The sequence below is a fragment of the Mus caroli genome, chromosome 7 (genome assembly GCF_900094665.2).
Source record: "Mus caroli chromosome 7, CAROLI_EIJ_v1.1, whole genome shotgun sequence".
NCBI lineage: Eukaryota > Metazoa > Chordata > Mammalia > Rodentia > Muridae > Mus > Mus caroli.
This window is the reverse complement of record NC_034576.1, coordinates 44,662,304-44,727,485: the sequence shown is the minus strand read 5'-3', so window position 1 is coordinate 44,727,485 and position 65,182 is coordinate 44,662,304. Positions and strand designations below refer to the sequence as shown.

At 49.7% G+C, this 65,182-nt stretch overlaps 8 protein-coding genes across 11 annotated transcripts in view; 1 reads left to right on the top strand and 7 right to left on the bottom strand.

The window, feature by feature from the left end:
• Iglon5 (IgLON family member 5) overlaps window positions 1–6,594 on the top strand; it is a 17,008-nt gene extending 10,414 nt beyond the window's left edge. The window contains exons 3-8 of the mRNA XM_021168690.1: window positions 290–522; window positions 1,293–1,412; window positions 2,532–2,666; window positions 2,839–2,959; window positions 3,451–3,605; window positions 4,983–6,594. Coding sequence (XP_021024349.1) covers window positions 290–522; window positions 1,293–1,412; window positions 2,532–2,666; window positions 2,839–2,959; window positions 3,451–3,605; window positions 4,983–5,071 — 853 coding nt within the window. The 3' untranslated portion in view covers window positions 5,072–6,594. The remainder of the gene's footprint in view (window positions 1–289; window positions 523–1,292; window positions 1,413–2,531; window positions 2,667–2,838; window positions 2,960–3,450; window positions 3,606–4,982) is intronic.
• Window positions 6,595–7,552: 958 nt separating this feature from the next.
• Vsig10l (V-set and immunoglobulin domain containing 10 like) lies at window positions 7,553–16,006 on the bottom strand. Of its 2 annotated transcripts, none has more exons than XM_029479860.1 (10): window positions 15,885–16,006; window positions 14,986–15,798; window positions 14,055–14,348; window positions 13,650–13,934; window positions 12,558–12,812; window positions 11,686–11,964; window positions 11,141–11,437; window positions 10,622–10,735; window positions 10,276–10,430; window positions 7,553–8,767 (listed from the first exon to the last, which is right to left on the bottom strand). In XM_029479860.1, exons 1-10 carry the CDS (start codon window positions 15,922–15,924, stop codon window positions 8,708–8,710), a joined length of 2,592 nt encoding a protein of 863 aa, XP_029335720.1. In that variant the 5' UTR covers window positions 15,925–16,006; the 3' UTR covers window positions 7,553–8,707. The 2 variants fall into 2 exon arrangements, with proteins under 2 accessions (XP_029335720.1, XP_021024567.1); XM_021168908.2 differs by having other exon boundaries at window positions 14,986–15,510.
• Window positions 16,007–21,346: 5,340 nt separating this feature from the next.
• Window positions 21,347–34,806, bottom strand: Etfb (electron transfer flavoprotein subunit beta). The gene is made up of 6 exons (XM_021168609.1): window positions 34,679–34,806; window positions 26,513–26,671; window positions 26,049–26,207; window positions 24,427–24,489; window positions 22,442–22,600; window positions 21,347–21,562 (listed from the first exon to the last, which is right to left on the bottom strand). Exons 1-6 carry the CDS (start codon window positions 34,733–34,735, stop codon window positions 21,392–21,394), a joined length of 768 nt encoding a protein of 255 aa, XP_021024268.1. The 5' UTR covers window positions 34,736–34,806; the 3' UTR covers window positions 21,347–21,391.
• A 628-nt stretch (window positions 34,807–35,434) lies between these two features.
• On the bottom strand, window positions 35,435–39,400 carry Cldnd2 (claudin domain containing 2). 2 transcript variants are annotated; one of them, XM_021168729.2, is made up of 5 exons: window positions 39,349–39,400; window positions 37,099–37,280; window positions 36,610–36,750; window positions 35,929–36,048; window positions 35,435–35,675 (listed from the first exon to the last, which is right to left on the bottom strand). In XM_021168729.2, exons 2-5 carry the CDS (start codon window positions 37,265–37,267, stop codon window positions 35,602–35,604), a joined length of 504 nt encoding a protein of 167 aa, XP_021024388.1. In that variant the 5' UTR covers window positions 37,268–37,280; window positions 39,349–39,400; the 3' UTR covers window positions 35,435–35,601. The 2 variants fall into 2 exon arrangements, with proteins under 2 accessions (XP_021024388.1, XP_021024389.1); XM_021168730.2 differs by lacking the exon at window positions 39,349–39,400 and adding an exon at window positions 38,018–38,115.
• A 1,271-nt stretch (window positions 39,401–40,671) lies between these two features.
• Window positions 40,672–41,832, bottom strand: Nkg7 (natural killer cell granule protein 7). Of its 2 annotated transcripts, XM_021169113.1 has the most exons (4): window positions 41,445–41,832; window positions 41,222–41,368; window positions 40,996–41,130; window positions 40,672–40,871 (listed from the first exon to the last, which is right to left on the bottom strand). In XM_021169113.1, exons 1-4 carry the CDS (start codon window positions 41,599–41,601, stop codon window positions 40,813–40,815), a joined length of 498 nt encoding a protein of 165 aa, XP_021024772.1. In that variant the 5' UTR covers window positions 41,602–41,832; the 3' UTR covers window positions 40,672–40,812. The 2 variants fall into 2 exon arrangements, with proteins under 2 accessions (XP_021024772.1, XP_029335931.1); XM_029480071.1 differs by having other exon boundaries at window positions 40,675–40,871; window positions 40,996–41,368; window positions 41,445–41,747.
• Window positions 41,833–42,908: 1,076 nt separating this feature from the next.
• Window positions 42,909–48,721, bottom strand: Lim2 (lens intrinsic membrane protein 2). The gene is made up of 5 exons (XM_021168757.2): window positions 48,659–48,721; window positions 48,017–48,197; window positions 45,210–45,359; window positions 43,465–43,599; window positions 42,909–43,257 (listed from the first exon to the last, which is right to left on the bottom strand). The coding sequence occupies exons 2-5, from the start codon at window positions 48,189–48,191 to the stop codon at window positions 43,196–43,198; spliced, it is 522 nt and encodes a 173-aa protein (XP_021024416.1). The 5' UTR covers window positions 48,192–48,197; window positions 48,659–48,721; the 3' UTR covers window positions 42,909–43,195.
• Window positions 48,722–48,978: 257 nt separating this feature from the next.
• Window positions 48,979–50,947, bottom strand: C7H19orf84 (chromosome 7 C19orf84 homolog). The gene is made up of 2 exons (XM_021166272.2): window positions 50,903–50,947; window positions 48,979–50,443 (listed from the first exon to the last, which is right to left on the bottom strand). The coding sequence occupies exons 1-2, from the start codon at window positions 50,935–50,937 to the stop codon at window positions 49,933–49,935; spliced, it is 546 nt and encodes a 181-aa protein (XP_021021931.1). The 5' UTR covers window positions 50,938–50,947; the 3' UTR covers window positions 48,979–49,932.
• A 9,871-nt stretch (window positions 50,948–60,818) lies between these two features.
• The window catches only part of LOC110298833 (sialic acid-binding Ig-like lectin 10), a 9,775-nt gene continuing 5,411 nt past the window's right edge, over window positions 60,819–65,182 (bottom strand). Inside the window, exon 12 of the mRNA XM_021168317.1 lies at window positions 60,819–61,358. Coding sequence (XP_021023976.1) covers window positions 61,092–61,358 — 267 coding nt within the window. The 3' untranslated portion in view covers window positions 60,819–61,091. The remainder of the gene's footprint in view (window positions 61,359–65,182) is intronic.

Genomic DNA, 65,182 nt, shown 5'->3' with positions numbered 1-65,182 from the left:
TCTCTCTCTCTCTCTTCTCTCTTGGGATCTCTGCTGCCCAACTCTTTTTCCACTTCTGAGTGAGTTCTGCCCCCATCTCTCCCTCTCTCCTTCCCTTTCTCCCTCCTTCCTTCCCTCCCTTCCTCCCTCTCTCTCTCCCACACAGCATCCCCTCAGAAATCTAGCTTCCAGGCTTCTTCCCTCCTGCACAGTGGGCACTGCAAGGCCTGCCTCCCAGGGTTCTGTAGGTGTACTGGAGGTGGGTGGGGAAACCCTTGCTTTCTCTCCTCATCCTCCTCTTCCTCCCCAGCTGCTTCATCGATGAGCATGTGACCCGGGTAGCCTGGCTGAACCGTTCCAACATCCTGTATGCGGGCAATGACCGTTGGACCAGCGACCCCCGGGTACGGCTGCTCATCAACACACCCGAGGAATTCTCCATCCTCATCACCCAGGTGGGGCTTGGTGATGAGGGCCTCTACACCTGTTCCTTCCAGACCCGCCACCAGCCCTACACCACTCAGGTCTACCTCATCGTCCATGGTGAGCCTTGTGTGACAATGAGGTCAAGTGGGGAGGGGACAGGAAGACCGGCCTGCAGGCTAGGAGGCATCACAGCCTGCAGTGTGTGTGTGCATTTGGTCACTGCTGGTCACTGCCCTGGGAGCATGGGCTACCTGGGTCCCACTGCACCATCTGTCCAAGGGAACAGAATACCTTATGGTATTCAGCAGGGCACGAGGGGGAGCTGCATCACAGTGGTTCTCCAGCATGGCAGTGGAAGAGGTGCCAGCCACAGCTCCGTGGATTTGCTGGACTATGTGACTGAAACTACCCATGGGTGGGGACGCTTCTAGGCACTGAGCACACACACCACCTTGGCTTTCTCTTCCTATTTGCACACATTTCCCAAGGAGAGGCTTGAGGGGGCGTGACCTAGAGATGAGGAAGGAGGGTGAGGGTGTGTGCACACTGGGTATGAAGGAGGAGGGCTCCTGTATCTGATGAGATAAGATTGTGGTCTGGACTTCTGGGACTGAGGATATAGGATTTGTATCTGGAGTCCTGGGTGTGAGGGAGGAAGACTGGAGCCTGGGAGTCCTAAGTCTGAGGGTAGAAGGCTGTAGTGTGGAGTCTATACCCCTGGGGTCTGAATAGGGCCTGAGCCTGTACCCCGGGGTCTAGTGGAGGGGAACTGGGGTCTATAATGCTGGGTCTGAGGTGAGGAGAGCCAGGCTATGATCTTGAGTCTGAAACCTGTGCAGCTTAGGTCAGGAATATACCCTCACCCCAACTCTCCCTTCTGTCTCCAGTCCCTGCCCGTATTGTGAACATCTCCTCACCCGTGGCGGTGAATGAAGGGGGCAATGTGAACCTTCTCTGCCTGGCTGTGGGAAGGCCAGAGCCCACTGTCACCTGGAGGCAGCTCCGAGGTGAGGATCCTCCCCAACTGTGATCTGGGCCCTTCAAGTCTCCCATTACCCTAGCTGAAGTCCCAGTTCCCTTTTAGCCCTCCTCCCCACCCTGATCCCCATTTCTTACCAGACTCTAATCCTCCCACCTGGTGTGCCCCTGTGCTCCCCTGACACTCCCCACCTGAGCTTCCCTCCACCTGACAGTCTCCTGAGTCAGGCTGCAAATGAGGCTGCATCCAGTGCCCCACTCCCCATTCTATCACCCCTTCATTCCCATCCTCACCTCCACAGGGATGTGGCAGCCTAGGGGTTTGAATGGTCCCCAGACCTCAGCCTTAGCAACTCCTGGAAATTTTCCAGAAATGCACATTCTTGGGCCTCTGGCCTAGATCCAGAGGCAATCAGGGGCTCCCCTCTCTCTACCCACAGCCTGCTTAATGAGCTCTGAGATCCAGTTTCCCAAAAGGTACCACCAAGCTGCCTGACATATATTAGGCCAGGACATTATCTCCATCCCCAGATACCCCAGTCTCTGGACCTTCCTGCTTCTTTGCAGACCCATAATGACCATCACTGGGTCCCATTCCTTAGACAAACTGAGAGTGGGAAGCCTAGTCTAGCTTAATGTCCCTTCATCTCCCCCTTGGTGTCTTCTGAACCCTAAATCCTACTTGCCATAAGTTCTAGATGGTCTTTTGTGACCTCAGGTCTGTTAAAAAAGACCCCAGGTGTCTGTATTAGCAATCTCAATCATCAAGTCCGATTTCTCTGAACCCCCAAAGAACTCTGGACCCTCCCTGAATGTGTCTGTCTTTCCTGGATCCTTGAAAGCCAAAAACCAAGATCCTGGTTTCACTCCCTACTCCTAAGTGGGTCCCCTGAGCATGACATGGGAGAATCCAGATCCCTAGGTCTCCTGCACTCCAAATCCTAGGCCCCTTTCCACTGGGTTCTGAGCTCTCCAATCCTTAGCTTAGCCCCACCCTGCCCCCCGCAGGACCCTCCCGGCTCCTACTGACAGGGGCACTCCAGGCCCTGCTGTGCCCGCCCCGCTGATGTGTGTCCGTGTTGTGCCCGTGTTGTCCCGTGTTAAGTGTTTGTGTCCGGCCCCGCCCCCCATCCCCACCTCCCCCACAGACGGCTTCACCTCAGAGGGTGAGATCCTGGAAATCTCAGATATCCAGCGGGGCCAGGCCGGGGAATATGAATGCGTTACTCACAACGGGGTGAACTCGGCGCCGGACAGCCGCCGCGTGCTGGTCACAGTGAATTGTGAGCATCAAGGGGGCCACAGGGGAGGACCCTGGGTGACTGGGGAGGAGGGGTCTGCAGCATGATGGTGGAAGCTAGGTGGGAACTAGGATCTGAGGCGGGAGGGTGCTGAAATGGGACTCCGGAAGTCCTCATGCAGCAAGAATGTGCTCTGGCCTCTGTTTCTTTTCAGATCCCCCGACCATCACGGATGTGACCAGCGCGCGCACCGCCCTGGGCCGGGCTGCCCTCCTGCGCTGTGAAGCTATGGCTGTGCCGCCGGCAGATTTCCAGTGGTACAAGGATGACAGACTGTGAGGACTGCCCCGGGCAGGGCGGAGGGAAAAGGGAGAGGAGGGAGGTCCTAGGTCTGGGATCACAAAGCCAAGACAACCTAGCAGTTCAAAGTCGGGGAGTCCTGGGTCCTGAGAGACTAGGGTCCAACTTCTAGGTTATGGGGGATGGGGAGAGTTGGGCTCCTGGAAGACTATTTCGGGTACCGATATGATGAATGCTGGGATTGCTCATCCCCACCAAAGATCTGGGGTCGAAGGTCGATGCTAAGTGTCTGAAAGATAAATTTATAGAGACTGTCTGGGCTGAGTTTAAGAGACACTGGGGATTAGGGACGCACACTGGGAATGTTCTTGAGTGGCCCTGGTGTGTGGATACAGAAGCCAGGAGTCCCTAGGGTACGTAGCAGAGCTCGAGGTCTCTTGAGGAAGAGAGCCTGAGTGTATGTGGAGGAACTGGGCACTGCACCCCACGAGAGGCCAAGACCAACCCTGATCCTGATTTCTTACAGGCTAAGCAGCGGTTCTGCAGAGGGCCTCAAGGTGCAGACCGAGCGCACCCGCTCTATGCTTCTCTTCGCCAACGTGAGCGCCAGGCACTATGGCAACTACACCTGCCGTGCGGCCAACCGGCTCGGAGCGTCCAGCGCCTCCATGCGGCTCCTGCGTGCGTCTGCGCCGGGTGGCGGGGTGGGACAAGGCTGAGGGGGCGGAGCACGGGTGGGGCCGGGAGGCGAAGATATAGGAACAGTCCCTGACCAGAATATAGGCGACTCCAACAGTACCACAAAGTAAAGAAAACGATTCTCAGGTGGTAGGGTGATTGCCTGGTATGCACAAAGCTTTAGATAGACCCCAATTACTATTTAAAGCCAGCATGGCGGTGCACACTTGTAATCTCAGCACCCAGAAGGAGAAGGCAGGAAGTTACATAGTGAGTTCAAGGTCTGGCGACTCCCATGACCTAGTAGAAAACAATAAGCAAGTGGGCTGATAGACAATATCAAAGAAACAGGTATACATGAAAAAATATAGACGGAATTGAGTGTCATCGAAAATACTCAGGAGAAAAATATAGACCGAATCGAGACAGGGTCATCAGAGAAAGGGGAGCCCTGTGAAAGTCAGCAGAAGAGGGAACGGGTTGGGGGGGGGGTGCAAAGACACAGGAAGGAGGGCAGGCCTCTATTAGAGATGCAGCTCAGAGCCTCTCAGCAATGATCAGAGCTTCTGGACTTACTGTAGTGGAGGCCAAGGCCACTGGAGCCTGTTACACAGTAAGCAGCCTGTGGCTGACAAGCACTTTACTGCTGTTTGAAGGACAGCCGAGCACAGAGTGATGAGGAGGCTGCTTCAGGAATCCGTCTCAGCATCCCAAGCTCTTTGGGAGCAGAGCCCAGGGGGCTTTTCTTGGCTGGGTACAGATGGTGTGAGCAAAGAGAGAAGCTGGGTTGAAGGTGACTCTGAGCCAGGGACTTGTAGAGTGTCATCGAAAATACCCAGGACGCTAAAGAAAGAGGATCAAAAGTTCAAGTCCAGCCTAACCAATTTAGTGAGACCTTGTTGTGAAATAGAAAGTAAAGAGAGGTCTGGGATGTAGCTTAGTACTTGCCTAGACTCCCCCAGTGAGGGCATGAGAGTGTGAGTCAGAGGGAGAACATCTTCCTAGCATATGCAAATCAGTACATTCCCTCCCCAGCACAGCAAACAAGGTGGTATCAAAACAAAACAAAAAACCAAAAATGCACAAACTGTCAAGCAAACACAGCTGTCCTGAAGTTCCTGGTCCGCTGAGAAAGTGACTCCTAGAAATTCAGACAGGAACAGGGTAAAAGGAATCTCAAGGAGCCAGAAAGGAAATGGGGATGATCTGGGAGATATGGAGACCAAAACAGATGAGGGCAGCTCAGGGAACCCAAGCCCCAGAGAGTTCTGATCACACTGACCCTCAAGAAGCTGAAGGGGGAGGAAGCACCTAGGAGAGAGACATGCAGGGCCTCCCCATCATCCCAGCATCCCCCTGTGATCATTTTTCTTTCCCTAGGCCCAGGATCCCTGGAGAACTCAGCTCCAAGGCCTCCAGGGCCCCTGACTCTCCTCTCTGCCCTGAGCTGGCTGTGGTGGAGAATGTAGACACCATTCAGTACAGCGCACCCCCCCCTGCAGGGGGCCTCAGGCCAGGAGCGAGAGAAAGGGGGTGAGCAAGCGCCAGCCACGGGTCTCCAGGGGGACAGAAGAGCTCTTAGCCACAGAGGAAGAAAGAAGAAGAGGAGGAAGGTCTTTTAGAGAACCCATCACTGTGAGGGATTACGAAAAATTATGCATCTTTCTACAGCCATTCTCGCCACCCCGTTCACGTTTCCAATTGTGACCCACCCCCAGCCACCCCACACCCCTCTCTTAGCTCAGGCTGTCAACTGGCTCGTGTGTGTGTGTGTGTGTGTGTGTGTGTGTGTGTGTGTGTGAAGGTGTGCTGGGGGAGGGAACCAGGAGGCACCCCTCTCTGGCACAGACTCCCCCATGGCCCCTGGCCATCCCTGCTGCCTGCCTCTCTTCCTTTGGCTGGAGGTAGGTATGGGGGGTTCATGGTGGAAGCTTTGACAAGAAGATTGCCAGCTTTCCACCTTCCCATATATGCATGAACACCTACCCCTTTCCTCCCTATTGAAGGGGCAGGTAGGGTGGGTGTCAGGTGTCACTCAGCCTTTGTGAATAGGTGGGGATCTCCATGAAGGCTGTTTCTCCCTGCTCCATCACCAGTTGCCTGCAGCCAGAAGCTCCATCACTGGCTCAGTGGCCTGAAACCTCCCTTGCCCTGTCCCTCCCCTCCCCTCCCCTGAACTTTCTGGCCCTCTTCCCGGGCCAATCGGTGCTTCCATTCAATTGATAGGCTAGTGGCACTTGTCACCTGTCTGTCTCAGTGCTTTGCCCCACCCATACCCCCAAGACTCCCCTTGGCCACAGTGGTACCCTCCAGCTGCCCTTGGGCCCCAGCAGCTGGCCCATAAGTATGGGCTCTCTGACAACCTGCTCCCTGGCCTCTCAACCCATAATACCTCCAAAGGCTGCTGTGACCACACACACACACACACACACACACACACACACACACAGCATGCATATATGCACGCTCATGCACACACATACACATGCACACATGCACGCACACATGCACACCAGCGACTGACCAGCAATAGCTCCTGGCTTCACCTGCCCCAGAGTCTGTAACTAGCAGCAGTTTCCCCGGAGTGGGCCACTGTCATCCACACAGGAAGCTGACAGGTTCTGTGTATGGGAACACCTCACCTTGCTACACGTCAGGCCTCACAGAGTTGGGAGAGAGGAGACACACAGACATTCTGAGCCCAGGCAGAGGCACCATGCCACCAGCCCAAAATCCAATAACCACACACCCAAAATCACACCACTCCGAGCCTGGTGAAGACGAGGGCAGAGAGGGGCAGGGGGGCAAGGGGCAGTGACTGTACCTCAGACGGGGGCGTGGGCCCCATCCCACATTGTCTTCCATTCCCAGGGTCCGGGATGGGGTGGGGAGGGGGAGGGCGGCAAGGGGAGGTGGGAGGGGGGCCCTGGGGGCCGTGTGTTCCAATTCATGGGGAGTGTTGAGACCACCACACCAATAAACGCCTTTTTCCAAAGTCCCCGCCTGTGGAAGTCAATGTCATTGAGAATTTGGGCAAGTGGACCGCAAAGGAGGTATGGTCATTTGATAGAGAATCCCCAGTGCCTTTCCTAATTCTGCCTGTTTGGGAAGTGAACTTCAATTGGCTGGTCAAGGAGGCTCAGTGTCACACCCTGAGGATGCAGGGTAACTCTACCTATTCTGTGCAGTGGAGAGGGCTCAGCAGGTAGCAATGAGGAAGAGGCCAGCCTATGAGTGAAGTAATGACAGCAATTCAGAAAAAGACAAGGGGCAAGGCTGGAGAATCAGTCCAGTCCAGAATGCACCTTTAGAGCAGCTGGATCAAAATCTACCTGACGCCCTCTCTCCCACACACAAGCAATAAAACCTGTGTTTATATAAACTAACTTGTGTCAGGCTTTCTGTTGGCAGTGATTTATAAAAAAAAAAAAAAAAGACACAAAATCTTGATTTTTTTTCTCCCTTTTTGTATATACAGTACTAGGGATTGAATTCAGTCCTCACTATGAGATTCTAGGCAGGGGCTCTACCACTGAGCCACGCCCCCAGCCCCTCACTGGAGGATTCTAGGCAGCTACTCTACCACTGAGCCATGCACCCAGCCCCTCACTAGGGGATTCTAGGCAGGAGCTCTACCACTGAGCCACACCCTAGCCTCTCACTGGGAGATTCTAGGCAGCTGCTCTACTATGGAAACATATCCTTAATGTTTTGAGAGAGGTCTCCCTGGGAGACACTGGCCTTAAGTATGCGATCTTCCTACCTCAAGCTCCCAAGTGCTTGTGCTACCCTGCACTACATGATGCCCGATGTCTGTTGCTTGCAGCCATAAGAATCCTCACTCTTTTAACTCTAAATTTCCCATGAGAACTCTTGTTGGAAAAGGAAGATATATTTTGCCAAGGATAGGAGCAACACCAGTAGCCCTTCGCAGGCACTAGCACATTTCATCAGTCCACGAGTATTTATTGAGTGCCTGCTCTATGCCAGGCTATGTTTCTGCTGGGATACGTGAGGTGTGCGCCTCCCTGAGCTCTCAGTTCAGAGAGGGAAAGTTATCGATATTCATCGTTATACACTCATGGGATGAGAGGAAGCTGGGGACTGGGGAGAGGGGGGAGTCCGTCTAATGTGGTAATGGCTACTTCAAGCCTTGATAAATCAATGACGTGGGAAAGAGAAGTGTCCAGGCAGAGCAAACTCTAGGGACAAATAGCTGGAGGGTATGTGTGTGTGGTTGGCAGAAGGCTTATGGAAGAGAAGTCACAGGGGTTGACAGAGGCCAAACCACAGGCCCAAAGGTTAAAATGCACAGACTGAAGGATGTTGAAACACTATGTACAGCCCACAGAAAAATTTAGAGGGGACAGTGAGTAGTCATGGTGTACATGGCTGTCATCTCAGCTCCCAGGAAGCTGAGGCAGGAGACTTAAAATTGTCTGTAACAATTAACACAGCAAGGTCTGTGTTATGGGATCCTTTCCCCAAAACAAACAAACAAACAAACAAACAAACAAACAAACGGGAGGAAAGAAAGAAACAGAAAGGAGTGGGTGAGGTGGCTCTTGCCTGAATTCCAGCACTTGTGGGACTGGGGGAGGAGAGACACGGGTTCAGGGCCAGTCTGGGCTATCTAGGGAGTCTAAAGCTAGCCTGGGCTACATGTGATTCTGAGTCAAATAAAAAAGCAAAAAGGAAATCAAGAGATGGGGAGGGAGCCCGGTATGGGATACGGATGCGGATGCATTAGATGATGGATGCGAGTCTCTGGAGGCTGAGGGGACGTGGCCTGGAGGCAGGAGAAGGTAGCAGCCTTTGCAGACACTGTGGCCAGGCTCCCCTTCCAGCTTGGAGCTGGAAGCCCTACATAAGGCTTCTGAGTTTGTGCCAACCACATTCATCTGTCTGCAGGTGGCTCTCCTAGTCCCAGAGTCACATTGGTGCCCTCAGATGCAAAAGGACAATTTGTGTCTTCTGAGACAAGTGGGAGACAGGAAGCCTCACTCTTAGGGTCCAGTCCTCAGGCATACGAGGCTCCATGCTGCTGGACCAAAGCAGGATGTTGTACTCCGAACACTTCATGGAGAGTGGGCCACTGGCTTTTGTCACACCTGGGTGGCTGCCCGAACAGTCCATGGGCTGCCACCTGGACTGGGGCTGATGACCTGGAAGAGAGGCAGGGTAGGAGGTGACTTCAGGGAGTATCCTGGGTATAAAATGACATGCCCACTTACCCTATATATAGCCTGAGCCTTTCAGAAACTAACCGAGGGACTAGAGAGATGGCTTAGCGGTTAAGAGCACATATTGCTCTTACTGAGGACTGGGGTTCAATTCCCAGTATCTACCTGGCAGCTCATGACTCTGTAATTCCAGTTTGGGGGAATCTGCTGCCCTCTTCTGGCCTCTGGGAGAACTACATGCTTGCATTACACACGCATGCAGGCCAAACACTCTCACAGATAAAATAAAAATAAATCTTACAGGAAACTAGCTGAGTTCCTTCTCCTCCCCCTTCTCTACCCCTTACTTTCTCCCTTCTCTCTTTCTTATTTGTTTTTTGTTTGGTTGGTTTTTGTTTTGCTTTTCTGAGATAGTCCTGTTATAACACCCAGGGTGACCTTGAATGGGCAGCAATCTTCCTGCTTTAGCCTCCCTAGTGCTATGAGTACAGGTATGGACCCTCTGTGTACCAGTGAAAAACTGTTCAGTCACCCTGGGAGTTAAAGCACTCACCAGCTCAACTTTTATGGGAAACAAGGTGGGAAAACAAGGAAATTCCATCCACCTCAGAGTTTAAAATTTTAAGTCTGAACTAATTTCTACAGGAAACAGAAGTCACATCTCACTCTCCTTGGGAAGATAAATTAGAATGTATTATTGTTTTAGTCAACATAAGGGCTGGGCAAGAAGTCCAACTACTGGTATTCAAAACAAACAAACAAACAAACACCTTGAGGGGTTAGTGTTGTTACTCAGTTGGTAGAGTATCTGCCTAGAATATACAGGTCCCAGGTCCCACCCTCAGATGCACATAAGCCAGATGTGATGTCTACTGAACATAAGAGGTAGAGGTAGGAGGATTCCTAGTCATGTAGCCTATGATACATAGTAAAGCCCTGTTGTCAAACAATCAAATGATACGTAAGTGCAGTAAGGGTTATTGACCTGTGTGTGCTGGCTGGTTTTATGCCACCTTGACACAGACTTGAGTCGTCTGAGAGATGGGAACCTCAATTGAGAAAATCTTTTCACAAGCTAGGGCTGCAGGCGTACCTGTAGGGCAGCTTCTTAATTAGTACTTGGTATGGGAGGACCCGGTCCACTGTGGTAGAGACTACCTCTAGGCTGGTGGTCCTGGGTCCTATAAGAAAGCAGGCTGAGCAAGCCAGTAAGCAGCACTCTCCATGGCTTCACCTCCTGCCCTGTTTGAGTTCCTGTCCTGGCTTTCTTGGTGGAGAACTGTTATGTGAAAGTGTAAGCCAGATAAAACCCTTTCCTCTCTCCAAGTTGCTCTGGGGGGCATTTAATCACAGCAATAGTAACCCTAATTAGGATACTTTGTAAGTCATGAAGAAAAACCAGGAGAAAGACATTAGAAACATTAGAACATTCCTTTCTCCCAAGAAGCTACTTGTCCCGCACAGTGGGAGGCAACGACATCCACACTCACTTGTTGGGCCTTGGCTGGGTGAGGGCTCTGCATCTTGGTTTTGATGGGAAGGGGCCGTGGGGTCTGCACTGGGGTCAAACTCTGTATCTTTTTTGCTGGTGGGGTGAGCACAGGAGCCAAGGTCAGGGAGTGCTGCTTCTTCACAGAAGTCCTTCCTGTAAGAGAAGGACAGGAAACACATGATTGTTCCTACATGCTGCTCTGGTCAGTGGGACAAGAAGGTGGTCTCAGAGGGTGATAGGGAGGTGGGACTGTTTTTTAATGCACTGGCTAGCCCGTGGCTCAGCTTCTGCCTAGGGAAACTCCCAGTTGGCCCCAGTTGCCTCTTCCCAGGCCCCTCTCTTACCTGGGTAATGCCTCAGGCAGCAGATACATAGGATGAGAAGGCCAGCCAGCAGCGCCAAGCCCAATAGGGAGCCAAGGATGATGCCAGCGATGGCCCCCGGACTCAGGTCAGAGCCTGGAAGACACACACCAAAGGGAGGCAGGGAACAGGACCCAGGGATGCTCGCTCTTACAGTTGTCTAAGCCCCCAGCTCACCCTTCCTGGGAAGATTCATTAACTCTGAGTTCAATCCCTGGGACTCTCATGACAAAAGGGGAGAACTGTCTCCCTTGAGTTTTTCTCGGAACGCCATATACACACATCATAACACATGTATATCCACACGTAAATAAATTGATAATCAAATAAAATTTGAAAAGACATGAGAGTATAGATACTTGTTGATTCAAGACAACTAGGTGCTGGGATGCTGTCACAGAAGCCCCCACAAGACTAACAGAAGAAAAGGGTCTGATGCAAAAGACTAACAATGGCTGGTCAGATGAGAGATGCAGGACAAGGTACCACAACTCAACTTACCTGCCTGGTAGACTCGGCTTTGGGATGGGGTCCCTGGCAGAGACCCCAAGATGGGCAAGATGCGAAAAGTCCAGGTCCCAGGGTTCCGAGGAGGGAGTGGCACTATGGCTGATCGTTCCTGAGGGCCCAGAATGAGCAGGGAGACCCAGTCTCTACTCATGGTGACTCTGTCCACTTCAGAGCTATCTGTCCATGCCTGGATGTGAAAGCCAGTGAGGAGAGTGCCTCGTTCTACATCCCAGGTGAGCACTGCAGCTTCCTGGGCTCTCTGCAGCCTCCAGGAAGAAATGGAGGGCCCTGGGAAGGAACGAAGGTAGATGCTGAGGATCTGATGAGAGACAGGGAGGAGGGATGGCCTGGAAGAGGAAGGTTGTGATCTGAACCCCTGGTTCTGGGAAAGGATGCTTGGATACCTGGGTCTAAGGGAAGGGGCCTGGGTCTGAACCCCTGGACCTGAGAGAGGGTGATTAGAGCCTGGACACCTGGGTCTGAGGGGAGAGGGCTGGTTTCTGAACATCCGTGTTCTTGGTTTGGGTGGAGCTTACCTGTAAGGGTGATCTGGTTGCCTCCAGCACCCAGTGCACTGCTGCACAGCACAGAATAATTCCCCAGGTCCCAATCCAGGCTGAAGTTGTTGATGAGGAGCTTTCGGCCATCCTGGCTAAGCTGCAGTCGGCCCCCACCACCTGGAGCCAGGGGCCGTCCTTGCCGAGCCCAGGATGCTCTTGAGGGTGGGGGACAGCCAGTGACCTCCAGTGCCACCACCACATCCCCTGGCTGTGTCTCCTCTACTATCGGCTGGAGCAGCACTTCCTGGGGGGCTTCTGTTGGTGCGACAAGTCCAGTTAAGAGAGACAAGACCTTATTGGATATGAATAGCCAAGTCCTGAGTCCTTTGTTAAGGCAAAAAGGTAGCAAATGACCCCCTCCTCTGTGACCAGATGAAGATCTGTTCATTCATTCATTCATTCATTTTCTTGACAGCTTTTTAAAACATTTAATTATTGTGTGTGCATCTGCCACTGAAAGTATGCAGTGATCAGAGGACACAGGAGTTGGTTCTAGCCTTTCACTACCAGGGTTCTGGGGATCAAACCTAGGTCATCGGGCTTGGTGGCAAGTACCTTTCCCCTCTGAGCATCTCGCTTTTGATCACATGTCATAGGACTCTATGCTGTTTGAGGTTTCAGGAGGTAGCTCAGCAGATAAAGGCAATTGCCACCAATCCTGACGACCTGAGTTCAAGCCCTGAGACTTACATGATGGAAGAAGAGAACCAATGCCCAAAGAAAGTTAAGTTTGGCTTTCCTAAAATGAGTAAAGTTCTTCTCTCTGGCCTTTTCCTTAAACCGCAAAGGAGCAAAGGAAAAGTCATCCACTTCCCTTACAGACAGTAAGGAGGCCCAGCCCCTCTCACCCGGGATGATCGTGCATGTACGTGTGGCCACCAGGTGGCGGGCCAGGCAGGTGACAGCGACGCCGCTGAGCTCGGGGCGGGCGGGGACAGTCACCAGGAGCATAGATGGCACCGGTCCCGCTCGGACGCCTTCAGGAAGACCCTGGAACTGCAGGGAGGCTGCAGGGACCCCGCCAGGCCAGGAGCAGCGAAAGTGGAGGCTGCGGTCCACAGGACCTCCTTCCACTGAGCATTGTGGGGCTCCGGGGGGCAGATCTGCAACCGACGAAAGACTTTCCAGCCTTAGCTCTTCCATCTTCCCCCATCCCGCCTCTACACAGGATGCTCCACTCCTCCTCCAGGTTTCGCTCCGCCTCTTTTCCTAGATAGCTCCATCCTCCTGCGTGGTCTGGCCTCTTTGTGACTCCCTCCCTTCCACGCTCATGGACCCTACTTACTAGCCTAGGAGGCTGACTAGACCTTTCTCTTTCAAAACTCGCTCTGCCATTTAACTCTGCTGCTCACTGGATTGAGAATCCTTCTCCAGGGCCACCCACCCTTGGCTCCTGCTGGTTCTTCCCCATCTTCTTGACACCTTCACTTCTTCCACCGGTAATCTGCAAACCCATCGGCCCCGCCCTATGCACAGGACTTTGCTTGCTCCGTCCATTAGCAATTGGGGAGTGTTCTACCCTCAGATATCCCTCCTCCTACAGTCCACGCCCACCTAAATTGTCCTCCCTCCTCCAGGCTAGACCCGCCCCTTGTCCCGCCCTATAATTACGCCTCTGCTCCGCCCGGATGTTGTCCCACCTCACCTATGAAGGTTCCTGTAGCTTCACTCTTTCCCTGGTGGCCTTGCTTACTTGAGGTTTTCTCAGAAACTGCTTGCTAGCTCCTCCCTTTCCTGGCAGCCACGTCCATCAGCAGCTATTTCCCTAATCTTCACAGCTAGCTTGGCATCTTCTCCAGCAGCCACGCCCACCGGTAGCTGCCCTAGCTCCTCCTTATTGGCGCCTCCCTCCCTGAAGGGCACGCCCCCTTGCTGTCTCTTCTCTTTGCTGACACCCAGGGCTCCATGTGCTTCTGCTGGACAGCCCCTACTGCTCTTACCCGCCACAGTGAGGTTGAACACTGAACGCCGGCGGTGGCCAGTGCGAGGGTTCGCGGCGATGCAGGCGTAAGCGCCGCCATGGCCTGGCCCCACAGCGGGCAGCAGGAGGCGAGGCCCCGCAGGCACTGCGGCCTCTGTGGGGTCCGCCAGACTCCACGCGATGTCCGCCGGCGGCCGCGAGGGGGCCGAGCAATGCAAGGTCACATTGCTGCCCGCAGTGACGTAGAGCGCAGGACTGGCATCCCGGTCCGAGGAGACCCTAATGACAGGAGCGTCCGGGCCGTCTTGGGTGTGGGGTTGGGGACAAAAAAAGGGGGTTGGACTGTAAAGAACTCACAGACATTGGGGTCACTTCTCCCCGGGGATTCAAAACTTGAATCCTCAGGTGACATTCTCCTACTCACAGAAAACACTGACGTCAGCTGCAGCTTCGGTGTGACCAAAGGGGCTTCGGACCTGGCAAGTGTACCGGGCGTGGTCGCTGCGTACGGGACGTGAGATGAGCAGCTGGTCCCGTTCTGTGCGGATGCGAGGTGGTTCTGCGCCTTCAGGGTCTGAGGTGTCCAGAGCTCGTCCATCTCTACTCCAGCTCAGCCTCCCGCTACCTGGGTTCCACCCCACGCAGCTTAGCCGCAGCTCGGCTGCTCCTTCTTCTGTCTCTGGCGCCCTGGGCTGTACTGACAACTGGGGCAAGGGCTCTGGAGATCCAGAACAGTCTTTGATGAGTTGGAGAGCCCATACACCAGAACTCCATCCCTGGGCCATAAGTCTCTGCCTCCTCAGTCCTTCCTCTCTCCTCTCTCCTCTCACTGCACCCAGAATCAGAGCTCTCAGTCCTCCTTCCTCTGATCCAGGGATATAGACCCCAGCCCTCCTCCCTTGGACCCAGAGGTGCATACCTCAGCCCGCAAACTTAGGTGTCCAAACCCCAATCTTATGCCATCAGTCCCTGGACTCCAGACTCCAGCCCTCCTTCAGACTCTGAGGTCAAGACCCACCCCCTCTTCCCTCAAACCCAGGGGTTCAGACTTCAATCCTCCTCCTTCAGACCTGAGTCCAAACCCCAGTCTTAATTCCCTCAGTCCCATGGATTCAGACCCTAGCCCTCCCCCCTTACACCTAAGTGAGGTCCAGGCCTCTCTCAGACCTAAGAGTCTAGCTTAGACCTTCTCCTTCAGACAAGGTGAGGTCTGGTCCCTGCCTTTGTTCTTATCCCCACCCACAGGCTCTTTCTTCTAGGAAAGAAGCGTATTCACACAGCACAGACTTGTCCAGAGGTCTGCGAGGAGAGCAGGCACTCGGCAGCCTGCACTCTGGACCTCGGACCCCACTTACCAAATACACCCACCACAAACTCGCGAATCTGCTGGGAGACTCCTCCCCTGATGACCTCAACTGTGTACACCCCTGCATCATCCAGCCGGGCAGAGGTGAGTTCCAGACCCCCTCGAATCTGGTCAAATCTCAGACGGGCTTGATGCATGGGATCCAGACTGATTAGTGGAGCCTGTGACCCCAGACCCCCAGCTGCCAATACCTTGGAACCCCGGCGCCAGACCACCAAAGGAGCAGGGGGACTGGAGCTGGGGACCGGGGTCAAGGGGAGCCTGATGGTGGTTCCTACTAGCACAGCCAGGGGTCCCCCCACTTGCTGAGGAAAGCTTGCAGCTTGGCGAATCTCTGAAGAAATTTTGGATCCAGGGTTCTGGACCGAAAGTTCAAGGTTGTGATGCTCCAGGGATAGCTTTGAACCTGAGGCCTTAGTAGGTACTTTGGTGTCTGGAGTTTGAACTGATATATGTGAAGCTGGAGTCTTGACGAGGAAGGGAAGCCCAGAGTCCTTGTCAGGATCTTGAGAATCTAAACCATCAAGAGACACTCTGGAAGGAGGGGTTTCAGAGGAGGTGACATCAGGGCTGAGATACTGTTCCCCAGCGGAGACATTGGTCCTGAATAATCCAGGCACATGGCTTGAATTCAGCCCCTGAGGAAACTGGTTGGAATCAGGGATTCCAGCAGAGGCTTCTGAACCTGGCGGCTGGGGGTGCTGGCTGGAGGAGACGTTTGAAACAAAGTCCCGAGAGGAGCCCACGGAGTGTGAGGAGGAGGCAGAGGGTGGCTGGAGGGCAAGGAGCTCAGCTCTGAAGGCTGCAGAGGAAAGGAGGGAGGGGAGAGCATTGAGAGAGACTGCCAGGGAGTGGGCTGCTGGGAGGAGAGGGGCACAGGGAACTTACCCAGGAGTAGGAAGGGCAGCAGAGCCCATGAGAGGCCCATGGTGATGGTCACACTCCAGAGAGGACACTACACAAAGATCCACAGCTTGCATTGTCCCAGGTCTGACAAGTCCAGCAGGAATGGTTGCTTAGCTTCCTGGGTGGAGAAAGGAGACAAATGTGGGAGGTGCCAGCCAGGGTCCCCTGGCATGATATGGTAGCTGAGTGGCCCGCTCCACCCTTCTTGTCTTCATCAGAGGTTGTATGGAGAAGCCCAGGCTGAACCTCCACTCCTCACCCCCAGGGCGAGGCAAACTCCCAGCTGGAACCAAGCAGCAAGCCTGTGGGGACCATGCAGGAAGACTTCCTTCAGGCGTGTCTGTGAAGTCAGAGCCCCTCCTGTGTCCCCACCTGGCCCAGGTGTCTTGCTTCCCAGCCTTCTGCTGTCTACTGTCTGACCTGCAGCCTTTTCTCTGACCCTGCCCTCTTCTCCAGATCCTTCTGTGACTCCTTATGATCCTCAGAACCAAGTCTCCAGGTGCTGTCTCTACCAAAGCCATTTACCCTGATACTTAGAAATCAGTTTCCATTGTTCAATACCTGATAAAATCAGCATCTCCCTCTGACCCATACTTTCAGGATCACCTATGCAAAGCCTGGGGAGGCTTCCCACTGCCCCCCCCCCCCAGTACTGCTACCAATCTCTGAATACTACCTAGATCTCTCCCCATTTTCTCCTCTTGTACCCACTGCTCAGACCTTATCCTTTTCATCTGCAACCCCTTCCCCCCCACACACACTTTCTGTAACCTCCTACTCTGTAAGCCCCCTCCCTGGCTAGCAGATCCCTCCCTCCATATCCCAGCCTTGCTTGGCTTCACAGCATCCTCTGCAGACATCCTTACTGGCCTCGCCCACTTCTCTGCACTATGTCTTACCCTCCTGAACATGCCGCTCTTCTGATGCCATCTCACCTCCCAGCCCTTGCCAGCATTCTTCTCTTTACCTGGAATGCGTTTTCCCTCTCCAATCTGGCCACCTCACAACTGGTCCTTCAGGTCTCACCTCATTAACAGCCATAATAATGACAACTTCAGCTCAGCCAGGAACTATGCTAAATCCTACCAGCACATTATTATCAGGCTGATTTCTTTTTCTCAGTGTCCTCTGAGAAGAATGTTTGATCCTCACTTCACAGACCAATGAGGATGCAGAAAAGCCAAATTTCCCATGAGAGGTTGCAGAGCCAGCAAGAGAGGCTGGACTTAGGTTAAGGCTGGTCAGATTGCTTCAATCCGTCAGAAAGTTTTCTTATCACCCCCTGCTAGGCTTTAGGCCTCTGCTCAGCTCTGAATCTCTGAGACCTAGTGCTTTCTGTGCTGGTGGAAGGCATGGTCAGAAGGCATTGAGCATGTTCCATATATTATCATATATAGCTCAGAAGTACTATGTCAGAAAACCTTTTGAGGAAAACAACGTTTTGCTTGGCATGGTGGCACACACCTTTAACCCCAGCACTTGGGAGGCAGAGGCAGGAGGATCTCTGAGTTCAAGGCTATCCTGGTCTATACAGGGAGTTCCAGAACAACCAGGACAGCATGGAGACTCTAAGAAAATACAATTAATAATAATAATAATATTTTAGTTTATTCTTTGAGAATTTAACATGTTTTGATCATATCTTTTCTTGTCCCCTAACTCCTTCTAGATCTTTCCCAACCCTCTACTCACCTGTCTTCATGTTCTTTCTCGAAGATAAAATAAAGTAAAATAAAATAAAGCATAGAGTCCATTTTGTATTGGTTGACCACGCTTGGCCATGGGGCCTGCCCTGAGGTATGTGGTTGATATACCCAGTGTTGCCCCATTGAAGAAAACTGATTTTCCTTTTCTGAGTAGTTATCAGTTTCAAATAGCTTCTTGACTAGGGGTGGGACTTTGTGTCCATTTCCTATTGTCCATGCTGGGCTGTCATCTGGCTTGATCAGGGACAGTTCTTGTGCCTACTAGTCACAGTCTCTTGTGAGCTTATCAGTTCTGTTGTGTCTGGCAAGTAATATTTCCTTGGAGGCATCCACCACTCTGGTCCTTCCAGTCTTTGTATCTCCTCTTCTGAATAGATCACTAAGGGGAAGGGTGTGTTATACATATCCCATTTAAATAAGTAAATACTGAAAATACATTTTCGCGGTGGAAGACAATTCAGCTGCTTGGAGAAATGAAGCTATGAAACTTGAAGGTAAAAGAATGGAGCTAGAAACAGCCATTCTGAGTGAGGTAACCCAGAAAGACAAGCATTGCCTGTTTTCTGCCATAAGTGGATGTTAGCTTTTAACCTCCAGTTATGTGCTTTCCACTTGACCTTCTAAAATCCCATGGGGATCAGGTCTGGTAGCTGCCACTCCATCCAGCACTTGAAAGGCTGAGACAAGAGGGCAGCCTGTTCAAAGTTCAAAGTTCAAAGCCTGCCTATTCTACAGTGAGTTCAAGGCCAGGATAGGCAATTTAGTGAAACACTCGAGGAGAGGGCTGGGTAAGGCTTGGTGATATAGTGCTGGCCTAGCATGCTGGAAGGGCTGTGTATATGGCTCAGTGGCAGAGCTCCTACCTAGAATCCCACAGTGAGGGGCTAGAGTGTGATTCAGAAGCAGAACCCCTGCCTAGAATCCCCTAATGAGCTTGGGGTATGGCTCAGTGGTAGAGCCCCTGCCTAGAATCTCCCATGGCTATTCCTAGCAACTCTAGTCTCTGACTTCAAGCCCCAGAACTAAACCTAAACAGACAAGCATATGGAGCTGGCCTGATAACACACACCTGCAATTCCAGCACTTAGGAGGCTGAAGACAAACCTGGACTACATAGCAAGTATCAAGTTAGCCTGGGACAACACCAAAGCCCTATCTCAGCAATAACAATAATGTAAATAAAAATAAAGAATAAAAGAAAGAGGAGAAAGCAGGGTCTCTAGTCTGTCCTTGGATTAAGTAAGTTCTGTGATAGCCATACCAGGAAGACTTAGCGGAAATACCCAGACCACCTTCTGTTTTCAGACTTGTCTCAGTGCACTTGCTATATGGCAAAACAATCCTTGAAACACAGCTGCTATGTCTGTGAGGCCCCTGGAGGGGCCTCTTGGGAGGAATCATGGCCCTTGGCTCACAGCCTTGCCTGAGGCCATAGACAACTCCTAACTTGGGTCCAGAGCCCCAGCCTACCAAGGGTTTCGCTGCATGCCTGTAACCTCAGCATTAACTGAGGTTAAGAGGCACTTGAGTCTGAGGCAAGCCTGGCTTATATAGGAAGACCCTGACTCCACAAAGGGGGTTGGCTGGGAGTGGAGAAAGGTTAAGAGCACTTGCTGACTTTTCAGAGGACCAGGGTTCAATTCCTAGCATCTACATGATGGCCCATACTATCTGTAACTTCACTTGCAGGTGATCCAATGTTCTCTTCATGCTTATATCACACACACACACACACACACACACACACACACACATACACACACACACATTCAGGTCCAACATACACATAAAATTCAAGAATAAATAAGAAAAATTTGAGACAGGATCTCTCTGTAGCCCTGGCTATACTAGAAGTCACTCTGTAGACTAGGCTGGCTTCAGAATCAGAGATCTGCCTGACTCTGTCTCCCTAGTGGTGGGATTAAAGGTGTGCACCACTACATTCAGAAATAAGTTTATTTTTAAAAAGAGAGTTTGGCATAAGTAAGTGTTGCTCTCAACTGGCCAGAGAAGCCTTTCTTCAGCAAGTAACAGTTAGTGCATAGACTCATAATTGGTCAAAAGGCTGAGATTAAGTGACTTTTGAGAGCTCAGTCCTAAATGGGACATCGGTACTATTTCCCCTCTCCCAAGAATATCACAGAAGAAGAGGCAGGAAGAACGTCACAGCTGGAGAAGGAAGGATGTGCTGTGAAATGCTGACTTCTGGATATGACAAGGTGATTGCACTCCAGAGCTCAGTTATCTGCACAGTAGCTAGCCAACAAAATCAGTCCACATTACAGAAGGCAGGACTGGTGAGAATTAGTGGGTTACAAAAATAATTTTTAAAAAAATTCGAGGATATGAAGATAGGATGGGGTGACCCTGGAGGGGACAGGGTCTCACTATGTAGCTCTGGCTGTTCTGAAACTTGATATGTAGACCAGGCTGGTCTTGAACTCACAGAGATCTGCCTGCCTCTGCCTCTGGCTCCCAAGGCTGGGATAATGCCTGCACCACCATGCCTAAAAACTTCAGCTCAGGCTGAATGGTTATGTCCTGCTCTTGCTGGCGCCTCTGCAAGAGGTCTCTTCCTAGCACAGGCATCTGACTCTAGCTCCAATGGGTGCTTTGCCTCTGGTCACCAGAGGCACCTGTAGGCACGCACACACACCCTCCTACTCCATCTACACATAGCTACAATAAAATAATATCTTTAAAAAAAATAGCTTTGATGAGGGCTCAGGCAGCTTGGTGGCTTCCACAAACAAAAGATGGTTGCAGTACATGTCCGAATTACAGATTTATGAGCAAACTAAGCCTAATGCTGTTTTAAGCCATGAAACATTGGGGTGACTGGTCATGCCACAAAAGGCAACCTGCATTTATAACTATTGTTACTCTAATCCCACCTGATGAGCTGGAACTTTGGCTCCAAGAACATCTGTCTCAGAGCCCTGGAATCAGAAGCCAGCCAGAGGTGGGATTTGAACTCTAGGACTAGAGACATGGAACCCATTGCCTTAACTATGACACCATGGTGTCCCCATGTGCTCTGGTCAGCCAGGGGAAGCTTGATGAGTATGGGGGTCTAGTCTGTATATCGTAGGGTCCTGTTTTCTTCAATGCATCTGAGAACGTTTTTGTAAGCTTTTGTTTACTTGCACTATGAGGCCCACCTTGGCCTCAAATTCATGGCACCCCTGCTATGTCAGCCTCCCAAGAATTGGGATTTTAGTCAAAACCCACCATGGTTGACTTAGTTTAATTCTGTTGCTGGGGTGGAATGCAGGGTCTCTTGCATGCTAAGCAAGTATTCTGTCACTGAACGACATCCACAGCCCACGAGTCTTGCTGGTCTACTCATCCCTGAGCAGACAAAAGTCTCTAGCCTCATGCTTTTTTTGGGGGAGTGCCAAGTCTCAGTAGGGATCAGCTTGCTCGGAGACTTTAGCAGACCCTCTGCAGCTATGAGTCCTTGTTTGTCTCCCTGATATTCCTCCAGCACTCATTTGACTCCATCTTCCTGGGAGGGTTCTCCCAAAGGTCAGTGTGCCTCTCCACCCAGCCCTCCTTAATCTGTACCACAGTTGCTTCTACCAGCATCCATTCCTTTACTGTGAAGTCAATGGCTGGGAAGTGACTCAAAGGCTTCCCAGCCTCACCCCGCACAGGGCCTGTCACGTGGGGGATTTAGGTAGACATTTGATGAGTGAATCAAACAAGGACATCCAAAGAATGAGGAAAGAGAGGCAGTGGCTTGGAAAGGCACAGTTTTATTGCAGAGTATCAGGGAGGGTCTCAGATCCGCCCCACCTCCTTCAGCTTGGCCACCAGGTCTTCTGTGGTTTCTACCTTGACTCCTGCTGAGCGCTGAGGGGGCTCTTCCACACTGATCACAGAGACCTTGGAGGTCAGGTCCACGCCCAGGTCTCCAGCCTTGATCACTTCAATCTTCTTCTTCTTGGCTTTCTGCACACAGGAATCAGTGGCTCAGGGGGCTGCGAAGCCCTTACCTGACCCAACTTCTTCCTGGTGAGTGGTGCATGTTTAAAGCCATATCTGTTGCCAGAATCCCTCAGGACCTCTCTGCTGGCCTGATGTGATTTCTCATAGCTAAAACTGATGTCGTCTATCCATTCAGGCTAGGATGCCCTAGGAGGCTCTACTACAGCAGAAGATCTCCCAAAGTGACCCATCCTAAGCTACTCACAGAGCCCATGGCAAACAGATGTCCTTTTGCCTGTGGTGGCTCCATAGACTACAGCTGAGCTGACCTCCTGAAGCCTCCACATTGGCTGACTTGACCCACTGAATCTTCCCACTGACTAAGCGGATCTACTGAATCTTCCCCATTGGCCGGTTTGACCCATTGAGCCCTCCTACTAGCCAAGGTGACCCTCTAAACACACCATCTTGGTCAAGCTGACTGAAAGAACTCATCCTGCTTGCTGTGAGGATTTGGGATCAACTTCCTGTTGACGAAGAGACCTTAGCTCCCACCAAGATGTCCTAAACAATGACTTCCAACTCACAAAAATGACCATGAGCCAAGACTGGATGAAGTCTTGCTATTTGCCCAAAATTATCTAGTAAACTCCCACTGGCCAGGAAGACAGGGAGAAACACTTCTACTGTCTGAGAGACTTCCTACCTGATGGGCCCTCCAATTGCTATACTAGCCTATTAACTTTTGCCACTGGTAGAGGTGAGCCTGGAAACTGCTAGGGGAAGATGACCCTTTCCTTTGGATCTATATCCCTTGTGCTCTTGTCTTGTGTCATCCAATCACTGAGGAGGCACCAAGTCCTCCCCACAGTAGGTCCCAGTGGCTTGCCACCAACCACTCACCATGATGTTGGGCAGGGTGGCATAGCGAGGCTCATTGAGCCTTAGGTCAGCAGTCACCACAGCAGGCAGCTTCAGGCGAAGGGTCTCCAGACCCCCGTCAATTTCCCGTTCCACTTTTACCTTGTCCCCCTCCAGTGTCACCTGAGAGGCGAATGTACCCTGGAGGGGACAGCATCAGAGGAAAGTGAATTCAAACAGGACTGAGCAGGCCATGGGTTCCACTGCTGAGCATATGCATAGAGAAGTGAACTGAGGAGACTAGAGCAAGAGACCAGAGCCCTGTGATATGTAAAATCAGGGGTGACCCACAGCACTGCAAACTCTGGTGGTGGTGGTGGGGAAGCTCATCTTCGCGTCATTCAAATGTGGCATGGAGCTAGAGAGTTGGCCTGGAGGTCACATGCACTTGGCTGCTCCTGCAGAGGTCCTGTATTTGGCTCCCAGCATCCATGTCAGGTGGCTTACACTGCCTTGTACTCCAGCTCCAGGGATCTGATATCCGTTTCTGGCCTTTGTAGACACCTGCACCCATGTGCGCATAACCCCTCCCACCCCCACCCTACACATATACATAGTTAACAATAAAATAAATCTAGGAGCTAGAGAAATGGCTCAGTGGTTAAGAGCACTTACTATTTTTCCAGAGGACCTGAGTTCAATTTCCAGCAGCCACATAATAGCTCACACCCATCTGTTAAGTCCAGCTCTAGGGAATCCAATGCTACCTTTTGGCCTCCAAGGTCACCCACACACATGCACACAAACACACACATATGTGTACATTTATAAAGGGAGAAAGGCTAGAACACACTAGACATGTGGCTTCCCTGAGTCTGCTTTGTATCTTACAGTTTCAGCCTGTGGTCACCTCTGCTACACTGATCATTTCACTTACCCGGGGTGTGTGTGTGTGTGTGAGTGTGTGTTTACACATGAGCACAGTGCCCACAATGGACCCCTTGGAACTGGAGTCACAGGCCTGATATGGATACTGGGAACCATGTTCTGGCCTCTGTTAAGGACAGCCAGTGCTCTTAATTGACAAGCCATCTTTCCAGCCCTCAACATTAGTTAAAGAACCCTGAACCAAGTCTTCAGTTCTGTTGTAGAATCAGGAACTTGAAGAGTGACAGTGTGGTTCGGTTTGTACATTGCTTGCCTAGTACGCACAAAGCTTTGGGGTCCCATCCCCAATACCACATAAACTGGGGCTATGGGCGCACACCTGTCACCACAGCACTCAAGAGGTAGAGGAGAGAGAAGGAGGAGTGAACAGCGGGATCGAACTCAGGTGGTCAGACTTCGTAGCAAGTGCCTTTACCTGCTGAGCCATCTCACCAGATCCTAATTAAGTGTAAACATCTGAGGTGCATTATCATAACTCCAGTGACGATTTCATGGGTCAACCCTGTGTCAAAATGTGTCAGACTGTGAACTTTGTGTGTCTGTGTACATGTGTGAGCATACAGGTGCACATGGAATCTGTTGGGCAACAGCTGCCATCTTATTTTTAAATTGTATGTTTGTTTGTTTATCTCTGTGTGTGTGTGTGTGTGTGTGTGTACAATTTGGGGGACCCACACCATGTGGATCCAGAGGATCAACTCAGATCATCAGGTTTGGTAGCAAGCCCCTTTACCCACTGAGCCATCTTGCCAACCTTCTACCTTACTTTTTGAGACAAGGCCTCTCATTGCCAAGCATACACTTTAAGTTTCAGAGCTTACTGTAGGTTCCTGATTTCTCAGGAAAGCTGTTACAAAAACCTTGATAGTCTAGTAACTGGCAAACTTTTAAGTGTCTTCAGAACAATGTTTCATCCAGTATGGGCAAGAAAGGTCCCTCTGAGCAGAGACCTGAAGCACAGCCTTGAGCAAGCCAAGAAGCAAGTTGGGGAAACAGCACCCCAGGAGAGCAGGTGCAAAGGTCCCAGTGTGGAGCTGAGCTTGGAGGATGAGGTCAGGTGCTCCTTACCCCAGCCTCACCTGCGGCCAGTCCAGAAGTCCAGCTGTCATCTGACCTGTCTGGTTACAGTCATCATCAATAGCCTAGCAGGGAGAGAGAGGAGGGGCTTTGTGATGGTGGCCCGGGATTGCGCCAGCCCATTTAGACTTCTTATCTGTAACAGTTCTCAGCAGGCAAAACAGGAAATACTTGAGGCTTTCCAAGCTGTTCAAGCAGGTTACATAGCACTCAAGCTATAGGTGACATGTAAATGAACACATATGGCTGTACCAATAAAACTTCATTGGCAAAGCAGATGCTGCCTGGAGCTATAGATTGCCGATTCCTGGTCTAGAATGATTTCCTCCCTGGGACCGAGACAATAAGCAGTCACGGGTGCAGGGATGTGGAGCAGCCTGGCATTCCTGTTGACCTCTGTACAGTCATTCATTTACCTACTTCTAAGGCAGCCAGGACACGTGCCAGCCCCAGCAGAAACCCAGGGGAACAAAAGCAAACCCAACATGAACATTCTATCCACGCCCCCTCCTTACTCCACGGACTGGTTCCGGGATGGGCACAGGACTCAAGCTGAAACATGAGGAGGAAGCCCTGGTATTGCTGGAGCTGTTAAATGCCAGGCTGCCAACATCTGGTACCAGGGATACCTGGACCCCAACCCTACCAGGACCTGTCTCTTTGGTTTGTTCTTGGGATCAGCACTTAGCCTCAGTTTAGGGGATTCTCCTGTGACTCTCTGGCTACTGGTAACGTGTTCTGTTATCTGATCTTATGATGCTGGCAGGATTCCCATGACCTGTACCCACACCCTATCGCAGGGCAGGCCTGGCTTCCTGGGGCCCTTCCCCATACCCCTAGGACCCCACCTCCAGCTGTCTCCTTAGCCTCCTATACTCAGCCTCTATGTTCCATTGATCTCCTGCCTTCTTAGCACCCTTCTGCTCTCTCCTCCTTTCTGCCTGTGACTCTTCTCACACTCCCTTCTTCTGCCATCCTCCCATGACACCACAAAGTTTATCTTCCTGAGAAGGGTGGAGGTAGCTCCCACAAGAAGGTGAACCCACCAGTAGCAAGACAGCCTCAGTGAGCCCCGGTGTGGCCCAGTTATCAACTTGATCCACCTTCTCCAAACTGCAGGCCATTCACCCTGGCCTCTCTCCTGCTCACAGACCTGCTGTGGCTCCCTGCTGCCCTACAACAAGCACTCTCAAGTGGTTCCAAAGCAGGGCCAGTCTCCTGAATTCCTACCTTTCCCTCATGTCTCTCTCTTCAGACACACAGGCATGTTCTTTGGTTGTCCCCAGTCACACCCCAAACACACACACACAGTTATCAAGCCAGACTCAGTATGCCAACCTTAACCTGTTACTGCCCCTACACTGTGCCTGGCTTGGGCCAGGCCTCTGTCTTACCCACATGAGCCTAAACCACAGATTGTTGGATGCCAAACTGGCCAAAAGCATGTTTCTGACACTCACAGTGGCCTGTGTAGCCGGCTCATGCTCTGTCAGTGGAGATGGCAGGGTCCTCTGCTACTTGACCTGGGTTGTATAAACTGCTAGGCCTGAGCCTGCTGCAGTGTGGTCTCACACCCATCCTAAGCAGGGTGAGGGGTTGGTAACAGAAGGCTTGGCACACCAACCTGCTTGCCCAGGAACAAAAGGTCCACTTTCTCCTTTTCAGCCAGCTTGGCCAGGACCCGGGCCACCTGCAGGGGGCCTAAGCTTTCTGCCTGTGCCCCTGATAACTCCACGTGGATGCCTCTGTCTGCACCCATGGCCAGGGCAGTTCGGATGGTCTCCTGAAGAGGGCAGAGCAGTTAACTAGACATTTATCATGTTAGTGACTCAGGCCCAAGCCACAGCCCTCCTCCCGCAGACCCAGGGTACAGGCTGCAGCCTTTCTCTCTCAAACTGAGGAAGGTTCTGGCTCAGCCTTCCTCTCTCAGACTGAGCGATGTTCAAACTCCTCCCTCAGACTTAGGGGTCCAGATAGCCTCCTCTCACAGACCCATGTGTCCACACAGCCTTCTCCCTCAGACTCAGGGTTCAGGCTTTCAATCTTCCTCCTTCAAACTCCTCCCTCACACTCAGGGCCCCTAAGCACCTGGCACTGTGAGGGGCCACAGCTGACGGCGATGATCTCCTTCACCAGCTTCTTCTCCTTCAGCCGCACAGCCTCTTCCACTGCAATCTCACAGAAGGGGTTCATGGAGTGCTTCACACCATCAGTGACCACTCCCGACTTGTCCGGCTTAACCCGAATCTGTGTGGTAGACAGGGAACACACAGGATCAGGGAGGACGATAAGGCCAGGGCCTTAGTGCTGAGCCTTGCACAGCAAGGTCAGCAGAGGTCCACAAAGGGCCAAGACCTTGTTGTATAGGGTCATGGGTTCTAGAACTCACACGTGACACCAGACCACCCTCTCATTTCTCATTCAGATTTTACTAAGCAGCAGGGACATTTGACATGGTTGTTTGGACACTGTGTCTACTCTTGGCATGTGTGTGCATGTGTGTGTGCGCGCGCGTGTTTATGGGAGAAAGTTTTGTATGCTTCAATCCCAGTGACGAACACCGACCAGAATACCTCCAAGTGTACTAGAAGTGCGCCCAGCAGCCAAGTGTGGTTGCACACACCTACCGCCTACCACTAGGGTGGCTGAGGCGGGAAGTTCAGAAGCTCCATGGCTAGCCAAGTAGTGAGATCAGCTCAAAACAAACAGTCCTGTTTAGTTTTGTGAGCCTAAGCTCAGGGGTGTGGGCAGAGTGCTCCCTTTAGAGGCCCAGAGGAGAACTGGCATATCACATTTGTGTGGTTTTTTTAGACTTGCTGCTCTTCCAGAAGATAGTTCCACAACTGCTCGTACCTCCAACTCCAGGGGCTCTGACACCCTCTTCTGGTCCCTATATGTATTGAACTCACATGTACACAGGCACACGTAATTACGAATACTTTGAATGTTATTGTTGTGTGCTTGTGTGTATGTATGCATGTGGAGATTGACGGACTCTCCACTTCCCTCACCGCTGATGCTAGGATTTCAGGTGTGTCATTTAATTGCACCTTACTCCCAGTGCTCTGAAGAAGTACATGGAGATGATACTGTCATGCACCATGAATGAAGGGGCGCCATGGAGGAGTCCTGCTCTGAGCACTGTACTTGTGGCCATGCGTTAATCTAGCCTCAGAGACCAGTTCTCATCATTTCCCATGCCACAGGAAGAAGCAGGCTTTGAGCTGCAGTGCCTGGCTGACGGTGCACAGTCCGGCAGCCCCCCTGAGGCACTACCTGATGAGTTCTAGGAGTTTCTGGAGCTCAGGGAAGGTACCAGGAGCCCGAGAATGCTGTTGGGGAAGAGCTCAATGGGCTAGCGGCCGGTAGGCTAAGATCTGAACAAGGACTGAGGATGACCACGTAAAGTGTGAGGAATGGTATTTCAAGGAGGTCCGCAGCAGGTGCTAAGACCCTGAGGTAGAAAGGAGCTGGGAGGGTAGGCAGACTCAGAGGAAGCCAGTGTGGCCAGGGTAGAGCAAGGTGGCTTCAGGGTCGAGAGGCCAGCAGTACTCAACTATTTCGACAGGTACCAATGGCCTTCCAAAGGCACGTGAGAAAGGGGCTCTACCTCTGAGCCACGCTCCTAACCTCAAACTGGGGATTCTAGCAGAAGCTTTGCTCTGAGACACTGCCCCAGCTCCTCACTGGTGGAATTTAGACAGATATTCTACCAGTTAGCTACATTGCAGTATCTCTGTTGACTTTGAGATAGGGACTTACAAATTTGCCCCTACTGGCCTTGAAGTTGAACTTGCTCTGTGGCCCAGGCTAGCCTTGACTGTCAAGAGTGTAGGGATAATAGATTCTGGGTTGAACTGTCCTGCATATCTTTAGCTGTGCGGCAGATACTTACTTGTCAACAAGCCAGTGAGAACTGCCTTACAAGGGCACACCTAAAGCCCCAGGGCGCCTGCCCTTGTCTTTAGACACAAAGCCCCAGGGCACTGGCCCAGGCCCTTAGACACAGCAGCATTGAAAATCAAAACAAAAAAACCTTTGCCTTAAAAAATAAAATAAAATTCAAGCAGGGCCAAGGAGGTTCCCTAGTTGGTAGAGCACTTTCCCGGGCATGCATGAAGCTCTGGGTTCCACCCCAGCATCAGGTAAATCAAGCATGGTGAGATGGACCTGTAATCCCAGAAGTTAAAGGTCATCTTTGACTACATAATACAGTTTAGTCCAACTTGGGCTTATCAAACCCTACAGTAAAGCAGACAAAAAAAAGCATTATATGAATTTCCTCTTTAAGGCAGGGAGGAAACTCCCTCTGCATAAAAGGCTGGGGCTGGTGAGTGGAGAGAGGCCCAGGGCTGACGTCATGGTGGCTATGCTAGGAAAAAGGGGCCAAGGAACCTGCTAGTTCACCTGCTTAGTGAGACTCTCATGTTTCCAGCTGCTTGGGGGGATTAAGTCAGAAAGCAATGGTTGGCACATCTGCAGTGGTATTTTATTTTATGGCAGAACTGAGGTTTCAGTCCAGCATGCCAGCAAGCACCGCACCATTGAGTGGCATCTCCAGGCCTCTCTTGCTTCTATTCCCCACATAGAATTCTCTATTCTGATTCTCTCTTGCTAAGTGCCAGCTTGGTGCCTCAGTTTCTCCACGTGTTAAATAGGGACCATGACTCCTCCAGCCCACAGTTATGAAGGGACTGAGAGAGAGGGAAAGAGGGTCGTGACCTCAGAAGGATCTGATTGTCAAGGGCAGGACTCCATTCAGCACCATAAGCTCTGTCCATGCAGGGAGCTCGGCCCCAAGGTCTAAGTCACTTTTTACAGCTTGCATTCTTGTGGTCTGTCCTATAAGCCAGGGGACTTGGTCACTGTTACTGCCATGTTGGAGCAATTGAGGCCCAGAGACCGGTGCCGACCGGTCAGGTGCCGACCCACCGTCACCCAGGGAGGTGGGAACAGAGGGAGGGGGGTCTAACTTAAGGCTGTCTTGGAAGCAGGAGGCTCTATGGAGGTAGCAAGTGTGTCTATTACTGCTATTTCCAAGAGGGGGTTTTGGTTTTCGAAGAAAACTCCTGAAAACAAGCCGTGTCTGAAGATTTTCATTAGAATATCAGAACTGTCCAGAGATTGTAAGGTTTTAGGGCCAGAGACTAATTATCTTGGGCTAGTTCTAGTCTAGTCTTGGCCCTCCTTTGTGTCTGAACTAACATCTGTGATTAACAGATAAGAACATTTAGAATCTATTAACTTAGCAGACCACTAGCTTCCTTCCGTCAACGCAAAGGCTAAGAATGCCTCCATATAGCATCTTGGGCCCATAGAAAAGCTTCCCTCAGCACAATGCTCCTGCCTCTCTGGTGTAGCCAGAATAAACTACCTCTTCTTCCCACGTAGAGATGCAACCCAAGCCTGTTGGTTCACTGAACTGCATCACCAGCAATGCACTCCCCTCTCTAACTATGCTCAGTATGGCGTTGGATTCACTGTAGGTGAGGATGGGCTTGACCTCTTAGTGTTCATGAGGAGGCTTCCTGGATAGATGGGATTATGGTGCTAGGGGGTTTCTATTAGCAAAGTGTAGGGGTGCACACCTCTAATCCCAGTATTTGGGAGTTAGACACAGGGGAATTAGTTCGAGGCTAGTTTAGGACACATAAAACTCCATCTCAAACAAAACAAAACAAAACAAAACCAACTAAAGACAAACATAAAATAAATCGAGGCCCAGTGGATAAAGAGGCCTGCTGCCAAGCCTGAGGCATACCTCAGGATCTATATGGTAAAAGGAGAGGACTGATTCCTTCATGTTGTCCTCTGACCTAGGCTCATGGCCTGTGGGCACACACCTGTATGCTTGCTTATACATGCACACACACACACACACACACACACACATTTTTTTTTTTTAAGAGAGGGCTTTTAAATGCAGTTTCCTGGACCCTTGACACAGTGCACAGACTTCCACTTGGGTGTGTGCCACACTCTTAACAGAGCTTGATGGGAAAGGGCACCTGTAGGACACAGAGCAAGCAGAGCAGCAAGGCCTGATGGGAGATCACACACTGGCTGCACCAGTGACAGTCTGGCTACTGTGGGGCCAGAGCACTGAGCAAATACAGAAGATCTCCTGGGGGCAACACTAGGGCCTGAGGCTGGGGGGGGGGGAAGCGAGGGTAATGAAGGAAAGATGTGGGAGCCAGTGTTTCCATAAGCACTAAGGGGGTGCGGCGGCCACTTCACAGCTGGACACAGGCTTCCTGGGCCTCAGATCATCCATCCTCCAGCCTTTCCTGGTTACCTCAGAGGGCCAACCCTCATGGAAAATGTGTTCCTGGCCAGAAATAAGCACTTCGCTGAGTGGCCAAATACCTATTAATACTTTCCTTCTCCCTGTCTGAGCAAGCACCGGTTATATTAAGGAAGTTGCTAAAGAGACTTCCATCACTCGCCATCTAAATCTTTAACAGCACTCACTACACACCAGGCACTCTTCCAAGGAGTTAGTTAACGTAAACCCAACTGTGGTGACGCGTGCCAGTAGGATATGCTGACGAAGCATAGGTAGAAGGATGAAGGGTTCCAAATCACTCTGGGTTACACGTTTGAGCCACTGAGATGGTTCAGTAGATAAGGGTGTTTGCTGCCAAGCCAGATAACCTGAATTTTATCTCTGAGACCCACATAGTGGAGGAAGAGAGCCCACTCACTCCCATGAGTCGGCTTCTGGTCTCCACAGTAGTGCTGTGGCATGTGCATGACCCACCTCAAATAAATAAATAAAAATTACTTAACCCTCAGAAAGTATGTACTACCATACGCACTACTGTCAATAGGAAGAGAATGAGGCTCAGAGGTTAAGAGCACTGGCTGCACTTGCAACACACCAGGGTTCAGTTCCCAGCATTCCCATGGTGGCTCCCAACCATCTGTAACTTCAGTTCCAGGAGATCAGGAGGCCACCTTCTGGCCTCCAAGGGCAATACATGCAAATACTGCACATAACATATTTACAGGCAAACATTCATACATATAAAACAAAAATAATCTTAAGGGCCATTTATCAGTGGGATGAACCATTCTGATGGTGTGCCCGCAGCCTGAGACTGTTTCCACGGTGAACACATCAGACACTGTTTCCCCCAGAAGATCTCTAATTCCAGAATGCCCATTTAAAAAGTGATACTGGTTACATGGCAGGAGAGTGGGTGTGGAATGGTGGGGCCTCTGAGCACCGGGATCTTCAGCAAAGGATCACAAGGCCTCAGAAAAGTGACCTGAGAACAAACATCATGAGGAACTGGGTGACACCGGGAACGCTGAGGTGAGTGAGAGAAGACCTGGTTCAGTCTGTGCCAGTCTGGGAATGGGGGTGCAGGTGGCACACTGGGGTAAACAAGAAGACTACAATATACTTTGGAAAGGGCTTACAGGATAAGATGCGGGGGAGGGGAGGCCTCAGGAGAGAGGAGATTCATTCAATGTTGATGTAATCAATTGGTCACAATTGTCAAGACAGGAAAAAGATGTTAGAGAGTACAGCAGAAAGGGCACCAAAGCAAAGGAATCAATTGACAGAGTACAGGCTGGAGGTTTGGAATCAGAAATGGGAAGAGAAGGTCCCAAGATCTAGAAGGTCCCCAGCCATAGATGGCTGCACCAAATAACCAAGGGTCCCAAAGCCAGCCTGAGGAGGTGGGACTTTGTATGGAGAGTGATGGGGAGTCAAGACAAGGTCAGCCCTGCATGTAGGAAGTCCCCAAGGCTGGGGGAGAAAGTGCTGGAGGGGAAAGCCCAAGATCTCAGGGGGAGGCTGGAGCTAGGTTGTAAGTGAGACAGGGGTTAATGGGATAGGGCCTGGGGTCAGAAAGGAAACAGTGCTGTATAAGGTTTGGGGCTGGGAACTGACAGTCGGTGGGTTCTGACATTGGGTGTTAAGAGAAAAAGATGGTACCTAAGTCTGGCCCAAGTAACCAGATGATCAAAAGATGGTATCATGAGTCAGGCTAGCAAGGTCTGACTCACTGCCTTTCTCAAAGAGGGTATCATCAGACACTGGATGTGAAGTAGGAAGCTTGCACAGTGTGAGAGGGAAGTGCCACGACCCCAAGAAAAGAGGACACCATGCCGTGTTCACCTTTAAGCTCTTGGTTCATACTGGAACACAGCCTAGATGACCATGGGCCAGGCTTTGCACTAGGAGGTGCCGGGATTAGAGCTCATTCAAGGTGGTGAGGGTACTGGGTACGGGGTTGCAGGCCCAGCATCAAAGCCAGTTGAGAGGTTGAGGATGTAAAGTCTGAGGCCAGCCTGGGCAATTAAACACCTCAGAATAAGATGTAGAGACCCAGGAGTGATAGTAGACAGCTGTAATCCCATCACTCAGGATGTAGAGGATCAGGAGTTCAAGGCTATCCTTGACCTCTTAGTGAGTTCCAGGCCAACCTGGACTAAATAAGACTGTCTCTAGGGGCTGGGGAGATAGCTCAGTAGTTAAGAACACTTGGTACTCTTTTAAAGGACCCAGGTTCAGCTCCTGACACACCCATCAGGCAGCTCACGATCACCTATAAAAGGCTTCAGGGGAGTTGATGCTCTATTCCAGCTTGCAGGGGCACCTATACTTCTTCTATGTGCATATCCACACACATAGGCCTAATTAGAGGATAAAACTGGGGACTGGAGATGGCTCGTGGGTAAGAGCACTTCCAGAGGACCTATGCTATGGACATCATAGCTCACAACTGTCTGTAAACACTAGCCCCAGGGTATTGGACACCTTCATGGATGCATGCATGCAAGCAAAACATCCATGCACATAAAATAAAAATAAAAAATAAATCATTTTAGAAATTTAAATTATAATAAAAATACCTTGTCAATAATAATAATAATTTTAAAAATAAAATGGAAGAAGACTGGAGCTATAGCTCAGTGGTACTGGTTTGGCCTAGCACTTGGAAGGAAGGTCATGGGCTTAATTCCCATCAACACACACACACACACACACACACACAAATAAATAAATAATAAACAAATTAATGGTGGTTGAGTTTCCCACAAACCCACATGTATCTCAATAAACCTGGAAGCACCATCTCTGTCACAAGCTGTTAGAAGCCACCTCAAGCCAACCTGTTTTCTCTCTAGCAAACAGGCAGAGAGTCAGACTTGCCCAGACTCCTGACTCTTGCTGTTTACCCAGCTGTGGGGCAGGGGGCAGGCATCTGGCAAGTAACAGGGCCTCCACTGGCCTGGGTTTCCTCAACCACCCTGTTCGATTGAGAGTACAGAAGCTGTACAAAGGGATCAATCTCTGTACAGGAATTATATCTGCTGGTGCTTTGTGCCCACTTCCATGTGTGCTGTCTGGGTCACGGACATTAAGTCTGAGTCTGTCTCCTGTATCCTTCCTATCTCATTCCTCGATTGTAGATGGCGGTATTAAATGATATAGCCAGTTTTTACCTATCTCAGAGGTCTCTTTTGGGTGCATCTTCCTTATGCTAGGAAATTTGAAGGACACAAAGGGGGAATCTCAGGACAATGGGGACAGACAAACATGAAGTGCCACCATCGTTTTTTCAATACAGATTAGGCTAAGCATTGAGAGACTGGCCTGGGAACCCAGTCTGATTCAGTGCTGGCTACAGCAGCTTCTCTCTGAGGAGAACCCAGGGCCTCAGGGGTGCTGCCCTCAGACTGCTCATGGACACTCCAAAGTCTTAGTTAAGCTGGTTCCTTTGAACTTGCTTCTCCAGCAAGCACAGGTCTCCTTCCCTTCCTAAATAAAAAACTGTCGACAAGCATCCCATGGCTATATGGGTGAGGCGCTTTCTGAGTCCCATGGAACCAGATGGCTCTCCATGTGGCTGTACATTTAGAGCAGACAGTGCAGCCTGCAAGGTAATGAGTGATGAAACCGCAGGCCCCACATAGAATTCTCTATTCTGATTCTCTCTTGCTAAGTGCCAGCTTGGTGCCTCAGTTTCTCCACGTGTTAAATAGGGACCATGACTCCTCCAGCCCACAGTTATGAAGGGACTGAGAGAGAGGGAAAGAGGGTCGTGACCTCAGAAGGATCTGATTGTCAAAATCTCACAGCCCTTGATTTTTGCTCCAAGTATGACTGACGTCGGGTCAAAGGGCAATAGAAATTGACTTTTGAAAGGCTCTCTTATGTGGGGTACGCTCCTGCTCTTGGACGTTCATAGCTGCGGTCTCAGAGTGCTGGGACCTAGTCGGGGTGGGGAAAGTCACCTTCACAGCGAAGTCGATGACCCTCTTGACAGCCACGAGCGCGCGCAGCTCCGCCATCTTCCTGCAGCAGTCACTGGCCGGGTCAGGTTGCTCCTAATCCAGATAGCCACACACTCCGCCCTGTATCTGTCTCTGCGCCTGCGCGCCGCACCACCGACCAATCAACCGTCGCACAACTCAGAAAAAGCCAATAGGAAGCGGAATTCAGGGAGAGAGGCGGGGTCCAGGGCGGACCGCTTGGGTGGAGTGGGCGTTGCACAGAAGTAGGGGAAAGGGCATTCCTAGGAGTGAAGCTTGCTGAGGGCTTGTTCATCCTAATGCTCTCCTTGTAACTCCTGTTGTCCCCAAATCTGCAATTCACATCTAGGTTCCTCCTTTCTCAGCACTCCAAACCCCCATGTCTGTGTTCCCACGCACACCCTGTGCCTTTTTTTCCCACGCTCCCAAGGTCTCCTTCACTTGTTTGCCGCCGCATTCTTTCTGCAGATTCCCTCCTTATCCTTGCGTCTACACTTTACTTCCTTGTGATTTTCCTGTGTCCGCTCGTCCCCACCTCCTCCCACGACTGCGTGCTTTATGACTCTCCGGAGTCCCATACTCTCTCCCTGTGCATTCCCCGGGTACGCTCGTCCCCGCTCCTTCTTACGCCTACGTCCGCTAGTACTACCCCGATGTCAGCTTGTCCCCACACCCTCTCCCTGCTTCCGCATCTCCTGCAAATCCCCAGGGTACACACCTCGTTACAGGGTTCACGTCTCCGTTCCTACCCTCCCACATTCCTTCTGACCTCCTTAACTCTCTACAAGCCACTTTATCCGTGTTCTGTAGTCTCCAAGCTTCTGTCTCAACGTTCCGCAGAAAAGCACGCAGGGACTAAAAATGGCTAAAAGCCATTCCTTTATTCTGCCCCAGGCAGGCCGCATTCACAGGCATACTGGGAACCCGCTGATGGCTTCGGTGCTCTGCAAGATCATGTCGGCAAGCAGAAAGCAGAAGCCTGGCAGGAAGGGAGTGCAGAGCCGGGGGGTGGGGGGGAGGAAGGTGGGCCATGGGGCGGATGATCTGGCCTGCCTGGGAGCTAGGGATGGGGGTTCCAAGGGCGTCTCCACCGGGTGTCCTGGAGTGCAGGGGCGGGGAAGTCACTGGAAGTTATTGTGGACTTTGCTGGGAGAATAGGTGACTGGGAAGTTTCTGGGGAGGGGAGTCCTCTAGAGGGGTAGTCTCCACCCTCTTCCCCTCGTGCTGGTTACCCGCAATAAACAAGAAGGGTAAAGCCAACCATCCGAAAAAGTAGGACCAGGAGAAGAAGACTTCTGGCTTCCAGGCATTCTTTGAAGTGTACACGGCCAAGGCAATCAGCAGCAGCAACCCTAGGCCACGCCCACCCGTCAGGTGAGTGTGACCAGGTAGGAGCTGCACCCAAGCCCACCCCTCAGAACCGCCCTTGTCTCTGACTTATCAAACCACGCCCAGCTTCCCTCTGGCTTCACCTTCGTGGACTTCTTGCCCCTTCTCTTTTCTTTTTTATTAAAAATAGATTCTTCCTTTATACAATCTATCCCGACCACAGTTTCCTCTCCCTCAACGTCTCCCAGCTTCCCTCATCTCCCCTTCCACACTTCCTCCTCTTCAGAGAAGAGTAGTTCTCCAAGAGAGGACAGTCAAACAGGACAAAAAGAGATACAAGGAGACAAGGCAAAAGCCCACTGAGGGTGGGCAAGAGAACCCGACAGGAGGCGAAGAGTCCCAAGAGCAGGAGAAAGAGTCAGAAACATCCCCACTCCCTCCTTTAGGCATCTGTCAGCTGCCCCCGGCCCCTCCCATTTCTAATCATGCCAGTCAAACTCTCTCGGCTCAACTCCTTTAGAATTGCCATCACCACCACCACCACCACCACCACCCCTCCTACATAGGGGTGACTGCCTTCTCACCGCTGAGGAAAAGTAAGACAATGGTATTCTGGCTACGTCGTGACTCTGCCTCTTGACACTGAATCCTTATCCCGATCCCCAAAGCTACAATACTGAAGGTTGTTGCCAACACCATGCACGCTGCGGACACTGCCAAGGTGTCTGGAGAGACAGGGTAGCATCAGCTAGACACCTTGATGCCATGAAAGAACATCATCCCTGGGCTCTTCTGGCCACCCTCACCCCTCCACACACACACACACACACACACACACACACACACACACACCCCATGAGCATCTAGAGCTCATCTGTCTCCATTTTGGAAGCAGGTGTTCCTATGGGAACGGAAGACTTGGTAGGGAGAGGACAGCAAGGCAGGTCTGGGGAGAAAGAGCCTTTGGGTAAAGGACATCTGGATCTGGGCCTGGTATGGAAGGCCCATCTAGAGCTAGGGGTAGGAGTGGGTTCTGGAGTGTGGTCTGATATAGAGACAGGTAAAGATCTCACTCTGGCAGGGGATGTTGGAGCATTTGCCATGGGTACACTCCTGCCATAGGCCACTGTGCCCTCCTTGTTGTCGGATCCAGTAGTTGGTGGTAGTAGACAGTACTGTGAGGATGCTGCTCAAGAGATTAAGTAAATTCCCTCCAGTCTGAAGGCTTTTCTTCACCCCCATGCCAAGGAGGCAGCTGCCAAGGACATCACAGGTACGACTGGCTCACACCTCTCCTTAGGAGGAAGCTCTTCCACGACAGAAGGCCTCCCTCCCCCAAGCACTCTTGCCTGGCAACCTCAAGATCCCCAACACCAGCCACTTGCCTGGGATCCTAACCAGTGTGAGGCTGAGGCAAGACATCACAAGCCCAGGGGCAGGCCCGGACCATGTAATGAGTTCTGGGCCAGGCAGTCTACAGTGTGAGAGCCTATATCTCAATTAAAACAAGCAAAACAATACAAAATAAAAGAGGAGCTAGGAAGGTAGCTTAGTAATAGAGTGATTGCCCAGCATGCACAAGGCCCTGGGCGCATTCCTTAGTATAATATAAAGCAGTCATGGAGGGGCACACCTGTCATCCCAGCACTTGGGAGATAGGGGCAGAAGGATTAGAAGTTCAAGGTCATTTTTCACTTACATAGTGAATTCAAAACCAGTCTGGGTTATGTAAGACTCTCTCAAACAAAACAAAAAATTTCCCAATATCCCCTCACCCCATGCTACTGGCTTCTTCCTCAGCTACCTTGCCTAAGAACTTATGATCCCCTCTAAGAGACTCAGTTCTCCAAGTGTCTCCATCCCCATTTCCACCTCAGGCCTAGTGACTAACTTTCAGGCATTTTCTTCCTCAGTGAGGAAGGTGGCCCTATTGGCCCCAGTGTGCCCCCCCAGCCCTACCCCTACACATACACACCCCAGAAAATGACTTACAGCCTGGTCCCCTGGGACAAAGAGCCCGCAGGGTTGGGGGAAGGGAGGATGGTTCTCTGTGAGGCAGCAGAGATTCCAGAATCTTCCCCCCTGGCAGCCTTCTAAATGGATACCCTCCCCCAGAAGTATGTTTGCTCTATTCTTTGTTCTAGTTCTAGAGTTCGTTTGTTTCTGAGGCAAAGTCTCACTATGTAGCTGTGGCTGTCCTGGAACGCACTCTGTAGACCATTCTGTCCTCAACCTCACAAAGATCTGCTTGCCTCTGCCTTCCAAGTGCTGGGATCAAAGACAGGCAGGAGTCACTGCACTCATCAGGATTGCTGTTTTGAAACAGGGTTATTTAACGCTCATGGTGCATTCAAACCATCTGAGGCTGCCCAGGTCTGCCCTTGAACTTCGGATTCTTCTGCCTCTCTCTCCTGGTCCTGGATTATAGGCTCACACCGCCATTCCTAACTTTTGTTGTGTTCTGCTCTGTTTGGCTTTCAGTCAGAGTCTTACTGTGTAGCCCTCAGCTGGCCTAGAACTCACCATGTAGCCCAGGCCAACGTCAGACTTGCAGCAATCCTCCAGCCTCAGGTTCTCAAGTGCAGGGAGTGCAGCATCAAGCCCAGCTTCTCTTTTAAAATCTTTATTTAAAGCTTTTTATTTTTAAGGTAAATTGAATTTTATCTTTAGAATTTATTTACATTATTTTTAATTGTGTAGTGTGTGTGTGTGTGTGTGTGTGTGTGTGTAAATGTGCAGAATGGAGTCCAAAGGTATTGGATCCCTTGGAACTGACATTCCTTTGGCTTTGAGCCACCCTGATGTAGGTGCTGGGAAATGAGCTCTTACCATCTGAGCCTAGCTCCTGAGGCTCTCTTAACAGAATGACAGCTCAGAAAGCAAGCCTGGGAGCTTGCTTAGTTGTTTGCTTAGTCTGTCTACAGTCCTAGCTCCTAGGAGGATGCAGCCTGCAGTTTTGAGCCAGCTTGATCTGCAGGTGAGTTTCAGGACAGCTAAGGAGCAAGAGAAGGAAGGGGAGCGCCAAAGCTGCAACTACTGCATGGCTAAGTTGTTCTAGAAGTTTCTCTTCCCTTAACCATCATGGTCTCCTGGTTCCCAGTTCTCTCTCTCTCTCTCTGTGACCTTTCTTCTCCCATGAAGGCGGGGCTCAGCCTTCTCCTCTACTCCCATGGTAAATGCTGATCTCCTCTGGGGGCTATTACTTGCTTCTCTCCAGGAGAGCCTTCCTCTCCTGAAGGACAGAGACTCTGCCATCTGAGAAAGCAACCAAAATGCCACTTTGGCCCCAGGTTCCTCATCTGGTACCCAGATAGGAACCTCACCTGCTTTTGGCTCTCCTCCATGGCCACTCAACCACATGGCCTCCAAGATCATGGGCTTCCATCAAACCTGTGATGGCGCTGCCGTCTCTCTGTCAGACCAGAGTCTCAGGTGCTTTCCTTGCTTGCTTTGTGCCTCTGACCCCAAGCCTTGTCCCTTCCTAGCTGCTCTCCAGCCTTCCAATTTCACCTCCAGGTCACTGGAGAGAGACCTGTCTCACATTGGGGACACTTCTCCCTGCTCACAGTTATCGCCCAATTTGCCACCATCCTTAGGAGAAAGTTAGTTGTGGCAATAGAGATCCTAGTTCCTATCTGTTTCTCTGTTATAAATTCCCACCACCCCACCCCCACATTCCACATTCTAGACACAAATCACCCCCTTCCATAGTGTTCCATGGCTCTGTCTTTAGGCACCTCTGCCTGGATAGTCTCATTCCTGTGCTAATGAATGTTTATAATCCTACTACTTGAGAGGCTGCCATAGTAGGACTGCTATGAATTCAAGGACTGCCTGGGCAGTTAGTGAAACCTTGCCTCAAAAAGTGTAAGAGAGTTTGAGGATGTAGCTAGGTGGTCAAGGGCTTGCCTTAGCTGGCAGGAGGCTCTGCATTCCGTCTTCTATGTTTAACCAAAATAATAGTTGCTAAGTGTCATATCTGGTTAAAAAAAAATGACATGCCTGGGCTTAGTTTTTCTCCCACATCCTCAGGCTGTGGCTGTCATCTGCCTGTGTCAAAGGCTGGTGGTTAGAGCTTGGGCGTGATGCATATCAATGTCCCCAGAGTGGACCACAGAAAGAGAAGAGGAGAGAGAGAGAGAGAGAGAGAGAGAGAGAGAGAGAGAGAGAGAGAGAGAGAGAGATCCAGGAAGAGAGGTCACTTGGTGAAGAAAAGAGAAAGATAGAAATCGAGAGAAAGAACAACACTAAAGACACGAGAGAGACACAAGGAGCTTATGGCCACACAGGGCAGAATATGCTACAGGTAGGCAGGTCTACCTGCATAGCGCTCACTCTCCCTGAGAGATCCTGTGCCACCCACCATAGGCTTATGTATGCATGACTTAGGTGCTGGGGATGCAACTTGGACCTCATGCATGCTCAGCAAGTCTCTATAACTGAGCCATCACCCCAGCCCTCTTGTTTAGCTTTGTGCCTTGAGGCAGGGTCTCACTATGTTGCCTTAGCTGGCCTTGAACTCTCTATGTTGCCCAGGCAGACTTTGAAGTTGTGATGTTCCTTGCTCCAGCAACCTGAGTAACTGAGATGAGAAGCCTGGCTCGGTTTATGTCTTGGCTAAACTGATCTTGGAACAATAAGATCTCAGCATACTTCTTTATTGAGTGTGTGAAGAAACCAATGAAGGATAAGGCAAGGTGGGAGGGACAGAGACAGAATTCTGCATTCCTTTTGTAGCTCCTGAGAGGACAAGGCTCCAAACATCCTGATGACCCTGCTGTTCTTGTTCACAAGGTTTCATACTCAGCCCGACGGGTTCTACAGTGAGCACCCAGGCTCAGGCAGCCTGGTGTGGAGACAAAGCAGGGGTGGGGGACAGGGAGCAGAGATTAAGTACTTGAGTGCCCTGCATTGCCCTGTGCCAGCCCCCATTGTGGTCCTCCCCCCAGGGAGGTGGGCTGAGTAGTCACCTGCAAAGAGGAAGAGGATGAAGGAGACCCAGCCTAGGTAGAAGGACCAGGAGAAGAATGTCTGGACTTGAGGAAATGGAGTCTGGCTCCATCTCATACTGGTGTACACTGCCATAGCCACTAATATGGAGAGAGCTGGGGACAAGAACAAGAGACAGCTGAGTCAGCTTGGCCCCTGCAGGATTCACCAACCTAGGTGTCCCAGCAGCCCAGATCCCATTAATACCTGCAGAAAAAGCCATGACAGTTGAGACCAGAGGGCCACGGCCAGGAGCAGACAAAGCTGGGATGCAAGACAGAACCAGGAAGCTCACAGACACCAGGCCCCACAGGACAGCCAGGATACAGAAGCTCTGTGTCACATGGATATAACCTAAGGAAGATGATGTTTCTGAGTGTCTGTTCCCCACTGGACATTACCACCACCAAAGAGCCCATTGCCCCTTTACCTGCTACTTGAGTCTCTTGGCTCGTTGGCCAGAGGCCAGAGTGGGCAGAGAAGTGAGGACCTGTGGCCACTATCCAGAAGTCAGTGGTCAGAGCAATCAGAGAAGAAGTCAGGCCCAGAGAGCCAGCAAACAGGGCCAGGGACCGGCAGGGCTCCATGGACACAGCTCTGGGTTTCCACTTCTTAGGGGACAAAGACACAGATGACCCAGGCTGTTGGCTCTTAGAAAAAGAAAGAGCCCAAACACCTGAATTCCTCGTCTTCTGAGCCAGAGAAGCAGCTAGCAAGCAGCGGCTTTGACCAGGAGTCCTCTGTCTGGTCTGATTCTTCTCACACCTTCCCTACCCCCTCCCTTCCTGAGTGGTTTGCCCTCCCCTCTTCGATTGGCTCCTCTCCTCCTATGTGGTAGGGGTGGGCCCTGCAGAAGCCTTTACTTGCTTGCTGCTCTGGGGGTATCTACCCTCGTGTTCTAGGTAGTGGTTTAGACTGTTGTCACAGGTTCTGCACAGGTTCTCCACAGTTGGAGACAACTGGTTTCCTGGAAGACCTTGGGGGTGGGGTGGGACTTGAGGGGGTGCCCAGAGGTGGGAGGTGGGCTAATCATACTAGGGTGTGAATTAACTGAAAGGGGAGATGTGGCTGAGGCAACAGTTGTGTCACACTTTCCTGTGGTTTTTACACTCTGAGACTCTAGCATTAGAGTTTCCAACAGTAAAGGGGCAGTGGGGTCAAAACATCAGTCCCATAGGAAGAAGGACTTGAGTAGGTGGGAGCAGAGATTCCACATTCCTAGTCAGAGCTTCTGTCCAGGACAGACAGGATTCCAAAAAGCTTGAAGAGGAGAAGACCTTCCCACATCCTCATCTGGCAGATAGAGGGAGAAGTCATCACACCTGGGTTGGACCCTCCAGCATAGGCGTCTTAGCACCAAGATGAGGGTGTCTGGGGAAGTGGAAGACAAAGTGATACTTCTGGGTCCTCTGCCTCAGGTCCTCTAGTCGTGGGCAACAGCTCCTCTACAGACAAGCACAAAAATGTTTCCGCCATCTCTTGATGCAATGACATAGGTCTGCCTCCCCAACACTCAAGAGATCTGAGGCTGAGGGATCATGAGTTTAAGGCTAGCTTGGGCTCCACGAGACCCTGTCCTTCCAAAAATTAAAATAAAACAGAGAGAGGAGTAGAGCTGTGTGTGCTGTCTTGGGTGAAGGGGCCAATCCAGGGACTGGAGGGGGGATAAAGAATTGTCTGGAGCATAGGTGGGTGAGGAGCAGGTAAGCTTTGTTCAACCTACTATCCTAACATCCATTTCTAGACATTAAACCATTGGCTATCTCCTAGGTAAGGAGCCATTTGTCTTGCTCTCATCCCTAATAATGGAAGAATGAGGCTACCATATCAAACCGTCCTGCCCCGCCCTGCCCCAGTCTGCTTCTCACCAAACCAGCCCTTTGAAGAAGCACACTTTGATAGTTTCACATCAGTTTTATTAGATCACCAAATGTCTCTCTAAAGGAGCTTCCATTTTCTACCGCCCCTCAGGGCAGGTGGGGGCTTATGTCTTCTCAACTCCCTCCCACTTGACCCTACTTTTCCTCCCCACACAGGACAGAGGGATCAGGGGCTCCCTATCTAGAATCCAGGACTGAGCCCCCTCATTCCCTCAGGAGCCAGGACTTCCGGACTCTAGGTCCTCCCCTTCCTCTTCAGTGCCCTCACTGTAACTTCCAGCTGCAAGTTTTACCCCAGGGCTCAGCGTGGGGTGGCTAGGCGCCGGCACTCATGCATCCGGTAGGCACACATGTAGAAAATTCCTGTGTGGACAGACATCTCCATTGATCCTCCAAATCCTCTTGGCCTGCCTTTCCAGCCCAAAAGACTCCTTATTTCCTCCCTCCCTCAAGGTCACCAGACTCCTTAGAGTCTGCCTTCAGAGCTGCGTAGGATACCTTGTCAACTCACCCTCTGAGGGAGCCTGCCATGCCCCACGTTTCAACCTTCCCACCCCTCTGCCTCAGTACCTGCAAAGAAGGTCATGAGCAGGGCCACCCAGCCCAGGATGTAAGACCATGAAAAGCGCCAGTCTCCAAAGCGGCGGCCGAGGAAACTGACGGTGACTCCAGTGTAAATAGCCAAGGCCAACAGGACAAAAAGGGCTGAGGAAAGAGAATGGGGTGGGATGGAGTTGGGCAGGAGAGTTAGAGATAAGAAAGAGGGGGTGGGGACAGTCATGAGAGTGAAGGTGATATGGGGTTCAGTGGGGATGGATCTGGGTGAGGACTAGGCTGGGAAGCACAATAAAGTGATATTATTTTCTCTGGATTCTGGGAGTGGGGGTGGGGCAACATTCTTGCAGTGTTCTGAGTCATAGTGCATCTTAATTACTCTAAAGAGCTTCTTGGATCTCACTAGAGTTTGTGGCTCAGGGTACCCATCAGAAACATCCATCGGGGGATGTTTGAATCAACACACCATGCTCAGAGTGTCTCTCTCTTGGCCAGTGTGGTATGTAGCCCCCAGCTACTTCCTCAGGGCCATCATTCTCCACGTCATGAAGAGAACGGACTAAGTCTCTGAACCCATAGGCCAGCCCCAATGACATGCTTTCTTTCATAAGAGTTGTTGTGGTCATGGTGTCTCTTCACAACAATGACTATGACAGATTATTACGATCTTGAGCCTGAGATAGTAGGGCTGCTTCTGGGACAGAAGACGCTGGGGGTTAGACACGGTCCATGGGCAGTGAGTTCATTTGTGATGGTTGGTCTTTTCTGTCAGCTCCACAAGACTTAAAATCACCTAAGAGAACCCCTTCTGTCTCTGCTTCTGTCTCTGTGTGTGTTTCCAGGGATTTACTTATTATTATTTGATGTGTGTGTGTGTGTGTGTGTGTGCGTGTGAGGAGATCATAGAACAAATCTGTAGGAGTTTGTTTTCTCTTTCTACTACCTGGGTTCTGGGGACATAAACTCAGTTGGACAGGCTTAACAAGTGTCTTTAGCCACTGAGCCATCTCACCAGCCCCTCCAGAGCATTTTAACTAAGGTACAATATCCACCCTGAATGTGTAGACCACACTATCTCATGGTCTGGGGTCGTGTACAGAAAAAAGAAGTGAGCTGAGTGTCAGCTTTCATCTCTCTGCTTCCTGCCTGTGGATGCAATGTCACCAGCTGCCCCTTGCTTCTGCCGTCATGACTTCTTTGTCATGATGGTCTGTGCCCTCAAACTGTAAATCAAACATGCCCCACCTTCCTTAAGTTGTCTCCTGTTAAGTATTTGGTCACAGCAATGAGAAATGCCAGGAATGTACTATTTATCGTCTGTGTAATGAAATTCTGATGGGACTTACCTCATATGTCTCTTCATTTGTTGGTCCTGAGTTGAATGTCTATAAAGTGACTGTTACTGTAAGTGTAGATCTTTCGTAAGGTCTATGGGGTGTTAGCTCTAATAAGAACCCCTGCCTAGAATCCCCCAGTGAGGGGTTGGGGTGTTACTCAGTGGTAGACTGTCTTTCTAGTGTATGTAAATTCCTGAGATTTTATTCTCATCACCAGGACAAAAGAGAGACAGGAAAGAAGGGAGACAAAGAGGCGATTGCCTCTAGTGAAAAAGTAGGTTAAAAATCAAAGAAGAAAGAAAAGTCAGTGGTGCTGGGTCTAGGGATGAGAGAGGGAATGGAGTGGAGAGTGAGGAGAAGCGGATGCTAGAGTGGGATAGAGCTGGAGAGCTTGGGTGGGGAATGAAGGGTGGAGTCACTCACTGGAGGCAAAAAACATGATGCCGGCAGAGAAGGGCCTGGAGAAGCGGGTGAAGGTGGACTGCTGCGCAAAGGCTAGGACACCCATGATGATGCCCGAGGTAGCACACAGGGAAGACAGGATCATGAAAGCCCGGGTGGCATTCCAATACGCTGTGGGGACACAACACAGTCACTCCTGGGCTGGTACCTCTGGGCCCACCGTGCCTTGCCTTTTCCATGGATTTAATTCACCTCTGCCCTCTTTTGACTGGGCACACTCATACTCATCTTCCAAACCTCTCCCGGGACGCATCGTTCTGACTGTCACCACTGTCCTCACCCTCTGCTCTGGGTTCCATAGGCCTCGTGAAATATTTCCCCACATGACCTTCACAATGATCTCTGTCTTACAGGTCCTTTCTGTTCCATTCATTGTACTTTCCTGTGTCTGAAAAGTCCTGACCTTTTGTTTTAACTCTATTTGTGTGTCTGAAAAGGCCAGGGTAGAATACCTCACTCTCTGTTGCATCCCCAGCCCCTGATGGCTGTCTGGCACGATTGATATTTTGTAACAATTTTGAGACTGAGTCTCTTGTAGCCCAGGTTGTCCTTGAACTCATGATGTAGCTATGATTAACCTTGAACTCCTGACCCTCCTGCCTCCACCTTCCAAGTGCTGGAATTACAGGCTTAAGATACCACACTTTCCTGTGTTTGTAGGACAGGCTCTCACTACATAGCCCAGGTTTTCCTGAAAGTCGGGGTCCTCCTGCTTCTCCTAAGCGCTGGAATTACGAGTATGCACCACCACGTCTGCCTCTGTCCAGTCCTTACACACAGCAGAACTGCCTGCCAGCATTCCTGGGAGATGGAAGGGGTGTGACCCATAGAAAGTGCTGAGCTGGGTAAGCACTTAGCCAGTCTGTTAAGCCTATTACTGTTGTTTTCAAAAATAGAACTCAATAATTATTAATTGATATATTGTAGAAAAACTGTGCAGTGTAACATGATGTATTATGATATATTACCTTATCATATGATGTATTACAGGGTGCATTAAACAAAACATATTAGCTATTACTAAGTTTCCATGTTATGGAGAATATATTATATAGAGTAGAGCATATTATTCATTAATATTATATGTTCATACCTAATATATACTCTGTAATATATTTCTCCATGTCACCCTCTTCCATCATGTGTGCCTGTGCCTGTTTATGTGGGTTCATGTGTGTATGTGCATGTTGAGGCCCAATGTCAGTCTTGTTTCTCAGGACCTCTCCACCTTGTTCTTTGAAGCACAGTCTTTCACTGGCCTGGAGCTCACCAAGTAGACTAAGCTGGCTGGCCAGTGAACCCAAGGATCTATTTCTCTCTCTGATGCTTCAGGGTTAGAAATTATGTACCTTTTATTTATTTGTTTGTTTGGGTGACAGGCACTCCTCTTGCTTCAGCTCCTGGTTCTGGTCAACTGGCTAGCCTGCCTGCCAGCCTGCCAGCCTGCCTCCCTGCCTGCTTGTCTGCCTATCTGTTTACCTACCTACCTCTGATGGTTTAAATGAGAATAGACCCCATAGGCTCATATATTTGAATGCTTGTTCTCCAGTTGGTGGAACTGTTTGGGGAGGATTAGAAGGTGTGGACTTCTAGGGAGAAGGTGTGCCACTAGGGGTGGACTTTGAAGCTTCAAAAGACCCAGTGTCTCTCTGCCTCCTACTTGTGGATTAAGATGTGATTGCTCAGCGACTGCTGCAGCGCCTCTCCTGCCTGCCTGCTGCCACGCGTTCCATCATGATGGTCATGGACCCTATCACTTTGAAACTGTAAGCAATCCTCAAGAAACTCTTTCTTCCTAAGTTGCCTTGGTCGTGATATTTTGTCATAGCTATAGAAGAGTAAGATGCTCCCCAGCTATCTACCCATCCATCCATTTATCTTTTCATGCTATCTTATCTATCATCTAGCTTGTGCCACCCTTTCATCTCTCTCTCTCATCTATCCATTCATCCATCAATCCTATCCAATCCATCATCTTTCTATATTATTTATACATTGATTCATCCTGCCCATTATATAGTCTATCTTTCTAGCTATCAATCTTATCCATCACATTTCTATCTTAACCATCCACCTATTCACTCCATCTTGTATTTCTTATCTATGTATCTCTCTATATCTATCTTTGTGTCTATGTATCTATGTGTCTATCTATGTATCTATCACTCACCCATCTACCCTATCTTTCTATCCTATCTATATCAGTCAGTCAATCAATCAATCAACAATTAATCAATCAGTCAACTCTATTCATCCATCCATGGACCCATTTATCTATAATTACATGGTCTGGCACACAGTAGATAGGAAAGAGTCCTTCACCTGGCATGCAGCCCACTAACAGCCTCTGTGGTCCCTGTCTCTAACACTATTTATTAGCTCATAGTATTGATTTATTATTTAATTATTTGTATTTTGAAACAGGGGCTATGAAGCCTCAAACTCACAATCCTTGTGCCTCCACGCCCAAAGTGCTGAGATGACAGGCATATGCTACCATACCCAGCTCACAGCTTATAAAAAAAATGTTTTTTAAAAAGTAAGGTGTCCTATCCTTACCACTGCATCTGCCACCCCATTAACCCAACCACAAAACTTTACACCCTGTCCCTGCAACTAGAAAACATTCCAGAGATGCAAAGCCTGTTCCACCCCTTGTTGAGTATCTTAGTGCCAGGACCTGAGCCTCTCTGAGCTATCATGCTTTCCCAGTGCTCTGGGGGAGGGCTAGACCTTAGTACCACTCAGACCCTGGTCTCATGGCTCACCGATGCTCTCCGTCTGCAGGAAGCACTTGTTGCCCAGGCAGTAACGCCACAGGCCCTGGTGTGCGAAGGACCCCGACAGCCGGTACTGCATCCAGTGGTCAGTTGCTGTGGCTACCACCAACAGGATGGTCCCCACCCAGGCACAGAAGAGGCCACCACCCATGAAGCTGTACATGGTGATCTGTGAAAAAGGGAGAGCTGAGGTTTAAAATGGCTATCCTGGGCCTGACAGGAGGGTTGGAATCTGGACCCTTGAGTGAAAGGAAGGTTGGGGAATAGACTTATGGGTCTAAAGGAAGAGAGTAGGGCTAGAGACTGGACTCTTGGGTCTGATGGAGGATGGTAGGTGCCTAGATCCCTGGGTCTGATGGAGGAGGGCAGGTGCCTAGATCCCTGGGTCTGATGGAGAAAGGCAGATGCCTGGACCCCTGGGTTTGAGGGAGGGCAGGTGCCAGGACCCCTGGGTTTAAGGGAAGAGGACGGGAAGTCTGTATTTTTCATTCTAGACAGGAAGATGTCCATGAGCCTCTATTGGCTCTTGGCGAGGAAGGGCTGGAGCTAGGATTCAAGTTCCCAGGAGAGAAGGGCCTGGGAGTCCAGACTTCTTGGGTAGGGGGCTGTGGGTCTCATGCTGATGCTTACCTGAGTGGCAGAGTCTGTTCTGAGCCCTCCTTCTGCCACAGCCCCTCTGTGGATACTGAGCCGAGCCAGGTTGTTGGCATCTCTGCCTCGTGGTTCCCTCAAATCCCTTAAGCCTCCCCACACAATGACTGCATGGCCTAGCAGTTTCCAGCAGGCAGAAACACAGTGGCAGCAGAGGCCCCAATGGAATTTGCTGAAGCAGGGGACAAAGGGGCCCCATCAACCTCTTGTCTGTGACCCTCCCCATTTCCCAGGCTTTATTCCCAGTCCCCACCCTGGGTATCCTGACCCTTACAGAAAACAAAACTCACACAAAGAGATAAGAGTATATAGAACACCGTTTTATTGTCCAACCTGGGCTTCCCAGCTCGAGGGACAGGAAGCAGCAATGGCACGGGTGGATACAGGTGTCTAGACACGTCAGGCCAAGGGGTTCTTTGTAGGGTAGGATCAAGGGCTTGTCAGGGCAGGGCTAGGACACAGCAGATGCTGGGGCTGGAGCTGGAGTTGAGCAGAGCACTGTTGTTAAGTGAAGGTGAACATGAGATATGATAACTGCAGAAGAGGACCAGGATGTGGGGAGTGAGCCCAGGCTAGTAGTCCACACCAATCTTAACTCTGACTGAGAGAGCAAGACTGGTATAACCAGTTTTAAAACAAAGCAAAGCTGGGAATGATTGGAGGCCTTGTGGACCAGACCTTTAATCCCAGATACTCTGAAGCTGAGACAAGAGGATCGCAAGTTCAAGGCCAGCTTGGATACTTGCTGAGACTCTTTCTCAAGATAAAAATAAAAGAGGATTGCAATTTACTTTAGAGTTACAACTTACTCCCAAGTTTGACTGGCACCCGGGAGGATAGCACTAAAACAAACAAACAAAACAAACAAACAAAAAAACAAACCGGCAAATTAGGGAGGAGAGTGGGTTTGGACTGAAGGCCAAAAGGTGAGTGGGGAGTTGGTGAAGATGGGCTGACTGTGGAATGGAGAGAGGAAGGGCTTTGCGGGGGGGTGGTTTGGTCTGGAAATGGGGTTGGAGCAGCCTTGAGAGCACTGAGAACAAAGTGGAATAGTAAGTAGCTGGGTTTGGGATGTTGTAAGGCTGGGCACGGAGTTTTCTTATTTCTAGGGCTGCAGGAGGCCTTCAGAGATTGTAGTCTGGGGGCTGGGGAGACTGTAGGAATGATATTTCTCAGGGTACCTCTGAAGTTTTAAGAACACTGGGCTCTGGGAACATCCCTGGGTGACCAGGTACTGGATGCTCTTCAGGGTCCTAGTAGTCTGCCTCCCAGTCTTCAGATAGTCCTCCAGCTTCCTTCTGCCCATCCTGGGATGGTGGTGTCACTGTTGGGGTACTGGGGCCAGCCCCAGGCTCCCCTGCCATGTTCCTCTCCCGCTCTTCAGCTCTTCCAGAGCCCCTTTGTGACTGTGCCCGGACCCTGCCCCTACCCCAGCCCCGGGAAGGCCTGCGTCGAACTTCCCAGCCTCCACGGGCCTGGCCCGATCTCCTGGGTGGCCTCCTGACTGTGTCTGGCCAGATGTGGCTTGGCTGGGCAGAGCAGGAGCATGGGGGTAAAGACTGCTGGAGGTTGTAAGTCCCCAGGAGGGCACTGTGTAGGAGGTAGGACAGGGTGTCTAGGCGGATGGGGACAGTGACAGAGGCCAGTTGCTCTGGGAGCCCCAGGTGGGTTGGGTTTAGGGTGCTCAGGAGCGAGGGTGGCAGGCCGGGGGTGGCTGAGGTAGGCCATGACTCAGTCCCAGATGACGGCAAAGAAAGGTTGTCCCTAGGAAGATAACAGGGTGGTCAGTACATCACCAACTGCCTGGTACCTTTGAACAGCCTCCAGGAGACACAGTACCTGTGACTTCCTCCACCCACTGTCTTATTCCCTTTTCTGATTAATCCCAGGGCCCAACACTTCAGCTCCAATTCCCAGCTGCTGTGTCTAAGACTTAACTTAGTAATTAATTATTTTATTTATTTGAGAGGAGGTCTCATTGTAGCCAGGCTCTGTAGCTGCGGTTGACCTCGAACTTCTGTTCCTTCTGCCCCCATATCTGGAAGTATCTTGCTCAACAGTCAGCCACCAAAATCCTTGAGAGAATTCCTAGGTCATAATACCTCAATCTGTCTACTTGGTTTTTAAACGATATGTTCAGTTGAAGACACTGCTCGCTCTAATATTCTCTGCCCTCTTTTCTTAGCAAGGCTCTCTTTCCTGGAAGGTCTTTATCTTACTCACCTATTACTCAAAGCCCCGTCTTCTAGCTCGTCCATCTCCTCAGTCCTGTCTGAAGCCTTTTCCAGATCTTTCTGGAACTTTAACAGGAAAGGGAGGGGCAAAAGGAAGGGCTGGGCCTGAAAGTAAAGGGGGCGGTTCTGGGGGCGTGGCTAACGGGATGCAAGGCGTTGCCTTTGGGCGGCCCAGAATATCTTCCCACCTAGATGGAGGACAGAGAACGCCAGGACTCAGCAGCTCTCCCACCCCAGCTCTTGTCTCTTAGACCTATGGTTCTAGACCAAAGACTTCCTATCTCAGACTCAGGGGGCCAGTCCCAGTCTATTTTATTCAGAGACCCAGGAGTCCAGGCTCTAGCCTTCCTCCCTCAGATCTTCATCTTCCTCACTTAGATCCCGGGATTCAGACCCAGCCTCCTCCCACAGACCCAGGGATCTAGGCCTAGGCACTTGTTTCTCCCTCTGCGTTTCTGTTGCTCGCAGGATGATCTTAAGAATTGCTGTGACTTTTAGACTGTGGACCGTAGGTCATGGTAAACCTAGGCATCCTGGTAAACTTAGGCCTCTATCACAAATGACCTCTAACTTGTTTTGTGACCTTAAATTTGCCCAGTCTCTTTGCTTCAGTTTCCTCATTTTAGAAATGGGGCCAATGTCTTTGGTTCTGGTGAGACTCTTTATGGTATATATAAGCACTGTGCTTGCTGCTATTATGGGTCTAGGGTCATTCGGAGTCTGACCGTTAATAAATTGTAAACAGCCGGGCGTGGTGGCGCACGCCTTTAATCCCAGCACTCGGGAGGCAGAGGCAGGCGGATTTCTGAGTTCGAGGCCAGCCTGGTCTACAAAGTGAGTGCCAGGACAGCCAGGGCTACACAGAGAAACCCTGTCTCGAAAAACCAAAAAAAAAAAAAAAAAAAAAATTGTAAACAAAGAAGAGGCTTTTGTTTAGCTACTTTTGTTTAGCTACACCCAGGACTTGAGATCCCCAAATACAGTCCAGCTACATCCTTCGGGGGTTTGTAAAGTCAAGGAACGTAAAATCACATTCTGTTTACCTACAAGAAGAAAGTGGTTATCTGGAGCAAAAAAGCTTTTGCTTACAGACAGAAAAGCAGCAGTGGATCTTACAACCTATTATCTTGCATAAGCATCAGTTTTTTTAAAAAACCTGTACAAGACCAGGCAATTAGAGGAGTAACCTTTAACACCCCTTAACCTTGGATACCGAATTTTTCCTTTACAGCTCTCTGCAAAGCAAAAACACAATCATTTTTAAACGTTTAAACATAAAGTGAGCTATCGACTTCATGTTAGCCAGCATACTGCCATTAGAAGTTTATTCTTATTTTCAGTTATGTGTCTGCCCCTGTGCATGTATGTCTATGTAAGCACAGTAACTGCAGAGGCCTGAAGAGGGGGTTGGGCTTCCTGGAGCTGAAGTTGCAGGGGAACCTGAACTCAGGTCATCTGTAAGAGCAGCAAGCGTCCTTAACCATTAAGTCATTCCTCCAGCCCCTTATCCAGAGACACTGCGGTCTCCTTACTGCCACTGCAGTTGGTTGAAGAAGCCTTTGCCCTTCTCTCTGTTTACCTAAGGAATATTTATTGAAAGTTGGCCGTGATGCTACTACCATCATGGTAGCAGGATCAAGAGTTCAAGGTCATCCTCAGCTACACAGGGAATTCCAGGCCAACTTGGGCTACACAAGTCTCCATTTCAAAAACAAAAGAAAACTCAACCAACCACTGCTCTAGTGGACAAAACAGAGTAGGTCTCTGGTCACAGCACGCATAGGAATAAGGAAGGAAAAGGCTGGAATTTTTATTTTTTCAATTTAATTAATTAATTTAGGTTTTGTTGTTTTGTTTTTTGTTTTTTGTTTTTTCTTTTTTGTTTTGGAGGGGCAAAGGTTCGTGAAGATAAGGTAGGTCCCACAATCACTATGTAGCTGAAGATGAAGTTTGGTCTACATGCTTCCACCTCCCAAGTGTTAGAATTGGAGATGTGTGCCCCTGCTCATGTTGTATGCAGTGTAGGGGATTGAACCAAGGATGTTGTACATGCTAGGGATGCTCTCTACCTACTAGCTACATGCCCAGCCTAAGATTTTGTGATGCTGGAAACAAAACTAAGGCTTCTTTTTAAAAATTACTTTCCAGGTATGGTATTTTGCCTGCATTATTTGTGCACCACATGCATGCAGTACCTGAGAAAGCCAGAGGATGGCATCAGATCCCCTGGAACTCGTATTGCAGATGATTGTGAGCTGCCATGTGGGTACTGGGACTTGAACCCTGGTCCTCTGCAAGAACAGCAAGTTCTCTTAATCACTGAGATGTTTCTCTAGTTCCAAACCTCACAGTCTCAGCAAGTGCTCATCCAATGCTCTTCTGTTCTTCCACTACCCACCGCCTCCATTCTGTTGCCTCCTTTCCCCCATGTCCCTCTCCTTTCCTATCTCCTTCCTCCCTTCCCCTCTCTTTCCTGAATCTCATGTAGCTCAGGCTGTCCTCAAATTTGCTATGTAGCCGATGGTGATCTTGAACTCCTGATCCTTCTGACTCTTGCCTTTCCAGTGCTGGCATTGCAGTAAATAGTCCCTCCCTCCCTCCCTCCCTCCCTCCCTCCCTCCCTCCCTCCCTCCGTCTCCCTTTCTCCCTCTCCCCCTCTCCCCCTCTCCTCCTCTTTCTTTCTTTCTTTCTTCCTTTCTTTCTTTCTTTCTTTCTTTCTTTCTTTCTTTCTTTCTTTCTTTCTTTCTTTCTTTCTTTACTATTGGGATGGAATATAGGCCTCTGGCATCCCCAGCAAGTCTTCTACCACTGACCTGTATGCCTCAGCCCAATTTCACTGTAAGAGAATGGAAGGGCTTGGGCTGTAGGTATACAGCTTTAATCCTACCACTGGTGAAGCAGACAGAGACAAGAGGTTGGGATCAACCTAGGCAAGTTCCAGGTCTGCCTGGGCCACACAGAGAATGGTTTTTGATGTGTAGTGAACCTGGGAGCTGAAGGCCAAGTTGAGAAGTGTTTGGGAAGCAGGCCATCCCATCGGACTGCTGGAGTGAGTACCCCCAAATGAAGATGACACAACTTTCTTGTTTGTCTTCTCGGTGTTAGGGGTTCGCACATGTTAGGTAGTCACTGTCCCTCTGAGCGAAGCTCCAGCTCCTCTTCTGTTCCCTGATCTGTTACTTACCTACTGTGTGACCTTGAGCAGACACATAGGCTCTCAGAGTCCCTGTATGCCCATTCCCAGACTGGAGGGATCTCTCTCTCTCTCTCTCTCTCTCTCTCTCTCTCTCTCTCTCTCTCTCTCTCTCCCTCCCTCCCTCCCTCCCTCCCTCCAGGTTCAGCTCCACTTGGAACAAGAGGAACTCTCCAAACTGGCTGGCTATGTACCTGGCCCTTTAAAGGCAGCTTCCTTCCCTTGGTTCTGGTAGGTGGAGGCCATACCTCTTTGTACCCAGGAAGTAAACTGTTCCCAGCTCCTAATCTGAGCAAGCAAGTGACTCTGGGTAAGAAAGCCAGTAATTCAGCTCTGGGGTTTGCTGCAAACTCCAGTGACTTTTTGTTCTGTCCCTGAAAGAGAATGTAATTGGTCAGAAGGGTTTAGCAAGTTCATCTAAAAGTCATTAAGAGGGTCCCAGGGGCTTAGAAATCAGTAGAGAAAGAGGCCGTGGGGACTTGCTGTTGTGGGTGTGACCTCCAGCCTGCTTACTGAAGTGAAGACTCTCCTCTTGACTAGGCAAAGCTGTGTGACCCCTGAGCCAAATTAGTTCTCCTCCAGCTTTTAAGATCTTGCTTTGTTGCAAAGTAGTACAGAGGGCTCAGCATGCTGCTTGCTGCTTGTCCAGAGACACAGGTGTTTATATTTTCCATCTCTGTCCATGCATATGCATACACTTACGAGTGGAGGTAAAAGGATAGTCTTGGGTTATCATTCTCCACTCACTTTTTTTTGAGACAGGTTTCTCACTAGTGAAGTGGGCAGATTGCCATCAACCTTTAGGAATCTGTCTGCCCCAGTGTCCCTGGCACTGGGATTATAAGGGAATAGTGCCGTGCCTGTGTGCGCGTTTGTGTGCATGCGGGCACGCATGTAACCACATGCGTTTGTAATGGAGAGTGAACATCAGAGGCCAGCTTATGGTAATTGGCATTCTTCTTCCATCATGTGGGTTCTGGGGATGGAAATCAGATCACCAGGTTTGTCTTGAAGGTCGTTTATTTGTTTATCCTTGAATTTGGGTTCTGCAGATCAAACTCAGGATACCAACAGAGTTGTCTTCTCAGCCTGGTATCTATTTCTCTCGCGTGTACACACACACACACACACACACACACACACACACACAGAGCAGGGGGAGGGGGAGGGGAGAGAGGCACACACACAACTCAGACAACATTGTCAGCTCAGCACTAGCTGGGACAGTGGAGGAAACAGCTTGCACTATCACATTCAGGATGGAAAATGTTCAGGAGCTCTTGATAAAGGAAATGATAAAGACAAGTCAAAGTTGCCACTAAGATTTCGTGTCAGGACATCTGGGGGACATGGGGGAGGGGTATGATAGACTAGGTGAGCAGTGTAGGAGAAAGTATCCTCTGGGGGTTGCCCTTAGGAGAGTGCTGCTGACTGCTATGCTAAGGCATGGCTGCATATGCTGTGCTGCCCTCTAGAGGCGGAGGCCACTGGTGCAGGTGTGGGAGTTTTCACTGGGGCCCAAGTCCTCATTTTTCTCTTCAGTTGTCTTCAGAATGGGATGGGAATGGGGCCACTGTCACCTCCTCCTGCTTCGGAAGCTGTTTTCACACCCAAAAGAGAGTGTCACAAACTGTGTAACTTATAAATGATAGAAAGTTATTCCCCGCTGTTTTGCAAAGTGCTGGAATGTTCAACACCTGGCAAGGTACCAGTGTGAACCTATGTTAGGTGGGGAAGGAGGTTACAGGGTTTGGACTGAATTTGAAGTCAAGATGTAAGACTAGACTAAGGTGCATTCATTCATTCATTTATTTTGTAGATTGACAATTGTTGTTTTGTTTTGTTTTGTTTTGTTTTAAGACAGGGCCTCACTATGAGAGCCCTAATGGGCTGGGAACTCTCTATAAAACAGTCGGGGCTCATGCTCAAAGGTATATGCCCTCGGGTTAGTGGCATATGCCACTACTTATTGTGCAACATTTAAGAGAGTCTCATGTTTTTCATGCTGGCCTCAAACTTGTTATGTAGCAAAAGCTGATCTTAAACTCCTGATCCTCCTTACAAGAGTGTGCTGTCATGGCCCCCTTCTGTGACACTGGTAATTAGACCTAGGGTCCCACACATGCTAGGCAAGCATTAACTAATCCATGTTCCCCCCACACATCAATAGGCTATGTGCTATCACACAGTGGTGAAACTGGACAAGTTGTGGAGTTCTATTCTGTTGTTCCTGTTGTTATTTTGAGGCTGGGTCCCTGGAATTCACTATGTAGATCAGGTTGGCCTCAAACCCACAGAAGGCCACCTGCCTCTGGCTCCCAAGTGCTGCATTAAAGGTGTGCACCACGATGCCTAGCAAGAGGACCCTATTCTCTTATCAAGAGACAAAAGAACCCACAACTCTCTCTTAGAGAAGCCTACACCCATGTCCTCAGGTATTTTATCTTTCCCTCTGAGTCTTTTAATTAAGCCTAAATGGAAATATCTCTATTGAGGGGCTGGTAAGATGGATCAGCAGTTAAGGGCACTGGCTGCTCTTCTGAAAGCCTGGGTTCAGTTCCCAGTATCCACATGGCAGCTCACAACCACCTGTAACTCCAGTTTCTGGGATCTGATGCTCTCTTCTGACTATCCCAGGCACCAGACATAGCAAACTTAAAGATGTGCAGGCATAACACTCATCTCCATAAAATAAGTGAATAAATGTTTATTTATAGCCTTGCCCAAGACTGAAAAATTGAAAAAAATTGAGCTGTAGCCAACCGTGTCTTCCTAGCTTTGCTCCAAGGAAAGCCCATTTCTGGATACTCACCATGCAGAGGGTCAAAAGCCCAGCTTCAGCCAAGAGAGGCTACAGTTGTAGCCATTTTGATCAAGAATCACTTATCCCATTAGTGGTCATTGTAGCCCCAAGACTTTGCTGAACAAGGCTAAGAAGTGGGACTGCTCCTTCTAGGGTCAGGGGTCACAGTAAACCAGTGTTGGATGGGGGAGAGAAACCGGAATTCGAGTTGTGCTTAAACTTTTGATTTAGGGCTGGTGGGTTAAGCTTTATTGCTTTTGTTATTCATTGTATATGTTAATTCTCCCCTCCCATCCTTTGGGTCCCAGGGGTAGAACTCAAGTTATCCATCAGCTTGGCAGCAGATACCTTTGCCTGCTAAATCCTCACCAGGTCTGGGCTGTCTAAAAAATCAGAACTGGCTGACTGGGTTTTGGATGTGACTCAGCTAGTAAAGTGCTTGCTTAATGTGCACAAAGCCCCAGGTTCGCTCTCCAGCACTTCATAATCCAGGTGTGGTGGCACATGCTGTGAACCACCATTTGAGAGATAGAACCAGAGGACCAGAGGTTCTGGGTTATGTTTGGTTTTAGGCCACGGGACAAGGGACTGAGGTGCATGGCTTACATGCCAAAGCAGACCTGGCCTCTGAGTTTTCCCAGCATCCTTCAGTCCCTACCTGGCATATCCAACCCCCAACCATCAACTTTCCAGCCAGGGGGCTAGGCTGCCCTTTCTCCAGAGGGTCTTCCCTATATAATCCAGACAGTTTGGTCTACTCACTCTCCTTTTCTCTTCTTTTCCTTTCTCTCCTTCTTTTTCCTCTTCCTGCTCCCCTCCCTGTGGTGACTTCCCTGGCCTCTGTCCTTGGTGCCAGTGAACTCACCTGAGAACAGCTTCCCAATAAACCTGCATCTCATCTCATCTCATCTCATCTCATCTCATCTCATCTCATCTCATCATCTGTCTTGAATTGGCTCATTTCTCTGGCAGAGAAATAATTTATCAGATATATTTTGGTACATATGTAGCTTGAGGCCAGACTATACATACATGTAAACACACACATACACACACACACACACACACACACACACACACACACACACACACCCAAAAGCTAGCCAGGCATGTTGGCACACTCTATTAATTCCAGCATTGAGGAAGCAGAGTAAGGAAGATCTCCATGAGTTCAGGGCCACCTTGGTTGACCCAGTGGGTTGCAAACCAGTGAGGGCTACACAGAGAGGGAGGTTCTGTCTAAAAAAGCAAATAAGCAAGCAAAAAGAAACTAAAACTAAACAAATCACTAGTGAGTAAAAGAGTTCAAAAACACAATAAAACGGAGTCTTTTTAAAAATTATATTTTGTGTCTGAAGGTCAGAGGACAACTTGGGGGAGTCACCTCTGTCCTTCCAACAGGTGGGTCTTGAGGATTGAACTCAGGCCTCTGGGTGTGGTGGGAAGTATTCTAACCTGCTAAGCCATTATGTTGGCCCAGGAGAGAATTTTAACAGAACAAACCTGGATCAGCCATTAGCAGAATAAAGCTGTCTTGTGCTTACATGTGTGTATTGGTCCCTGATAGGCTGGTTGAAGAGGGATTGTGGCCATCCCTCAAATTCAAGCTGGGTCTCCTGACTCCCAGCCTGGTGTTCTTCTCCACCCCCACCCATCAACAGAACACGGCTAGTCCCTGAGAGTTCTGGGTAATAGCACCTCTCCCTCAAGTCCTCAGCCGTTATTGCAGAAGTCATGACTTTAACTCATGTATTTTGAAATAACTGACCTCTGCCCAAGTCTCTTGCTTTAGTAACACAGACTTATAAACTCCAAGGCCAAAGAGACATTCGAGGGTAGTTTCCTAGTTGAAGCAGACTATAATAAGATCTCCCATCCTTATGTTCCTGATGACCCTGCTTTTTGAGGACCCTTCCAGCCAGTGTCCACCCTACAATTTGTCCCATTTTATGGGTATGTTTGTGTGTGTGTGTGTCTGTGTGTGTGAGAGAGAGAGAGAGAGAGAGAGANGGGGGGGGGGGGGGGGGGGGTGGGGGGAGAGGTTATGTCAGGAATAATCTCCAACACTCTTCTTATTCAGCGAGTCAGAGTGTGGTGGCTTGAATGAAAATGGCCCCTATTATACACTCATATATTTGAATACATAGGTCCCAGGTTGGTGGAACTATTTGGGAAGAATTAAGCAATGTGGTCTTGTTGCAGAAGGTGTTGTTGGAAGAGGTGTGTCACTGGTGATAGGCTTGAAGTCTCAAAGTCCACACCATTCTGACTTAGCTCTCTTCTTCATGTTTCACGGCAATAGAAACATAACTAGGACATAGGGTGAGTCAATCAACTAAGACTCAGTCAAAGCCAGAGCTCACTGAATGTGGCCTTGGAGGAAGTATATCACTGAGTGTGAGCTTGAGATTTCAAAAGCCCACAGCATTCCCAGTTAGCTCTCGTTCTCTGCCTTGTGCTTGTAGATCAGGATATAGCTCTCAATTGTTTTTCGGGTTTTTTTGTTTTTTTTGTTTTGTTTTGTTTTGTTTTGTGTTTTTGTTGTTGTTTGTTGTTTTGTTGTTGTTTTTAGCAGCATGCCTGCCTGCCTGCCACTATTCCTACTATTATGATCATGGGCTCATAACTCTCTGGAACTATGAGCCTTCAGATTAAATGTTTTCTTTCATAAGTTGTCTTGGTCATGGTGTTTTGTTACAGTAATAAAAAACTAACTGAGTATCCTTGCTAGACTTATGTCAATTTGACATACAAACTAGAGTTATCTGAATGGATAGAACCTTAATTGGGAAAATGCATCCATTGGATTTAGCTATATAGCATTTTCTTAATTAGTTATTGATGAGAGAGGGTCAGCCATAGGCAGGTGGTCCTGGATTCTATAAGAAGCCAGACTGAGCAAACCATGGGAAGCAAGCCAGTAAGGAGCACCCTTTCACAGCCTCTGCATCAGTTCCTGCCTCCAGGTTCCTGTGCTGTTTGAGTTCCTGTCCTGATTTCCTTTGGTGATGAAAAGAGAGATGGAAGTGTAAGACAAATAAACCCTTTCCTCTACAACATGATTTTTGGTCCTGGTGTTTTCTTGCAGCAATAGAAACCCTAACTAAGACACCAAGATAAGAAGGAAGAGGCTCCTATAGGTGGAACAACATGATGAACTAACCAGTACCCCGGAGCTCTTGACTCTAGCTGCATATGTATCAAAAGATGGCCTAGTCGGCCATCACTGGAAAGAGAGGCCCATTGGACTTGCAAACTTTATATGCCCCAATACAGGGGAACGCCAGGGCCAAAAAGTGGGAATGGGTGGGTAGGGGAGTGGGGGGGAGGGTATGGGGGACTTTTGGGATAGAATTGGAAATGTAAATGAGGAAAATACCTAATTAAAAAAAAAAGAAAAAAAAGAGAGGAAAAAAAAAAAGAAGGAAGAGGCTCTAAGAAGATCGGTGTGCTTTTTGCTTCAGTATTTAAGCTGGATGACTTCTTGCTTCTTCTTCCTTGAAGACAGGATTGGGTAGGCTTTTTCTCACTAAAAGCAACTATTGACTGATATTTTGAAATCTTCCATAGGCCTTGATGAAGGCCGTGTGCCTACACCACAACATGACAGACGGCATCTTGGTAGGAGTGTATGAGAGATCGATAAAACATGGGAAGATCAAGAAAGCTTGGCTACCAAACTTGTAATCTCCTTGCTCGAGATTACACTGGTCCACTCTGTGAAACCAGCACTGACTCCTTACAAGGGGTGTGCAATGACCTAAGACCTAACACCTTCTACCATGTCCCACTCCTGAAAAAGCACACATCACCTCTTCCCTGCCACCGAGAGGGCCACACTTCCCCCACATAAGCCTTTGAGAGACACACTTAGAGCATACCCAAACAGGAGCCATCATCTTTAGAAAATTGTTTTGTACATCTATTTATTAACTTACATGTGTGTGCGTGCATAGGCGTGAGCCACAGTGCACATGTGGGGAGTCAAAGGTCAGTTTGTGGGAGGTCCCTTCCACGATGCAGATCCTTGGGATCAATCTTAAGAGTTCATCAAGCTTGGTGGCAAGCATATTTAACACCCCCTACCCCCAGGATTATTTTTAAGGTGAGCATCTGCTTTCTTTTGGAGGATCCCTAAACTACTTTACCATTTAGGTCTCAGTCCTAAGGCCCAGGACACCCTCAGTGGACTCTGACCTCTGTGTAATCCGAATAGGTGTCTTGGGGATCCTGGGTCTCCTGCAGTCTCAGGCGGGAGAAGTTGAGAGCAGCATAGTGGAGTTCTTCGGGGTTATTCTCAGAGACTGGGGCCTGAGAGGACGATTTGGGATCTGGGCAACCAGGGTATGTAAAATGTGGGTCCTTCTGCTTCTTCTTTGGTTTAGGGAAGTGAGTGTCCAGGGGTGAGCTCCTAGAAGGGGCATCTGGTTCAGCTTTCCAATTTCGAGCCTGAGGGGAGAGCAAGTATGCATCATTATTCACGCAGCAAGCAGCTGTGCACCTAGCATGTGCCAGCCTCTGACTTGGGAACTGGGGCTCTAGCTTTAGAGTCACAGGAATCAAGGAACAAACAGCACATGAACAAAAATCTAATGAAGGCAAGTGATGAACACTGTGAAGAAATCAAAGCAGAAGTCCAGGCTAGAGAGATGGCTCAGCAGTTCAGAGTGCTTGCTGCACTTCCAGAGGACCCAAACTCAGACTTACAGCAGCCTCTCCCAGCAGATCCTAACCACCTAACTTCAGGGAATCCAAGCCCTTTTCTGGCCACTTCAAGAACTGCACCCATAATGTGTATACACACACACACACACACACACACACACATACACACACACACACATACACATGCACTCACATGCACACATAATTAAGAGTACAAATAAAGTATAAAGCTGAGCATGGTGCATGCCTTTAATGTCAGCACTCAGGAGACAGGGCCGGGTGTTTCTCTATAAGTTTGAGGGCAGCCTGTTTTACATATTGAGTTCCAGTCTAGCCAGAATTAAGTTTAAGTTTGTTTAAGTTTATCTCAACAAAACTTAAACAAAATAAAAAGTAGAGTTATAGCTATAGACTAGATAGTCTTACCACAAAGAAATACTTAATTCTGAGATAGAGAGCTTATGTTAATTACCCCAATTTGATCAATGTGCTGTGTGTGTGAGTAGAGTGGCACACTGTACCTATCAATAGGCATAATTATTACATATAAATGCTAAAGTGGACAATAAATGACAGGTCATTCTGGGCATTTATGGTGGGGTGATAATCAAGCAAAGAGCATTAAAGGGAGCCAGGAGCCAGGAGCCATGCAGTTTCAGGGAAAAACTCTCCCAAGGAAGGAAGGAAACAACACATTTAACTATTCTAACAGAGTCTGGAGCTGTGTGCTTGAGAAAGATACCCCCACCTGCTCAGAGGAGAAGGGGATTGGGCATGGGGGAAGGAGGATTGTGGGAGAGGGTGACGAGGAGGGGGGCAGTGAGTGGGATGTAAAGTGAATAAGTGAATAAGTAAAATGAATGAATGAATGAATGAATGAATGAATGAATGAACAAGGTAGGGCCCAGAAGAATGGCTTGGTGGGTAAAGGTGCTTATAGTACAAGCTTGCAGACTTGAGTTCCATCCCTGGCATCTAAAATTGAGAGAGATCTGACTCCTGAGATGTTGTCCTCAGACCTCTGAATGTTCACTTGGCATGAATGCACAGCTCCCAATAATACTACTGATAAATAATACTAAATAAAGATTAAAGTTTGAAACTAAAAGTACAGGGTGCTCTATCTCACTACACAGTTAGTCTAGTAAGACAAGTGGAAGTGTCTACTAAGAGGTCCCCAAAATGGCACTGGAAATCCAAAGAAGCGATCACGGGGTGGGGCAGGGCTGGGGAAGGGGAGAGGAGGTTAATAGGGAATTGAGGTGTAAAAATGTCAAAAGTAGGGCCAAGGGTGTCGCTCAGGGCAGAGTGTTTGCCTAGCATGCACAAAGCCTTAGGTTCCATGCTCAGTGCCACATAAATCAAGCATGATGGCACACACTTCTTATGTCAGCACTCGGGGGGTGGGAACAAGAGGATAAAAAGTTCACGGTTGTCCTTGGCTATACAGGAAAATCCTTAGCTATGAAGGGAATTTGAGGCCAGCCTGGGCTACATAAGAATCTCTTTGAAAAACAAAATGTCACAGAAGTAGTGCCACGTTCTGTACTCTGTGCAAGATCCCTGTGCCCTTACTCCGGTTTTCCACTGTTCACACCTTAATTGCGACACAATATTCACACGTTGCTGATATCTGAACAATGAACTTTGTTACCTGCCTTCTATGGGGAGACTCCTGTTTAACTCACCTTCAAAGTGTTCCTATCCATTTTTTTATAGGCCAGTCTGAGCATGCCCAAAGGCACTTCTGTCATGTTTTCTTCTTTACCTATGACCTTAAGCTGAGCAGAGGCATGCTCTGTAGTGAGACATACCCAGGAGTGTGTGCCTTAGCTGGGCGTGCTCAGGGTTCTGCTCCTGAGTTGGGCGTGTGCAAGGATCTGTGTGACCTCAAGGTTGCTCCCTAAGTGAATAAGTATAGGCCCGGCCTGGGGTCCTTTGTTGCTGTTCTCATTAACTAGCACAGTTAAGCACATGTGATGGCTACAAACAAGATTCAGGGCCCAGGGTCACCCAACCCCCTTGCTGTCCTTCAGAGTCTCACTTACCACTCTCCTTTCCCTAAAACATTTACTCACTTGTCATCCGTCTCATGTAGTCCAGGTTGGCCTTTAATTTTATGTACAGCCCAAGACAACCTTATCCTTCTAATGCTCCTGCCTCCACTTCCCGAGTGCTTGCCACACACCACTCTGCTCACCCTCGTTCTGGACTGAGGATTTGTGCATGGCAGAAAAGAGCTCTACCGACTGAGCGACATTTTCAGCCTTGTCTCTGTAATTTTGTAACTTGGTCAGTGGGGTATAAATGGACTCATGTAGTACAGACCATTCACTTTACATCTGTGTCTCCCTCAGACTCAAGTAAATCGTCCTATGCATCAAGACTTTGTTCCTTTTGCTGGCTGTACCATTCCAGAGGAAACGTGTGCTTGTGTGGTTTCTACAGAATGTCACATGCAGAGAAACGGAGTGGAATGCTACATCCACTCCAGTAGTGACAAGTGCGACAGGCCCCGAAAACCTGGGCGCTGTCCCGAGTTAAAAAGTTCATGGAAACTTAGTCTCCTGGAACCGTGGTATCCTGTATAAAGAATGCTCCAATGTCCTTGCTTTAGTTGGTAAACAGATCTGTGTGCTTTCCCTTAATATTGCTTTATTACAAGTGCTCCTAAAGATTGATATTTTGACATATAGCTAAGTTAGATTCTAGGCAGTCCTTGATCTGACCTTGGGCATGGATAGCTAAGTCACTGCCCTACACAGAAATTTACCATTATCTAGGAAGAAGGAAGTTTGTGACCTAAAGAGTAACCAGAGTAGATACTTAGAACTATAGATAGCTGAGTTACACCCATACACAAGTATTTACAATGGCCTAGGGGGAAGGTGGACTATTCAATAGACTAGAGTAGGAACTATGGCAAGGGCACGAAGCCCTTTCCCCTAGCTTCTAAGATTAAGTGGACGTTAGGTGGAGCTGGTTTTGATCCCAGCTCCAGGATCCCAGGTAAACTGAGTTTTACCCCAGTTGGTTCCTGCCAGTTCTTCCATGCTTGCATTCCTCTGTTTTGTGTAAGAATCCAGTAACCTCTTTGTACCTTGCCGGGGTGTCACCCAACTTCCCTATTTTCTTCTGTATAAAAACTTTGATGCTCGATTTGACAAATTACATTCAGATCCACACTCCCTTGTGTCTAGTCTGTCTGTCATTTCCCGCCAACTCCTTGCCCACCTGCACCAGAGACTCATTCCACACAGACAACGGGACCCAGAGGGTCTGCGGCAGTGGAAGAGACAAGAGCAGAATCAGAGGAGGTAATGAAGAAAGCAGCTGTGGTGTTCAGCTGCGAGATGAAACATGAACTGCAGAGTTGAGGGAAGACTGGGGTGAAGCAGTTTGGGTGTATTTTGAAGAGAATCTGGTGAAGGATCAGTTGTGGGAAACAGGGCCGAAAGATTATGCTAAGGCTTTAGCTTGCTTGGGGAAGACTGTTACTATCTGCTGAGAGAGAGAGGGAGAGGGCGAGGGCGAGAGAGAGAGAGAGAGAGAGAGAGAGAGAGAGAGAGAGAGAGAGAGAGAGAGAGAGAGAGAGAGAGAGAGAGAGA

Coding starts and splice junctions, on each gene's coding strand:
- Vsig10l (XM_029479860.1), bottom strand. CDS start 15,924: ATGGGCCTCTCATGGGCTCTGCTGCCCTTCCTACTCCTGG. Junction 15,799..15,884: donor GCTGCCCTTCCTACTCCTGG/GTAAGTTCCCTG, acceptor TTTCCTCTGCAG/CCTTCAGAGCTGAGCTCCTT. Junction 10,736..11,140: donor AAGCCGAGTCTACCAGGCAG/GTAAGTTGAGTT, acceptor TGTGTCTTCCAG/GCTCTGACCTGAGTCCGGGG.
- Etfb (XM_021168609.1), bottom strand. CDS start 34,735: ATGGCGGAGCTGCGCGCGCTCGTGGCTGTCAAGAGGGTCATCGACTTC. Junction 22,601..24,426: donor GACTTCTGGACTGGCCGCAG/GTGAGGCTGGGG, acceptor TGTCCCCTCCAG/GGTACATTCGCCTCTCAGGT. Junction 21,563..22,441: donor CCACCCTGCCCAACATCATG/GTGAGTGGTTGG, acceptor TCCTGTGTGCAG/AAAGCCAAGAAGAAGAAGAT.
- Cldnd2 (XM_021168729.2), bottom strand. CDS start 37,267: ATGGGGGTGAAGAAAAGCCTTCAGACTGGAGGGAATTTACTTAATCTC. Junction 36,751..37,098: donor CTCCAACATCCCCTGCCAGA/GTGAGATCTTTA, acceptor CTGTCTCTCCAG/ACACCTTGGCAGTGTCCGCA. Junction 36,049..36,609: donor TGTCTTACTTTTCCTCAGCG/GTGAGAAGGCAG, acceptor GGCGTGGCCTAG/GGTTGCTGCTGCTGATTGCC.
- Nkg7 (XM_029480071.1), bottom strand. CDS start 41,601: ATGGAGCCCTGCCGGTCCCTGGCCCTGTTTGCTGGCTCTCTGGGCCTG. Junction 41,369..41,444: donor CCAAGAGACTCAAGTAGCAG/GTAAAGGGGCAA, acceptor CATCTTCCTTAG/GTTATATCCATGTGACACAG. Junction 40,872..40,995: donor CATCCTCTTCCTCTTTGCAG/GTGACTACTCAG, acceptor TCTCCACACCAG/GCTGCCTGAGCCTGGGTGCT.
- Lim2 (XM_021168757.2), bottom strand. CDS start 48,191: ATGTACAGCTTCATGGGTGGTGGCCTCTTCTGTGCCTGGGTGGGGACC. Junction 45,360..48,016: donor CCTGCAGACGGAGAGCATCG/GTGAGCCATGAG, acceptor GTGTCCCCACAG/CGTATTGGAATGCCACCCGG. Junction 43,258..43,464: donor GCTCATGACCTTCTTTGCAG/GTACTGAGGCAG, acceptor CTGTCCACACAG/GAATTTTCTACATGTGTGCC.
- C7H19orf84 (XM_021166272.2), bottom strand. CDS start 50,937: ATGGACGAGCTAGAAGACGGGGCTTTGAGTAATAG. Junction 50,444..50,902: donor GACGGGGCTTTGAGTAATAG/GTGAGTAAGATA, acceptor TTATCTTCCTAG/GGACAACCTTTCTTTGCCGT.